Source organism: Macrotis lagotis, chromosome 2 (genome assembly GCF_037893015.1).
Source record: "Macrotis lagotis isolate mMagLag1 chromosome 2, bilby.v1.9.chrom.fasta, whole genome shotgun sequence".
Lineage (NCBI taxonomy): Eukaryota > Metazoa > Chordata > Mammalia > Peramelemorphia > Peramelidae > Macrotis > Macrotis lagotis.
The window spans coordinates 23,870,798-23,929,622 of NC_133659.1; the positions used below are offsets into that span (position 1 = coordinate 23,870,798).

General features: G+C 40.7%; 1 protein-coding gene and 1 non-coding gene across 4 annotated transcripts; one reads left to right on the top strand and one right to left on the bottom strand.

Annotated features, from left to right (window-relative positions):
- Positions 1-1,925: 1,925 nt before the first annotated feature.
- Positions 1,926-48,455, bottom strand: CIMAP2 (ciliary microtubule associated protein 2). Of its 3 annotated transcripts, none has more exons than XM_074220318.1 (10): positions 48,323-48,455; positions 42,207-42,297; positions 40,787-40,951; positions 29,494-29,616; positions 23,123-23,260; positions 21,302-21,445; positions 11,157-11,318; positions 6,636-6,764; positions 5,462-5,595; positions 1,926-2,561 (listed from the first exon to the last, which is right to left on the bottom strand). In XM_074220318.1, exons 1-10 carry the CDS (start codon positions 48,373-48,375, stop codon positions 2,324-2,326), a joined length of 1,377 nt encoding a protein of 458 aa, XP_074076419.1. In that variant the 5' UTR covers positions 48,376-48,455; the 3' UTR covers positions 1,926-2,323. The 3 variants fall into 3 exon arrangements, with proteins under 3 accessions (XP_074076419.1, XP_074076418.1, XP_074076421.1); XM_074220317.1 differs by having other exon boundaries at positions 1,927-2,561; positions 29,494-29,619; XM_074220320.1 differs by lacking the exons at positions 42,207-42,297; positions 48,323-48,455 and adding an exon at positions 41,731-42,058 and having other exon boundaries at positions 1,929-2,561; positions 29,494-29,619.
- On the top strand, positions 3,486-3,592 carry LOC141515648 (U6 spliceosomal RNA). The gene has a single exon (XR_012476410.1). It is a non-coding gene; the product is annotated as a U6 spliceosomal RNA (small nuclear RNA).
- Positions 48,456-58,825: the final 10,370 nt, after the last annotated feature.

Here is a 58,825-nt window from a genome sequence, read left to right on the forward strand (position 1 = left end):
TGCCTGTGGATGGGAAGCCTAGTAGCTCAAGTCTCCCTCCTTGCAATACTATCTGTATTGGGTTGGCACAGAAAATATCAGAGACTTACAATGTGTCTCATAGTCCCATTCTTTAGAAATCCTAGTCAAGACTCAGCCCCTGCTCCAACCCAGTGACAGGTTCAACTCCAGTGATGCTCCAGGAACAATCACTGGAGCCATGGTGTAAAGGTCCCTTTGAGGTTCTGCTCATCATTCCCATCGCTGCTAATCTTTGGTGGAGTGGAGTTCTGGACCCCATTGTCACACCTTAAAATGGCAGTACCACCCATTTGGATTGTGGAGCCCACAGGTCACCTGACCTTGAAAATCAAATGGGTCCAAAGCAGCCAACATCTTGAGGTGGACTGCTGTTCCCAAGACCCCCAGTCGGGGAAGCAGCTGACTTCTGATGTAGACCATGGACCCAAGAAACCAGACATGGGCTAAAGTTTATAAGTTACATCATCTGTGACCTAAGACTTTTCTTTCTCCTTGATAGTGTACACCTAGTTGGGGTTTTTGGGGTTTTTTGGATTTTTGCTAGGCAATGGGGTTAAGTGACTAGCCCAAGGTCACACATCTAGGTAATTATTAAGTGTCTGTGACAGAATCTGAACTCAGGTCCTCCTGACTCCAGGGCCGCTGCTCTATGCACTGCACCACCTAAGTGCCCCTGTACATCTAGTTTTACTGAGTCATAGACATAGCAGTTTTTCTAAATATATACTCAAACTTTAAGTAGTAGTTAAGTTTCTATGACTAATTTGTTTTGTGTTTTGATTCCTGGGATGGTTGTCTGAGAGAATGTCATCTCTAGCAGTCTGAGAACTGCTAAGGTGACTGTCTGGAAAACTGTTCCACAGCTTAGGTGGGATTCTCTTGACTCTAGTTCCCTGTTATGATGGAAAAGGGAAATTGCCCACCTGGTGAAACTTGAGCCTTCTCTTTAACACCCTGTGACAATATAATTGGCTGTCAGATAAGACTCATCAGGCCTGGAATCAAACAGAGCTAAGGGAGTTTTCCCCTTGTCTTTTGCCTTGTCATCTGATAACCATGCCCCCCCCCCCCCCCCCCAGCAGATTTCTCTAATTAAAAGTTCTGTAAATCTGTATCAGATTTATTAGGTAATCGACAAATCATTATCAAAATTGAAAATCTTGGTTGGGCTCTGCTCTTATTGGCCAAAAGGAAGAAATGTCAAAAGTTATGATTTTATATCGATTAATATGATATGTATAATGAATATACTAATAATTTGAATTTTTTTTTTAGAGCTCCCTTTTCACAGGCAGGTCCTGGACCTGGGAAAGCAGTGGAAACAAAATTATGACAGACCCCCTGTGAATTATGCTTGCCATGTTAAGTGAAGGTATAAATCTTGTCCTAATCTGCATTGTCCCCCGCAAATTATACAATTAAGCCAGCTGTTCCCACAGGAATGCTACTTGGATGGTCACAAGTGATGTCATTGTTGTATTGTCCTTCATGGTGGATTTGGCCTGGGAAGACGACTCAAGCTTGAAATTTGATTGTTCCATGATCCACCTGCCCACTTAGGGGCAGGTATAAAATATCGGGCTCCATCACAACAAGGCGGAGCTCCAAGAAATGGAGGAATTCCATGGTTTGCAAACCAGTTCCTTAAAAGGAAAGTAATTAATAAACTTCTATCTGATTTACTGCCACTTTGTCTCTGGTCTGTTTGGTCATGACCAGGTTAGAAACTGCTCAGTAAAAACTTGGTCAACAGTCCACAGTCATGGAGTTAGGACTCAAACCCAGGACTCTGACTCCAAATTTGACCCAACTTGCCTCCTGACCTGTGATACTCCCTACCTCCTGGTCCCACCCCCATCTTCCTTCTTCCTTCCTCCCCCATACCCTGAGACCCACTTTGGTCACAGCACTCTAGTTAGAGTGGAGCATCTCAGATTGAAAGCATCTCCAGTCTACACTCATGACTCATGAACATGGGAGGTACACACACACACACACACACACACACACACACACACACACACACACAGCTTGACCCAATAGCTCTGCTCATTTCCTGATGCATCTGACAGCCTCAACTCAGTGTACTCCCCTCAATCTCTACTTTAATGCATCAAACCCCAGAAAATCTATTTTGAAAAAGGATGGCTCAGAGGCTTCTTCCCAAGTGTCTCCTGCGGTTTGCTCGGGTTGGTTGACCTTCTTGCCAAGTTAAGCCAAGAGTTCTCTGTGGCTTCTCAAACTGGCTGATCCCCTGAAGCAAAGGTGTATCCCAAGCATCAGTTTGGTTCTGGGCCCAGCATCAGGCTGATGGGTTGAGCTGAAATCCTAGCTTGGCAGTATCTTCTTTCTCTCCCAAATTTCCCCTCCCTGTGTCCCCCATGTCTCTTTCTCCACATTTTGAATTGCTTGGCTTCTTGGGAGAGCATAGATCATACCGTGGTGTCCAACACTTTTGTGAGGAGCTTGAAGGAGGGGGGTCAGAACTGTGATCAAAAGGCTGATAATCCTTCCCTTTGTTAAATGGGATGAGCCTTTGCCTGAAAGAACCAAAAACAAAATAAAGGGAAAGGAGGAAAAAAAACATCAGCAATGAAAACGACTGGTTGGTCATTATATCAATTGGGTCATAGTTTTAGAGCTGGGGACAGGATCTTAGAAAAATCCCTTTTGCACAGATGTTGAAACTGAGGCCCAAGAGAGATTAGCAATGATTCCAAAGTCAAACCCAGCAGTAAGAGACTGAGTAAGGATTTGAATTCAGGACTCTGATGCTTGGACTTAGTCTACCATACCATTCATAGAGCTTCAGAGAAGAATACCAGGGATAATTCTCTTCTTTGGACAGAGGAGGAAATAGGCAAAGAAATCTGTATAGAACACTGGACTCAAAAGGGATTATAAGACTGGTTTCGAGTCTTGACTTCAATGCTATTCCTTCTCGGAACCTATTTCTTCCTATCAAATTTGACAAGTGTCCACCAAGAGTGGCACAGTGAATAAGGCCTGGAGCCAGGAAGACTCCTTCCTTAGTTCAAATCTGGTCTCATACACTTATTAGTTGCGTGACCCTGGGCACCCTGCTTGCCTCAGTTTCTTCATCTGTAAAGTGAGCTGAAGAAGGAAATGGCAATCCACTTTGGTATCTTTGTCAAATGAGTTTACAAAGAGTTGTACACAACTGAAAAGTGACTTGCTGACAATAACAACAAATAAGAGATAGGCACGAAGGAGATCCCCATTTTTTTTTATTTTTTTGGAGATCCCCATTTTGAATCAGAACATCTATGATTGAAGGACCTCATAGTCCACGATCTATTCCAGTGATCCCTAACTGACTTAGTCAGACAATCAATCAGTAAGAACCTACTTTGTGCTACAAATTGTGCTACATACTGGCTACAAAGACAAAAATGAAATAGTTCCTGTCCTCAAGGAGCTTTCATTCCATTCTATTAACTTAGGTGCTCGCTTCAGCAGCACATACACTAAAATTGGAACGATACGGAGAAGATTAGCATGGCCCCTGCGCAAGGATGACATGCAAATTCGTGAAGCGTTCTATTAACTTAGACAAACTGTTCCCAGAAGCATATGCAAATTAAATAAATAAAAGATAATCAGGGGAGGGGAAAATTAACTCCACTATAGGAGGTGGCAGTTGGGCTGATCTTTGAATGAAACTGGTGTTGTAAAGAATTAGGGGGAGGAGATATGGGTCACAGCCTGGGCAGATACACCATCATGGGAGATGGAATGCTGTATCTGAACCAGAATGCTTCTGTTTATCAGGTCCTCCTGATTCCAGGGCTGGTACTCTGTCCACTGCATCACTTAGTTGCCCTGCTTCTGTTTCTCTAGGCTATATTTGAAGCATCCCAAGGGTGTAGATGTCAAACTCAAATAGAAGCTGGGACCACTAATCCATACATAAGGATCCTTGTACGATGAGTTGACTTAATTTTTAATATGAAATGTTATCTCTATTATATCGGTTTTTTCTAAATTTATTTTGAGGATGGAGCAGACACTTAGACCCTGGGTAAGTCATTTAACTCTGTCTGCCTAATTCCTCCTCTGTAAAATGGGAACACACTAGAGAAGGAAATGGCAAACCACTCCACAATCTTTGCCAAGAATGCCCCCGGCCAAAGTCCATGGGGTCTCATAGAGTCAGACGTGACTGAACAACGACAATTACATTTTAATTTGATTCCACTGAATGATGGCAGCAGCTGCCAGTTATTCTAATGAGGGCAGCACTGCCTCCCTCCTACTCTCTGGTTTCTTGTAGGCAGTTAAATAAAAGGCGAATTCCTGCCTTAGGGCTGGTGTTCTTTGACTAGAGAAGGTTGCTTGGGTCGCCAAAGGAGAAAGTAAGAGAGCAAGAAGAAACTCCTTGTTGGCTGAGCCATGAAGCTCTGGGCAGTCTGCTTGATCTGTAGCCTTCTGTCTAAATCAGTGTCTCAGATCCTCTGCTCTGTGTGTGTTCCTGGGGAAGCCTTTTGAATGAAACTGGGCTAGAATCTGACCACATCTTTTGAGCCCTTCCTCACTCTCCCCCTTGTCGCATCCTTTGTAGTCAGAGGTCAAAGGACTCTGACATTGTGAGTCCTATACATCCTCACCTTCAAAACCAAAAACAATTTGGGGGGGAAAATTCAAAGGAAAGTAAAACTAAAGTGAGAAAAAGGAAAAAAAAAGGCACCTAAGCTACCCATTTAGATTTCACAAAACTCAGGTACTTTACAAAACTTGTTTGATAGTCTCACAGACTTTCATTTGGACCTATTGACTTTTACTTTATATACCATTTTAACAAACTGTTTTCCCAGTCTTTTTTTTTTAGATTTTTTTTTTTGCAAGGCAATGGGGTTAAGTGACTTTCCCAAGACCACACAGGTAATTATCAAGTGTCTGAGGCTGGATTTGAACTCAGGTCCTCCTGACTCCAGGGCTGGTGCTCTATCCACTGCACCACCTAGTCGCCCCTGTTTTCCCAGTCTTGTAGAGAAAAGAATTGAGACCCTTTCCAAGGCAAACAAAATTATCCAGAATTCACAACGATGTTTGTACCCACCCAGAAGTGAGCCTTAATGGACAGAGCATTGGCCTTGGAACAATGATGACTCGAGTCCTTGTCTCAGCTGTGCTAGTGACTTGCTGAATCACTTTGATTAAATTGTTCAACATCTCTGGGCCTTGGAATCTCAGATTAAAAAATAAGGTTAGACAGGATGACTTTTGACTACTACTCTTTGCAAGGCAATGGGGTTTAGTGATTTGCCCAAGGTCACACGCTAGGTAATTATTCAGTGTCTGAGGCCGGATATGAACGGTCGATGTTCTTGCTAGTCTAATATTCAGGAACCTAGAACTCCCACTCCACCCATCCATCCTCAGTATGCCCTACTTCCCAGAGGCTCTGGGCTTCACTTACTGTAGGACTGTTTCCTTCAAGAGGTTGTCACATGGATAACGGTCAGGTTTGGACAGGTAGAGCCACCGGTACCGTTGCTGTCTATCCTTTGCCTCATGTTTTATGTGGTTGTAGCGCCCAACACCCACAGGGTTCTGAGGGGAGCAAGACAAAAAGAGGCATCTGCCAAGTTGGATGTCTAGACTTGCCAGAGGAGACCTCCCTAGAACCACAGCTTCTGAGATCTGGAAAGAACTAAAGAGGTCAGAATATTTCTTCAGGCCACTGTTCGACCCCAGAGGATAGAACTGGGAGTAATAGGAGATGGAAATGCCCAGAGGCAAGTGTGTGGATGGACATCCATCAGTCCTTTTGGAGCATATTTCATTTGGGGGCAGCCCAAGTTTTTCCCCTACCTCAAGATTACTCTTTACAGGAAACCTTCCCAACAACTCTTAATTCTAGGACCTTCTCTCTGTTCCTGATTTCTTACTTGTCCTGCCATAACCTAACCTGTCTATATTTGTTTATGTATTGTCTCCCCCGTTAGATTATAAATTCCTGGAGAGGAGAGCCTACCCTTGGCAACTTAGGTACTTAATGTTTATTAACAGACACTCTCTGCCTTGTTTACACATTCCTTCTAATGCTGCCCTCCAAGCATGCCAAGGCTAATAAACCCTCTTCTTTATAACAGGCAAACAGTCTATCAACTATTTAGTGGACCATAACCCTAACTCAACAACCATTCCATTTCTTTATTTTCCAAGGGACCATTATGCCAACCACCCCACATCCTTTTTCTCTGAGCATTGGGAAATCTGTGAATTGCAGGGCCCCTTGGCAAAGGTTTCAGAAAGACTTCCCTACTCGGTTACTTTTCTCTCCGTTAGTAACATAAGAAGATGAGGGTCGGTGCTTGTTTGACTTCTTTCATATTAAAAAGGGAATGTTGTTTGGTCTCCCTTGTAAAAATAAGAGAGTGGGATGGCTAGTTTATATTTTTTTAAATTCTCCTTAAAAGGGTACGAGATGTGTTCACCACAAGTCCAGATTTAAGAGAGTGAGATATGTTCATATGTTACTGGGAAGAAGTAGAATAGCATCTGCTGCCTCATCCTTCCTTACTTTGAATATTGGTTATAGTGGCTTTCTTCTTATCCATCTCACCCTCCCCAAAGTTGTCCCCACTCACCATGTTTCCTATAAAAGTCTGATAGGCTTTCAGGTTCACCCTCTTAGAAGAAGATCCAAATGGATGCAGGTTGCTTAGCTCATACCCTTGAATAGGTTTAGGATCATAGGAGCCTGGGCCCAGGTTGCACTAGGAAGGAGAAATAATTAGGGAAGCCAGCTAGAAGGTACCAGAAGGACTCTTCCCCTCCCTCCTCCCTCCTCCCTCCTCCCTCTTCCCTCCCTCCTCCCTCCAATGGGAGGGACCTGGGGAGGGGGAGAGAAGATAAAGTACTAGCTAAACATACATGCGGTAACCTGGTGATGGGGAGAACAACAATTCCTGCTTATGGGCCATTCTATAGAGAAGTTTACTCATAATACCTCTGTCAGATGGACAGTACAGGTATAATGGATGACCATTTTTATGGATCAAGAAACTGAGGCTCAAAGACGATTATCTCTGTTTTATAGATGAGAAACTGAGGCCTATGATCCAGTGTGACATGGGTCTACCTTCAGATGTCCTCTAAGCTCTTTCTTGTGGTACTTTCTTTCCAATGAAAAGGTTCACAAAGATTCAGAATTATGAAAATTGGGTAATTGTGAAGACTTGGCCATCAGAGCCAAGAAAATGCCTGTCTCTCTCACAGAGAACTTGAGGACTCAGAATACACAAATATAGTGGATCTCAAAGGACACTGGCACAAGAACTGGGCTTGTGATTTCCCTGATAATAAATGATGCCCAATTTAGGAACTCCCTGTGCTAATGTGGGTTGGCACATTCTCTGTAACATGTCCTCTCAGACCTGGAACATTGGGACATACAGTGACTTTCAGAGTCACAACCAGAATATGGCTGAAACCCCAGTCTTTCTGTCTCCAAAGATAGCTTTCAATCTATGACACCCCATCATGGGACCCAAGGAGAGCCAGAACCTGACTAAAACATATTTGGAATATATTTAACAAAATAGATAAAAATATGGCAAAACACCCCCAAAATTACATTGAAAACTAAGTTGGGGGCAACTAGGTGGTACAGTGGATAGGGCACCAGTCCTAGAGTCTGGAGAGTTCAAATCCAGCCTCATACACTTGATAATTACTTAGTTGTGTAACCTGGGCTAGTCACTTAACCCCATTGCCTTGCCCCCCAAACCCTAAGACATGATCATAATGACCCGCAGAATATTTATCTAAAAAAAGTTGTGAGTAGCAATAATTCTTATAGATTCACCCCCCCCACAAAACTGCTGTGAGATCAAATGAATTTCACTAGAAATGATTGACCCCCATTTTAATTTGGATTAGACACCACTGCACTAACTGAGATTATAGATTTAAAGTTGGAAATGACCCAAGAGAATATCTATTGCAGCCTCCTTGGTTTATACAGGAGGAAAATGAAGCAATACTTAATTCTTTCCTCCCACGGTCCAACCACAATTCCTTTACGGGGGTGTCCTAACCATCATTTAAAACAGAATCAGCTCCAAGGAGTTCTTCTAGCTAATTGGTCCTCCTACCTTACCTCCCTCTCTCCAGTCTACTAATTCCTGGAAAATTGTTCTAACCTCAGTTACAAATCCCCCCCAGACTAGCTATGGTACTGCCAGGCCAGCTATGAATATGGTTATCAGATCCGATGGGCTCTTATGTGTTGGGGAGCCAGAGGAAAGAGAGATTAGAGCTGGGAACAGCTTCATGGACAAAATGAGACTCTAAGGAAAAAGGAGCTTGACCCTCTAAGGAAGAAGTAAATCTCCTGTGTTTCATAGAATTAAGGGGTTGATCATGAATCAACCAACAGCTTTAAGTAAACAACTGTGTGTTATTTAAAAATAGCAAGAACAAACATTTATTTAGCCTTAACGTGTTATTTCTTTGGGGGTTTTTTTTTCAAGGCAACGGGGTTAAGTGACTTTCCCAAGGCAGGAAATTATCAGGCTAGGTAATTATTAAGTGTCTAAGGTAGGATTCGAATTCATTTCCTCCTGACCTCAGGACCAGTGCTCTATCACTATGCCACCTTGCTGCCCCGGTTGGTATTTGGATATAGCAAGGGTTAGGCTAAGGAGCAACACACAGCAGCAGTTGGTGATTCCCTGCTGAGGGGTTGAGATGATAAAACTGTAGAGAGTTCTGCCATTTGGGGTCTAATCCAGGAGGTGATGGAAAGCCACCCAAGCAGGATTGGCTACTACATTTCTGATAGGATTTACCTGGGCACAAATGAGACTGTCAGAGAAGAAGACTGAATAGCATTCAAAAGGGGAGGGATAGAAGGGGAAGTTCAGGTGATGCAAAACCAATGAGATTGTTCGTCCTTTGTTTTCGAAGAAGACCATGATATCAGGGAGACGATGCCATGATGTGCAAGTGAACTGGATCTGAATGGGAGGGGGGAAGCTGTGCTGTCACCATCTCATTTTCTTCTCTGGAGCTATCTGGATCCAGTGGCCAGATATGAAATGGGAGGACTGGAGATGGCCCAGGATGTGAGGCAATCAAGGTGAAGTGACTTGCTCAAAGTCACACAGCTAATATGTGTTAAGTTTCCTAAACCAGATTTGAACTCAAGTTCTCCTGACTTTAGGGCTGGTCTTCTACCCACTGCATTGTCTAGCTATTCCTTATGAAAACAAATGTTGTCAATAAAAATCTATTTTTCTAAGTAAAGAAATTATCAAAAAAATTATTTCCAGGAAGGAGAAAAAGGCTTTGATTTGGAGTTTGGTCTTGAGATTTTTTGTTTGTTTTTGGTTTCATCTTTTCAGAGCTGCTGGGTCCTGCAAAGAATGACCTGGAACAGTCTAAGAAAATCAGAAGTTATGCCACAGTGTGGTGTAGTAGAGAGAGAGCGAGAGAGAGAGCTGGATTCGCATTCAAAACAATCTGGTTTCAAATCCTACTTCTCCTTTTTCTAGCCATGATCATAAGCTAGAAACTTAACTTTTCTGACTCAGAATATTTATCTAAAAAAGTTGAGTAGCAATAATTCTTATAGATTCACCCCCCCCAAAGCTGCTGTGAGTTTCAAATGAGAGAATAATGTATGTAAAGCACTTTGCAAATCTTTTCAGTGATCACACACACACACACACACACTCAGAGAGAGAGACAGAGAGAGACAGAGAGAGACAGAGAGAGACAGAGAGAGAGAGAGAGAGAGACAGAGAGATGCCCAGAGATAGAGAAGTGATGACATTTATATGAGGGTGAAGTTCATGGAAATTAGATTTATGAATCAAAGTTAATTAGGTAAAACCAGACACTGTCAGATGGTAGAGTGAGGCAAACACCTTTGCTAAAAACTGCCATATCCCCTCCCTCCTTTCCTCCTACTTCACTGCTCATCCTCTCAGGGTAAGGCTCTCCCTGTCTTCTCAATGAACTTGAGCCTTTCTACTAATAGGAAATGATCATAGAGGCTCCTCGGGGCAAACAACAATAATTCTTTGGCTGATGTGTCTAATGGGGGTGGAGGAAGGTGTCGAAAGGGGAGGGCTAGAGGTGTAGGTCTCTCATTTCATCAGCACACCTTGTATGGAAAATAGTTCCAGGAATGAAGAGTAGCAGCTTCTCTACAATTTGCAATCTTAGTGAGCAGCTGGGGACACTGGGAAAATTAAAGGACTTGCTCACAGTCATGTGTATCAGAGGCTGGTCTTGAATCCAGGTCTGCCTGAGTCCAAAGTCAGCCTTCCATCCATTAAGTCCTGCTGGAGTATATAGTTACTTGTATTTAAAGTAAAGAATACAAATGCCAACATAGATGAGATTGCTAAGCAGCTAAGTGGCACAGTAAGGAAAACCTGAATTCAAATCTAGCCTCAGACTAGCTGTGTGACCCTGGTCAAGGCATTTAAGCGCTATCTGCCTCAGTTTCCTCAATTATAAAATGAACATGATAGAAAGTCCCTTCTCAAGGTGGTCATGAGGATTAAATGAGATAATTGTAAAGTGCTTATCATAGTGCCCAAGAGGAAGTTAGTTTTATTATTATTTTTGCTTTCAAATCTTTTGAAACAATTGAAACCAATAAGAATATATTATGTATATGGCTCTTCAAAAAGTCATGGTGGACAAGCATTTCAGAAAATGGATCTTAGTATCAAAACATTAGAAAATTGAGACTCCAAAAACATTTTACAGGCCAAATTCAATTTCCAAACGAGCACCCTTAAAAGTCAGCTGACTTGACCAGGGCCCCAAGACAGTGAAGTAGCAGAGACAGGATCTGCACCCAGAACCTTTGACTGTGAATGCAGGGTTTTTCTATCACACTGCACTGCCTCCCTTGAAAAGCTGTTGCCCTCTGATGAAGTTCAATCCCTTCTTTTCAGAGGGAAAAACCTGAAAGTCAGAGATGGGGAGCTTTGTTCTAGGTCAGCAAGCAAGCTTGTGAGAGATGTGGGACTAAAGTTCATATTTGTGAGTTCTCACTATCTCTCCTAAGTCTCTGAAGCATGAACTTAAGTGATGAGGGAGGGTATGACCACATGAGTCTGGGGAGGAAGGAAGCAGAGACCACTGACCTCTCGGATGGGCCACTGGCTGAGGGTGGAACAGTAGATCCTCTCACTGGGGACAGCTGGGCTCCGGGAGAGTTTTCCAAATTTTCCATGATTTTTCTTGCCATCTGAATTCAGCTCATCCACAAAGCTCTTGAATGAAAATAGCTCAAATGGCTTTTTTTTCTAGGATCCAAGAACAATGCCGAGAAATTGTAATAGAGAAATGAAGGAGGTGCTTTCCTAAGTGGGAATGCGAAACATGTAATTGGTACATGATGATGTTTGGGCTGCCCTGGGCTCCCTTCTCTCCTCTTTCTACATTTTTTAAAAAGTTTTTGCAAGGGGGGGGTGGCTAGGTGGCGCAGTGGATAGAGCACTGGCCTTGGAGTCAGGAATACCTGAGTTCAAATCCGACCTAGGTTCAAACCCGACCTCAGACAATAATTACAATAATTACCTAGCTGTGTGGCCTTGGGCAAGCCACTTAACCCCATTGCCTTGCAAAAACTTTTTTTTTTTTTTTTTTAGTTTTTGCAAGGCAATGGGGTTAAGTGGCTTGCCCAAGGCTACACAGCTAGGTAATTATTAAGTGTCTGAGGCCGGATTTGAACTCAGGTATTCCTGACTCCAAGGCCAGTGCTCTATCCACTGCGCCACCTAGCCATCCCTACATTTTCTTTCTTGAAGGTTGCAACAGCTTCCACAGATTCAACTATTACCTCTAGAAATAGGACCCAGACCAAAGTGTTCTTCCCTAAGTTCAAGATCTTACTGACCTGCTCAGAAGACTCCAGTGGCTCTATGTCACCTCTAAGATCAAATATAAAATTCTGGGCCCCATCCTACCTTTCCAGTCTTCTTATACTTTACATTCTCCACATAATCTGTGAGCTAGCAACATTCCTCAGACATAGGATACCTGGCATCACATTTTCTAGCACTTTCTTATTTATTTGTTTTTGTTGCATCATGAGTTCTGAGTTCTTTCCCTATCTCCCTCCCTGGCCCACATAAGAGAAGGCCAACATTTGACACAGATATATATGGGAAATCATATACTTTCCATAGATCAATTCTTTTTCTGGAGGTGGACAGCATCTTCTTTCATGGATGCCCTTTGTGGCTCATTTGAAGGCTCTTTACTCAGAATGTATCACTGTATATACACTGTTCTCTTGATTCTGCTCATTTCACTCTTGGCTATTTCATGCAAATCTTTCCATGTTTTCCTAAAATCAACCCACTCACCATCTCTTAGTTGTATTCTATCACAATCATATACCACCACTTGTTTAGCCATTCCCCAATTAATGGGCATCCCAACAATTTCCAGTTCTTTGCCATCACAAAGAGAGCTACTATAAATATGTAAAAACTTATAGTTTCTTTTCCTTTTCCCCTGATCACTTTGGATAACAGATCTAATGGTGGTATTGCTAGGTCAAAGAGCATACACGGTCTTATGACAATTTGGGCTTAATTCCAGATTGTTCTCCAAAATTGCTGAATAAGTTCAGTTTCACCAATAGGGTATTTGTGTCCCAGTTTTTCCACATCCTTTCCAACATTTGTCATTTTTTCCTTCTATCATTTTAGGCAATCTGATAGGTGTGAGGAGTCTCAGAATGTCATTTTAATTTGCATTTTTCTAATAAATAATGATTAAAGCATTTTTTCATATAACTATATAAAGTTTTGATTTTTTCTTCCAAAAATTGCCTGTTCATATTCTTTGACCATTATTACTTGGGTAATGACTCCTATTCTTATAAATTTGTTTGTTCTCTCTCTCTATTTAAGATATGAGACCCCAATTCTGCCCCCAATTTTGTGCTTTCCTTTTAATTTTGCCAATATTAGCTTTATTTGTATAAAACCTTTAAATTCAGTGTAATGAAAATAATCCATTTTACTTTCCACAATTATTCCCTCTTATTTATATTAATAAATTCTTCTCAATCTGATAGGTAAGATGTTTCCGTGTTCATCTGATTTTCTTATATATCTCTCTTTATATCTAAGTCATGTATCCATTTTGATCTTATCCTGGTAAATGATGTAAGCTTTATGTAATCTTAATTTCTGCCATTCCAGTTTTTCCAGCAATTTTTACTAAATGGTGAGCTCTTTTTCCAAAAGCTTAGATCTTTGGATTTATCAAACACAAGAATACAAAATCATTTAGTACTCTGTATTGTATATCTCCTCTATTCATTGATCCACCATTCTGTTTCTTAAGTCAGTACCAGATAGTTTTGATAATTATGGTTCTATAATAGTTTAAGATCTGGTACTGCTAGACCTTCTTCCTTCACATTTTTTATTAATTCCTTTGATATTCTTGACCAATTGAATTTTGTTATTATTTTTCCTATCTCAGTAAAAAATGATTTTTGATAGTTTAATTGGGATGACACCAAAAATAGATCAGCCTAGGGAAAATTTTTATTATTTTTTAATTTTTATATCTTTTTTTATTATATTGGCTCAGCCCACCCATGAACAACTAATATTTCTCCAATTACTTAAAATCTGACCATTTGAATAAAAAGTGTTTCAAGATTACATTCATATAATTACTGAGTTTGTCTTGGCATTTAATCCCAGGTATTTTACATTGTCTATAGCTAATTTAAATGAAATCTCTCTTACTCTTATTGATGATATATAGAAATGCTGCTATCTTAAGTGGGTTTATTTTATTTTATATCCTGTTATGTTGCTAAAATTATTGTTTCAGCTAACTCTTTAGCTGAATCTCTAAGACTTTGAAAATATGTCATCCTATTGCCTGCAAAAAAGAGTTTTATTTCGTTATTGTCTATTCTTACTCTTATTTCTTTTTCTTCTCTTATTGATATTGCTAGCATTTCAAGTGTGATATTGAATAATATTGGTGATAATGGCCTTTCTTACTTCACTGATAAGCCTGATTTTACTGGGAAGGTTTCTAGCCTTATACTCATGACAGATAATACTCACTGATGGCTTGTAGGTAGATTCCTCTTATCATTTTAAGTTGCTTATGCTTTCAATGTTTTTTAAATTAGGAATGAGATTTGTATTATGTCAACAGTTTTTTCTGCATCTATCAATATTCTCATATGATTTTGTTAATTGATATGGTCAATTATGTTAGTAATTTTTCTAATATTGAACTAACTGCATTTCTGGCATAAATTCTACCTGGTCCTAATATGTGATCTTTGTGATACATTGCTAAAATTTCCTTGTTAGTATTTATTTAAAATTTTCACATAAATATTCATTAAGAAATTTGGTGTGTAGTATTCTTTCTCTGTTTTTGCTCTTCCTGGTTTAGATATCAGCACTATATTTAAAGGAACTTGATAGGACGCCTTTTTCTATTATGCCAAATGACTTATTTACTTTTGCAATTAGTTAATCTTTGAAAGTTTGGTAGAATTTATTTGTAATCCATCCTATTGAAATGTTTATTTTTTTTAGATCATTTATGGCTTGTTCACTTTCTTTTTTCTAAAATAAGCTTATTTAGATATTTCTTCTGCTGCTCATATGGGCAGCTTGTATTTTTGTAAATATTCTTCCATTTCACTTAAATTATTAATTTTTTTGGCATATAATTGAGGGAAATAGCTCCTAAAATTACTTTAATTTCATCTTCATTCATGGTATATTCATCCTTTTCATTTTTGATACTAGAGATTATTTTATTCTCTTTTTGAGAAATATATTAACCAAGAGCTTATTTATTTTGTTTATTTTTTATAAAACCTGCTCCTAATTTTATTTTTTAATTCAGTAGTTTTTTTTAAATTGGATTTTATTAATCTTACCTTTCATTTTTAAGATTTCCAATTTGGTGTTTAACTGAGAATGCCTAATTCGTTCTTTTTCTTTTTTAAAAAATTGCATACCCAATTCATCAGTTTGTTCTTTATTTATTGATGTGAGCATTTAGAGATAGAGAAATCCTCTGATTACTGCTTTTGCTACATCCCATAAGTTTTTGCATATTGTCTTATTATTACTCTCTTTAATAAAATTATTTTTCTAATTTGTTCTTTGATCCTCTCATTCTTCAAGATTTGGTTATTTAGTTTCCAATTGATTTGTAATCTGTGTTTCTATGGTCCTTTATGAAATGAAATTTTTATTGCATTATGATCTGAAAAAGGTGTATTTAGTATTTATGCTTTTCTGCATTTGTCTATAAGGTTTTATGTCCCAACATGTGAGCAATTTTTGTAAAGGTGTTTTGTACTACTGAGAAAAAAGGCATAATCCTTTCTATTTCCATTTAGTTCTCTCCATATGTCTTATCTAGCTTATCTAAGATTCTATTCATCTCCTTGACTTCTTATTTTTTGGTTAGCTTAATCTAGTCCAGAAAGGAGATGATTAAAGTCCCTCACTACTAGAGTTTTGCTATGTATTTCCATCTGTAATTTATTTAGCTTTTCCTTTATAAATTGGATGCTTTAGCATTTTTGCATATATATTATTATTGGTAATACTTCATTATCTATGGTACATTTTTTTTTTAGGCTTTTGCAAGGCAAATGGGGTTAAGTGGCTTGCCCAAGGCCACACAGCTAGGTAATTATTGTCTGAGACCAGATTTGAACCCAGGTACTCCTGACTCCAAGGCCGGTGCTTTATCCACTATGCCACCTAGCCGCCCCTCTATGGTACATTTTTAACATAATGTAATTTCTCTGCTTATCTCTTTTAATTGAATCAATTTTATTTTTTTATTTTTATTTAGGGCAATGGGGTTAAGTGACTTGCCCAAGATCACACAGCTAGGTAATTATTAAATGTCTGAGGTCGGATTTGAACTCAGGGCTGGTGCTCTATCTACTGTACCACCTAGCTGCCCCTGATTGAATCTATTTTAGCTAAAGCAGGTTTGCTAACCCCTAGGGAAAAAAATATTCTATTCCAGCCCTTTATTTTACTCTATGTGTATCTCTCATTCGTTACATGTGTAAACAACATATTGTCAAGTTTGGGGTTTTGATCCATTCTACTATCATTTTTTTATAGGTGAGTTCATCCCATTCACATTCAAAGTTCTAATTAATAGTTGTGTACATCCCTCCACCTATTTTCCCTATTGCTTATCCTTCCTCCCCTCTCCCTTCCCCCCTTTCTCCTCCTCCTCCTCCTCCTCCTCCTCAGAAGTCTAATTTACTTCTGATCACTCTTCCCTAATCCCTTCTAAGATTTAGCCTAACCCTTTGGCTTCCTATTTCTCTGTAAAGAGACATTACTAAATGTATTATTCCCTCTTTTTTTTCAAAGTTTTTGCAAGGCACAATGGGGTTAAGTGACTTGCCCATGGCCACACAGCTGGGTAATTATTAAGTGTCTGAGGTCTGATTTGAATTCAGGTCCTCCTGATTCTAGGGCCAGTGCTCTATCCATTGCACCACCTAGCTGCCCATGTTATTCCCTCTTTAACCCAGTTCTAATGAGAATAAGATTCACCCTCCACACCATTCTCTTCCAATCTGTAAAAGTTCTTTCATTCATACCTCTTTTATATGAAATGATTTGCTCCATTTTAACTCTCCCTACCCAAATTTAGTTTTTAGGATCATCCCAGCATTATCAATTGAAACCTCAAGTCTTCCAATTATGCATTTTCTAACTATTATAAATCTGAAAAAGTAATAGCCATCAGTACCCCATTTGAGAGAATAAAATAGTTTAATTTTATTCAAACCCTTACAATTAGTCTTTCTTGTTTAACTTAAATTTCTTCTGATTCTTGTATCTGAAAGCCTGATCTTTTCCTCAAGAATATTTTAAGTTCCTTTTAATTCACTAAATATTTTTTCCTTTGCAAGATTACACTCAGCTGTACTGGATAAATTATTCTTAGTTGTAAATTTAACTCCTTTGCTCTTCAAAATATCATATCCTATGCTATTTGGTTCTTTTAAAGTAGAAGCTGTTAAATCTTATGTTATCCTGCCTGTAGCTCAACAATATTTGAACTGTTTCTTTTGAGTTGCTTATGCTAGTTTCTTCTTCTTCTTCTTCCTCTTTTTTTAGATTTTGCAAGGCAATGGGATTTGGTGGCTTGCCCAAGGCCCCACGGCTAGGTAATTATTAAGTGTCTGAGGTCGGATTTGAACTCAGGTACTCCTGACTCCAAGGCCAGTGCTCTATCCACTGTGCCACCTAGCTGCCCATGATAGTTTCTTCTTGACCAGGGAGCTCTGAAACTTAACTATAATGTTCCTGTGAGTATTCATTTTGGGATCTCTTTCAGGTAGTGATCAGTAGATTTTTGAATTTCTATTTTACCCTCTAGTTCTAAAATTCTTGAAGTGAAATAATTTCCTCAAGTCTGCTCTAGGCTTTCCTTTTGATCGTGGTTTTCAAGTTGTCCAACAATTCTCATATAATCTTTTCTCAATCTGTTTTCCAGGTCAATTGCTTTTCATGTTCTTTTCCATTCTTCCATTGATTTTTAAAAATTATTTCTTGATGTCTCATGAACATTAGCTTACTCTTATCTAATTCTAATTGTTAAGGAGTTATTTTCTTCAGGAAATTTTAAAATCTTTTTCTAATTAGTTGATTTTTTTTCATATTGTTTTTTGATTTTCTAGCATTACTCATTTCTTTTCCCAATTTTAACTCTCTCTGATTCTTTTAAAACACTTCCAAAAACAATTTTGGGGCTTGTGACCATTGTCCATTTTATTTTGAAGTTTTACAAGTAGCTCTTTTGACTTTATTGTCTTTTTCTGGGTTTCTCCATTACCAAGATAATTATATATGGTTAAGTCCTTTTTCTGTTATTTAATTTTTTTAACTGCCTATTTCTTGGCTGTAAACTTTAGAGTAGGGGTCAGATTTTGTTTCCAGAGAGTGGAAGTTAATGTCTGAAGTTTCAGGTTTTATGTGTTATTGTTTTCAGAACTCTATCTGGTTGACTTTGACATTTTGATTCTCCCAATATGCTATTATCCAAGGCCAGTTGTGGGCACTGCTCTTCTGACTCATGCCTTGCCTTATGAGTGACCTCAAGTTCCTGGAGCCACAGCCAGGTCCACTTTATTGCTGCCACCACATACGCTTTCACTTGCACCATCAGCCTTCATTCTCCTGAGGCTGCAAGCATCAGTTTGTCCCTCTGTCTGGAACCAAAATCAGGGACTCAGCCCTCAGTGACCATCATCAGCCCTCTCCATCCTGGAACCAGAAACCCTGCCCTGCTGCCATCTTTCCTGGTGTGTACTTTCTCCTCCTCATTTGTCAACAGATCTGAGTCATAAGTCGAGACCCCCTACCTGGTCTTCTCCTGAACAGCCATCTTACCGCCACCCCCAGCCATCCATAGGGTGAAAGTTCCAGAAACTGGGGCTGTCATCAACATAACCATCCCCAAGTCCTAGTGCTTGTTGGCACTTTGGTGGCTACTTACACTCTTCCAAACCACCAAACTACAGGTCGGATCTTTCTTAAGTTATCCTAAGGCTCGAGAACCGTTTTACTCAACTTTTTATTATTTCTGCTTCTCTAAAATTCAAATTCAAGGTATCTTATTTCAGAGAGGAATTTGGGAACTCAGGTCATTCCCCACTTTATTCTACCATTACCCTCCAATCCCCTTCCTCCTAGCATTTTTATTTTTATTTTTTTTTAGGTTTTTGCAAGGCAAATGGGGTTAAGTGGCTTGCCCAAGGCCACACAGCTAGGTAATTATTAAGTGTCTGAGGCCAGATTTGAACCCAGGTCCTCCTGACTCCAGGGCCGGTGCTTTATCCATTGTGCCACCTAGCAGCCCCTTCTTCCTAGCATTTCTAAAAACTGTTCTCTGCACCTGAATACTCTCCCTCCTATCTCCCCCTCCTGGCTTCCCTGGAGTATAGCAGGAAGTTTACCAGTAGGTAGGAATGAGGAGGGAGACTGTGCTTGAAGAAAAGCCAGAATTAGAGTACCGCTGTGTCTGTGGTACAGCCAAGAGGCCAGGTTCACTGGATCATCAATTATACAGAGGGGAATTAAAGTATAAGATGACTGGAAATATAGAAAGGGCTTTAAAAGCCAAACAGAGAATTTTCTATTTGATTCCAGAGGTGGTAGGAGATACTAGAGTTTACTGATTAGGGCAGTGTATTCCAGATACATAGAAACCTTTTGACAATGGACAACCATCATTTATGACCAAAGTCTTAGAAATAGAGAAGGACCTTTTTGACAAAAATATAAGTATCTCTTTAAAACTAAAAGCTGGCATTATTTATTTATAACTTGGAAATATACCATCCCAACAAAAATTAAGTTAAAGGAAGGAAGTTCTCTTTCCCCACTGCCAGTGGTCATCTATCTCAAAATGAGGAAAGAAAAAAATTAAAGCATAAAGACAGGAAAAGAAGAGATAGTTACTATCCCTAGTTGCTGATAACAAAGAGGCTTACTTAGAAGATACTAGAGAGTCAGCAAAGAAATCAATTGAAACAATTCTTTTTCTACTACAAAATCCAACAACATTTCTAAATTATAATAACAAATTTCAGGAGGGAAGAAGAAAAAGGGAAGTCTCATTCAAAATAATTACAAATTCATCAAATTTCTAGCAATCAATCTATTAAAGGAAGCTATGTGATGCTATAGTGGATGTGATAGGACTGGAGTCAGGAGGCCAGTCAAATCTAGCCTCAAACATTTACTAGCTAGATAACCCTGGGAAAGTCACTTATTTCTGTGTCCTCAGTTTCCTCATCTGTAAAATGAACTGGAGAAGGAAATATCAAACTACTCTGAATGGAGTATGAAGAGTTGGATAAGAATGATTAATGATAAGAAGTCATTCTTTCAAGATAAACCCCAGGGGCAGCTAGGTGGTGCGGTAGATAGAGCACTGACCCTGGAGTCAGGAAGTCCTGAGCTCAAATCTGACCTTAGAAACTTAATGATTGTCTATCTGTGTGACCTTGGGCAAGTCATTTAACTCCATTGCCTTAAATTAAAAAAAAAATTTTTAAAGATATACCTCAGGGGCGGCTAGGTGGCATAGGGGATAAAGCACTGGCCTTAGAGTCAGGAGTACCTGGGTTCAAATCCGGCCTCAGACACTTAATAAGTACCTAACTGTGTGGCCATGGGCAAGCCACTTAACCCCATTTGCCTTGCAAAAAAAAAAAAACAAACCTAAAAAAAAGATATACCTCAGATCTGGATAGATACAATTGATTTAAACAATCAAAGGGATATTCCATGCTCATACTTGAGCTATACCAATAAAATAAAAATGATACTGCTATCTAAATTAATTTGTACATTTAGTAGGATAGTAAACAAATTATCAAGGAGAGAAATAATCATATTCATCTGAAGAATCAAAAAATGTTGTTTCAAAGAAAACAAAGAAAAAAATATAGGAATGAAGAGGGAATGGCATTCCAGTCCCAAAGTTATCTCATCAAGCAATAATCGCCAATACTATCTATTAATGTCTAAAAATTGAAAAATAGATTAATGGAAGAAATCCTAGTCAAGCAGTAACTGAACCCCACAACTCAAGTGCAAGAAAACTAAACCAAAAATTTCTACAGAAGTACTTCTAGCTTTTAAGAATTCTTGGAAAAACTGGAAAGCATTCTGACAGAAATTATATTTAGACTACCATCTTATACCATATGTATGTAACTAGGGGGCATAATGGATGCAGTACTAGATTCAAGTATTGGATTCAAATCCTGATGACATTTTACTAGTTGTTGAGTCTGGGTAAATCATTTCACCTTTCTCAGCCTCAGTTCCATTATCTGTAAAATGATTTCACATACTTCACAGAGTCCTTGAGAGAATCCAGTGAGCTAGTTCATGTAAAGTCTTTTACAATCCTTAAACCTCTCTGAAAAGCTATCATCTGGATTTGAATCCAGACCTCTCCTTCCTCCAAGATACCACTCTAATGCTAACATTCTACACTCTGACTTTCTCATCGATTGTAGTTACCTGTTTAGGGTTCAGAACCAAGGCCTCAGGTAGGGCTAGGGGTCCCATTAATCCCTCCTGACTTCTTTCAGGACTTACCAATTTCAGGGGGAGATGCATTTTTAGCCCAACCATAATGAGTCAGTCAAGCCCTCTTCCTCTATAGTTCATGTGAATTCCCTGGAATAAGTTACCACCCCATTGAGGACCAGCATACAGACCTGGGTGGCAAAATGCCCATAGGGGATAGGCTTGGACCGGTCTCCTGAGAAAACATCATAGGGTCCACGCTTGCTGATGGTGCGGGTCAGTAATTCTTCCATTCCACTTTTGAAGGTGTAGGTATCTGGGGATAAGCCACTGCCCTGGAGCCAGGGGAAGGACCAAGAATTAGAAAATGCATCAATTTTAATGTCTTTCAACAAGCATCTCCTACAAGTAAAGCTCCATGCTCCAGAATTAGGGACAGAAAATGGAAAAATGGAATCAATTCTGGCCCTCAAGGAATTTTTGGATTAGCCAATGTTGGAATCCTTGTGAACTCATGGAGGGTGTTGGTTCCAGAGCTCTCCAGGTAAATGGGTTTGAGAAGGACCTGGACAGTGGAGTTGGGTATTAGAGGTCACATGGACTGCTGTCCCAGGAACTCATCAATCATTCAATAAACAACCACCTCTGTGGGCCAAACTCTGAAGGTACAAAACCAAAACAGACCCTGTCCTCAAGGAGCTTCCATTCTATTGGCTCAGATACCTCCCCCCACTCCATATGTATATATATATATATATATATATATATATATATATATATATATATATATACACAAATGCATTTAATCTATATAATATGTATATTTATAAATAAATGTAATATGGTAGAGAGTGGGGAAGGGGAAGCACTATTACACATACACATATATATTTTTGGCATGATGTTTTCAGCAATGGTGTTGGATATCTTCAGTGAGGACAAAAATCACATTAGTGTCAGTTACTGCATTAATTGTAAATTATTTAATGTGAAAAGGTTCCAAAGGAAAGTCTGGGATTGAAGAGAGACTGCCTACCAAACTACAGGTCTACAGAACTGCTGGGCTGACCTCATCGCTCTGTGTCTGTGAAACCTGGACAGTCTACCAACCAGGAAACTGAATTGCTTCAAAATGAGTTGCCTCAAGAAGACTGTGAAGATCACCTGGCAGGATAAGGGGTTGGACACCGAGGTCCTTTCTCGAATTAAACGACCAATCATTCAAATTCTACTAGCAGGACTGCAACTCTGGTGGGCTGGCCACCTTGTTTCAATGCCAAACATGGCCTTAGCAAAAGACTACTATGTGGAGAACTCCCACTGGGCTTGCCCTCCCTGGAGGTCAGAAGAAGTGATACAAAGACACTCTCAAGGTCTTTCTGAAGAATTTTGGAATAGACTGTGAGACACGGGAGACAGTGGTCCAGGACTACCCAGTATGACGTGCCTGCCTCAAAAGTGGCACTGAGCTCTGGAGCAAAGCAGAACTGCAGGAGCTCAAAAGAAAGGTGAGCCGGCCAAGTTTAGAAAATCCAGCTCTGGCATTCTCACAGAGCATTTGTGCCGTAAAGCCTCAGTCTGATCAGTTATACGTAGTCGGACACTTTGTACCTTGACCCCAGCATAATGATGCCAGTTTGGTCCTCTTCAAGAATGAAGGACAATCGCCAACTAAACTAAAATAAAAATCAAAGATGTGTATCTGGAGGGACCTTTGGGAATCAACTTAAGAGCATTTACTTCTACTGTCGCCCCTATCTCCCAAGCCTAGTGAGGCTATAGCTTCTTCCCTCCCACTAGAGACAACTCTTTGGAAGGAGGGGCATGTAATGCAACTTAATCGCTCCCCTCCCACTAGGGGCGACTCTTTGGGAGGGGGGGCAGGTTATACAACGTCCTTATGCTTGAGCTTTTGTCTGGCCCACTCAGAAGAGATGTTGCACAAATATCTTATGAATGAATGAATATATTCTAGAGAGAAGAAAGGTGAAACCAAAGCTCCCTGGACTTACCTCAGTAGAGACTTCAAAGGCCTTCTTCCCTTTGGTGGACATAACCCCTTTGGTGTGGGATCGCTCCCAGGCCTTCTCTTCCATCTCAGTGTAGGGGTTCCCTCCTTTCCCATAATTCCCAGGACCAGGATAATAATTCTGCCAGGTGGAAAGAACAAGGGTCATGGTATAACATTGCTGCTAACCTTTTGCTTTGACTAAATCAATCATTTCCAGGTGTCTTGCTCCACTTTGCACCAAATTAAAACAGGATAAGCAAAAGGAACTGTAACAATGGAAAGAAAATGGGTTTAAGGATCGGAGAACCTGGATTCTCCCCTCTGACTCTTAGTATCTGCATGGTCTTGGCCTAGTCATTACAATTATGTGTCTCCATGACCTCCTGTATCCAATGAGGGGGTTCGACCAAAATCTGGGTTCAGCCAACCTCAGGTACAGATACAGATTAGATGTGTTACCCTAGATCAGTCACTTCACCTCAGGGGGGATAATGGCAGCCCCAGGAGACCTCACCGGTGGAGGTGAGGATCAAAAGAGAGAACAACAGGGCAGCCCATGGCAAAGCCTCCCTGATCGCGGCTGCTACTGATTCACCTGTTTGGACTGGCATCAGCTCTATGATGTCATGGTCCTCTTCAAGAACAAAGGACAAGGGCGGCTAGGTGGCGCAGTGGATAAAGCACCGGCCTTGGAGTCAGGAGGACCTGAGTTCAAGTCTGACCTCAGACACTTCATAATGACCTAGCTGTGTGGCCTTGGGCAAGCCACTTAACCCCATTGCCTTGCAAAAGCCTAAAAAAAAAAGAACAGAGGACAAACAATAAGAGTGATTCTCACTAGGGGAATTGGTGATGAAGTGGCCACTCAGTGAGGACAAAAGCCTCATTAGGGCAGTTACTGCATTAATTGCCAATTAAATAATTTTAAATAACTTGAAAAGGTTCCAAAGGAAAGTCTGGGATAGAAGAGAGACTGCCTACCAAACCACAGGTCTACAGAACCGCTGGGTGCCAGAGCACACTTTGGACCAGCACTGGAGTCAGGAAGACTCGTGGTCCTGCGTTCAAATGCGACCTCTGACACCTGCTGTCTGTGCCTGGGCAAGTCATTTCATCCAGCTTGCCTCAGTTTTCTCATCTGTAAAATGAACTGGAGAAGGAAATGTGAACCCCTCCAGTGTCTTTGCCAAGAAAACCCCCATGGGGTCATGAAGAATTAGACATGCCTGAACAAAAAGAATCAAAAAAACACAAGCTAAGCCATTATCCTCTGAGCATCTTTGGAAATCCAGTCCTTCAGACTTCTCTCTCTACTTCAACCAGTCAAGCACCTACTAAGAGTCTACTATGTGACAGTTGTGTCAGGTAGTAGAGACAAGGGCTAATTAAGGACCTACTATGTGACAGCTGCTGCCTCAGGGAATAGAGATGAGAGCTTATTTGGGACCTACTCTGTGACAACCACTGCATCAGGCAGTAGAGATATGGATTTATTAAGCACCTACTATGTGACAGCTTCTGCATCAGGCACAAGTGTTTATTAAAGAACTACTGTGTGACAGCCACTGCATCAGGCAGTAGAGACAAGTGTTTATTAAGGACCTATTATGTGGTAGTCAATACACCAGGTTGTAGGGACAAAAATGAAGCCATCTCAGGGGAGAGACTATTGGACCACTGATTCCTCTAATTAAGCTCCTACTGTGTGTTAAGCACTGGAGATACAGAAACAAAAATGAACTTCATCACCAATTCCCCAAGAACTGGAATAAGAAACTGGCATCCAGGTGGCATCACACAAAGAGTATGGCCCACAGAATCAAGAAGACCCGAGTTCTAGTGCTGCCTCACAAATTTACCATGTGACCCTGGGCAAGTCACTTAACTTTGGTCTCTATTTCTTCCTCTGTAAAATGGACACCATCACATGTTCTCCCTTCAAGAGTTATGTCACAAGGATAAAATGACATAATATCTGTAAACCTTGCAGTGTTATAAAAATTCTACAACCAGTGGGTAGAGATCTCAAAGAGAAATTTTGCCTTGAGGCCCGGAGAGCTTCCTCCAGGGAGGGCTCTCCCACATTGGGTGGGCAAGGTTACATTCCTAAACTGAATGGCCACTCATCAAGGATTCCAGAGGGAGGCTGGGCAGGATGCTGCTGAGGCAGATGCCGGGCTTCTATGACCTGACTGCTGGTCCAGTCAGCCCACCCTCAGCATCTAGGGGTCACCTTGGGCAGAGGCCCAGGGATGGACAGCTCTTTCCCTCTGCCCCTCGCTACTTCCCAGCCACAGCCCCCTCATTCACTCCCGACCGCAGGTGCCTCTCCATCTCTCCACATCCACTTCTGCTCTCAGCACTCTGGCCAGCTCCCTCGGAGCTGACCTGAGCAGAGACCAGCAGCGGAAGGTCCGACAACTGGCCGCTCCTCTGAATCGCAGAAGCTAACTTACAACTAAGGGAGCTTTCAAGCCTCCTCATGTTGATGACAGAGCTACCGAGCCTATGCAGGCGTGACCTTGGATAAATCATTTTCTTCTTTGCACCTCTGTTTCCTGCTGTGTAAGACTGGAGTGGGTGGGAGGTGCTGGATGATTTCCAAGGCCCCTTCCATTTTGAACTGCCTTTCTAAGGCTCCTCCCATCTCTTCCATGCCCTCTTCTAAGCTCCCTTCCAGTCTGACATCCTTGGGTCTAAGGCCCCTCTCAGCTCTGACCTTCTGTGCTAAGGTCCCCTATTTCTGACATTCTCCATTCTAAGGCCCCTCCATCTCTGATGTTCTGTATTTTTAGGTCCCTTTTCTCCCCTTTTGCCTCCCCCCCTGACCCTACCACAGGGTTGCCGCTGGTCCCTCTAGATGCTTGAGAAAGAACTGATGAGGACCCCCACTTCATCTCAGGGCTAAGCTCGGGGATTCCTTTCCTTTCATTGGTCCACAAAGAAAGATGCAGCCTGGAGGAAAGGCAGAGCTGGCTTGGGTGGGGGGAGGCTCGCCCCTCCCCAGGCTTCTTGTCGGCTGTAGCCCCCTGTTGTTCCTTCCACCTCCACTGTAGGTCACTGCTGCCTCACAGAACAGAGGAAGTGGCATTGCCAGCTCCTGCCCAGGGTCTCCAGTAGGAGGAAAGGGAGCTCAGAAAAAAGGGGGAGAGTGGAGACCAGAGACAAGTGGACTTGAGGAGGGGGCAGGGGAGCCTTAGAATGTACAACACAGATTGTCGAAACAAGCAGAGCTTCAGGGGAAAGACCCCTGGGTCTAAAACCCTTCTTGTACTGTTTATGACTCTGGGGCATCTTTGGACAAGATCTTTGAGGGTCTTGGTTTCCTGACTGGGAAAATGAGAGTGTTGGCTTTTAGGGTTCCTTCCAGCTTTAGATCCCTGAAGTCAGAGCTGGGAGGGGCCTTGGAACAGGGGATGTCAGAGCTGGGAAGGAGCTTAGAAAAGGGGATGTCAGAGCTGGGAGGGAGTTTAGAACAGAGATTATCAGAGCTGGGGGCCTGAAAACAAATGCTAGAAAACAGAATACAATACATCAAAGGTGAAAAGAATACTACATGTTTGAATATGAGAGTTTGCCAGACCCTCAGAACTCCTATTCAGCAGACTTGGAAGGCATGTGCAGCACTTCTTTAGTCTGACCCTTTCATTTTATAGATGAGGAAACGGGCTGAGAGAGCTGAAGGGACTCCCTCAGGGTAACAGACTCATAGAAAAATACTCTTCCTCTTTCTTTCTTTTTTTAATTATTTTTTTTTGCGAGGCAATGGGGTTAAATGACTTGCCCAAGGTCACAAGCTAAGTAATTATTGAGTGTCTGAGGCTGGATTTGAACTAGGTCTTCCTGACTCCAGGACCAGTGCTTTATCCACTGCACCAACTAGCCGCCCCACCCCTTTCTTTCACAGATGAGAAAAACGAGTCCCAGTGAGATGATAAGACTTGGCTGAGGTCTCACTGCTAAAACTAAGGACAAGATTTGAACCCAGGCCCTGTGATACCAAAGAAGATTCCTTGTTCACAACACTGTGCTGATTCAAACATGAGTTGGGGATCATCTCTTCCTCCAAGGAGGAAGGAGCTCATTCAAGGTCAGATGAAGGTTCCCCCTCCCTCCCCCTTGGCTTCCTTGCTTCCTCAGTCATCTCTCCTCAGTGTATAGTCCCACTGGAGTTCAGGCATGAGAAGAAAGGCTGCCTTCCCCTTGCCATTCAGAGGCTTATTTAGAGTGAGCTTGGGCTGCGCCAACTTGGCTCCCATAAGGCAGGGGAGGCCGTGCCATCCATTGCCAGGCTGTTTCAGGCCCTGATGCACATGAGGCAGCTTTGTGACCCCTCTCTATCACTATCAAGGTAGCAAAGGGGAAAAACACCAACCCAACGTAAGCCAACCCAATCTTAGCATAAGGATCTACCAATCCAGATGCATCAAGCCAATATGGCCAAGCAGAAAGGGTCCTGCTGTCTTCTGCCCTGGCCAGACCACCCTCACCTAGAGTATGGGCTCTCTCTGGACCCTACAGTTCAGAAAGGATATTTAGAAGGAGGGGAGTGACAAAGAATCCCTTGGTCAATAATCATTCATTATTTCTTGTATGGGAGGGAGAGATGAAGGAACTAGGGATACTCAAACCAGAGAAGAAAAGCCTCAGGGGTGACATGATAACTCCCTTTAAAGAGTTTACTGGTTGGCCAATGGGGAAAGGGTCTGCTTGGTCCCAAAGGGCTGACCCAAGAGCATGGGGAGAAGTTGATGGGAGGCACATTTCTACTTAGCAAAAAATCTACTGCTAGTCACAGCTAACAGTTCTATTGTCCCTTGAGATTTATGAAATACTTTACAGGGAGGTAGGGCCTGCCACTATCCCCATTTAACTGAAGAGGAGACTGAAGCTGAACAGGGTCACACAGTCATTAAGTGTCTGAAGCAGATTTGAATTCGGATATAAGAAAGGATTTCCTAGCAAAGGTGCCTTTCTGAGAGAATGTGTGGACCCAGGAAGTCAATGAGTTTTCTGTCATTGAGGGTGTTTAGGCAAAGGACAGAAGGCCACAAAGGAAGTAGTAGAAAAATATTCTAATTTAGTACAAGGAATGGGGGAGCTAGGTGATTGCTGAGGTTTCTCCCAATTCTGAGATTCTGTGATTCTTACAAAAAAAGTGTCTCCTCTTGCTATAATTTTCCTCCCATATCCCTACCACCTGCAAGCCAAGTCTAAGTGGGCATCCAGCCTCTGTGGGAAGACTCCCCCATGCCTGGGAGTTCACTCCCTTACCAGGTAGCCCAGACCATTTTGTCAATACTCCAGCCTAAATTGACCTCATTGCAATTTCTATCTACCCTCAGGAGTCATCCTTCAAAAATGTAAACCAGCTCCCAATTTCCCCAGTTCTACTTTTCAGCCCACTTCAGGTGAATATTTCTAGTTTCTTCAACAGCTACCCTTCTACTGGGTTGAATGGAATCAAAGTCCTTCACCCCCTCTTCTGGACAATATCCAGCTGAGTCACAACCTTCCTAAATGAGGGTGCCCAGAATTCACTTCATTTAAATGAAGTAAAAATATTCTAGATGTGGCTATAGTGCTCTAGGAATATTATCTTCTTACTCTTGAAAGTTAATCTAAATCACATTGATGGGGGGGGTTACCCCATCTCTTTTATTGAACTTGTAGTCCACTAAGACACCAAGGTCTTTTTCAGACAAAGTGCTGCCTAGCCATATCTCCCCTGCCTTGTACTCATGGAACTGATTTTTTTAAAAATTTATATAAGGGAGACATATAAGGCTTTTACATGTCTCCTTTATTTTGTCTTATACAGTTTGGCCCACTATCTTGGGCTATTGAAATCCTTTTGGATCCCTACTCTTTCATCCAGTGGGTTAGCTACCTTCCCCAATTTTGAGTTATCTGCAAAAGTGATGAGCCGACCATAGTTTTACCCAAATCATCGATAAAATGTTCAACAGCAAAAGTAACTAGAACAGGTTACTAGAGGTGTCCTGCCAAGGAGGTCTGTGAAGGTGATCCCTTTTGTGTGGGGATTAACATGGTATTATGGAAAACCTTCTAGATGTAGAATCAGGAGACCTGGAATTGGAAACCAGTCCTGGCTTTTGTTATTGGCCAGTGAGACCCCTCCAAAGTTAGGAAACACATACTTAGGGTCACACACAGGTGCTATCTTCAAGGATAGCACCCTATCCACCATCCTGTACTGCCTGGGCTTTGGTTTCTTACTCTACAAAATGGGAGTGGACCAAGTGAACTCCAACTGGATGTCTCCTCTGCCTGGGAATAAAGGGTTGTGGCTTCTTCTACAGCATCCTTGGAGGGAGCAATTCCTGGAGAGGCAGACCTTGCCAGACTCACCCCATCTATCTTGGCGAAGCGCATTCCCCCCGAGCTGAGCATGCCAACATTGCTTCTTGGCTTTTCCTGGGCCAATTCAATGAAGTCTTTATAGTCGTAGGTTCCTGGACCAATTTTTCCTTCCTTCTTCAAGACATGAGAAAAATAATTAAGGAAAATATCAAGTTTTCTGGGGAAGCCTGGAAGCCAGGATTTTTGCTCCCTGTTCCAAAGGGAAGCCATAGTTTAGTCAAGTCCAACACAAACCCGCAACTTGGATCTCAGCTTTTCCCCACTCTTCTTTTGGTAGCAGCCAAAGTGTTGAAAGCTTGGCACCAGGACAGGATTAGGATAGGGTTAGATGGCATTCCTCAAACAGCTCACAAGTATTTCCCACTAGATATTAAGCACTGGACTAAACATTAGGAAAAGAAATGTGCAGAACAAAATAATCCCTACTTCTGTTGGGAGAGCCAAGCACATGTAAAATTATGTCCAGCATAAATATAAAATAAATAAAAACAAGTATTGTGTTAAACACTGGGGATACAAGTGTGAAGAATGAAATAATTCCTGCTGACCTTCTATTAGGAGAGACAAGTGCATGTGAAAATAGGTACAACACAAAAATAAAATAAATCTAAGATAGCTAAATATGAGGAACTTGGGGAGGGTCCAGGCAGTTGAGATTGAGAAAGACTTCTTTCAGAAGATAGTGACACTTTCTGAAGAAAAAAAAAATCAGCTATAAAAAAATACTCTGAGTAACTATCAATTAGAGAAATGCAAATTAAAACAATTCTGAGGTGCCCCCTCACACCTAATAGATTGGCTAAAATGATAATTCGTGGAGGGGATTTAGGAAAATTGGGACATTAAAACACTGTTAGTGGAGTTGTGACCTGATGCAGCCATTCTGGAGAGCAAATGGGTACTATTTGGAAAGGGCTATAAAACTATGCATATCCTTTGATCCAGCAATACCACTGCTAGGTCAAAGAGATCAAAGATCAAGAAAAAGGATCTACTTGTACTTAAATATTGATAGCAGTTCTTTTTTTTGTGGTGGCAAAGAAATGGAAATTGAGGGGATGCCAATCAATTAGGAAATGGATGAACAAGATGCTTGTGGTGGAATACTACTATGCTAGAAGAAATGATGAGGGGGTAGTTTCAGAAAAACTTGGGAAGACTTCTATGAACTGATGCAAAGTGAGACCAGGAGAACATTGTACACATTAACAGAAATGTTACACAGTGATCAACTGTGAAAGACAGCTAATCTCTTTAAGAATAATAATTCAGGACAACTCCAACGGACCCTTGATGAAAAACACACTCCACCACCATAGAGACAACTAAGGAAGTCTGAGTTCAGATTGAAGCATAATAATTTTACTTTCTTTTTCTTTCTTTTTCTTTTTGAACCAAGGCTTATATATAAACATGCTTTATATGATTTCTTGAGAATAAGTGATTTCAATATCAGTTTCTTAATCAATGGGGAAGGAATAAAGGGAAACAGAAAATCTAGAACTCAAAAAAATTGTTAATGAATATTTAAAGTAAATAATATTATACCATAAAAATATTCTTTTTAAAAAATATGGCCCAGAACCATTCTCACAGGAAGAGAGGGACCCTTTGAGATAGAAATTAAGGAGAAAATGCATTCCACTGGGAAATGGTAGGATCTCCTCTATTAAGATTAGGAAAAGGACCTGGAAAATCTACTAATAACCATGATTTTTAAAAACCTATTCTGGAACCTACTTGCTCTACTTAAAACTTATTCTTTGCTCAATCTAGGGTCTGTTCCCTCATTTGAAAAAAATTTAACCTTGAGATGTGAAGACTTAGTGAGAATCTGACTATCATACATCAAATATCTGAAGGACTATCTTGTGGAAGAATTCATTTTATTCCATTGGCCCCAGAAGACAAAGCAAGGCACAGTGCAGGAAAAGTGGATAAAGGCTGATTTCAGTTCTATAGACAGACACTCTCATCAGTGAGAGAGGGTGATTCTCAAAGAGAGGAATCTAAGGGGAAAGAAGATGGTAATGGGAAATAGTGGGTCCTGGGGGAAAAAAAACAGGCAGATGCCACAGAAGTTTCCCAAGAGGGAAGGTATATATGTGGGGGTAGAGGAATCCCTTCCTGGGATGAGAGATTCAATTAGATGTTCTTATTTTGTCTATAATTGTAATTTTTTAACTTATAGGAAACCTCAAAACCCTAATAAATTTCACTGATCCTGTCCAAGTCTCAGTTTTCCCATGTGTGAAATGGGAATAAAAATATCACAGGGGTTTTGTAGGAGCAAGTGAGATGTGTTCAATGTAGACACATCTGCTATTTACCATTATCATTCAAGATCTAACTGGAGAGCTGGTTTCAGTGCAAAATTTAAAGAAGGGCTTCAGCTCAGTCCTACCTCTGACAGTTATTAGTCCTATGACCCTGGACCAGTCACTTAACTGTCATCTGCCTCTGTTTCCTCATCTGTAAAATGAGGGATTGAACTCCATAGCCTTTAAGGTAACCTCCCAACTCTGTATCAGTGATCTGATGGCCTCCCTGATTTTCACTGTCATTAGTGTCTCCCCACCACCACCCCCATGACTGCTTTTCTATATATGTTCTATATTTGGAGTTATAATCATGTCACTCCCTTACTCTGTAAACTTCAATGACTTCTGATTGTTTCGTTGGGTAAAATGGAAATTCTTCTGTTTAACTTCTTTTTAAAAATAATTAAATATTCCAATTATATGTAAAATTAATTTTTAGCATTCATTTTTGTAAAATTTTCTTCTTCCCACCCTTCCCCCCCATCCTAGGGTAGTAAGTAATCTGATATAGGTTATATATATTTCCATATTAGTCACACTGTGAAAAAAGAATCAGAAAAGGGAAAAAACACAAGAAGAAAAAAACCCCAATAAGTTTTAAAAAGTGAAAATAGTATGCTTTGATCTGTATTCAGATCCCATAGTTTTTTCTGTGAATGTGAATGGTAATTTCCATTGCAGGTCTTTTAAAATTGTCTTTGACCACTGTTTTGCTGAAAAGAGCTAAGTCTATTATAGTTGACCGTTGCCCAGTGTACAATATTCTGCTATGGTTCTGCTCACCTAACTCAGCATCAATTATTGTATTTCCAGGTTTTTCTGAAATTTGCCCACTCATCATTTCTTTTTTTTTTTAGGTTTTTTTGCAAGGCAGATGGAGTTAAGTGGCTTGCCCAAAGCCACACAGCTAGGTAATTATTAAGTGTCTGAGACTGGATTTGAACCCAGGTACTCCTGACTCCAGGGCTGGTGCTTTATCCACTGTGCCACCTAGCTGCCCCCCATTCATCATTTCTTATAGAATAATAGTATTCCATTACAATCATATGCCACAACTTGTTCAGCCATTCCCAATTGATGAGCATCCCCTCAATTTCTAATTTGCTGCCACCACAAAAATAATTGCCATGAATATTCTTGAACATGTGGATCTTTTCCCCATTTTTAAGATTTTCTCATATTTTATTGACCTTTGAGCATAGTTCCAAATTGCTCTCCAGAATGGGTGGATCAGTTCACAACTCCACCAAAAATGCATTACTGTCTCATCCCCTCCAATATTTTTCATTTTCCTTTTATGTCATTTTAGCCAATCTGATAGGCATGAGATAATACTTCAGAGTCATTTAAATTTGCACTTTTCTTGTGGACAAAGAGCATTTTTGGGGATAGAGAAAAGTCATCTTTATTTTAATGTAATTGATTTATTTGCATTACTTTGTATTTTATAAATTTTTTAAAGATTATTTTGAAAATTGATCTATGAGTTTCACTTTTTAAAAACTTCTTCCCTGGTCATATGCAAAGACATGTTTCAACATTCATTTTTAAAACCTTGAGTTCTGAATTCTCTCCCTTCCTCGCACCCCAGTCACCTTATTGAGAAAGCAAGTTATTTGATAGAAATTAAAAATGTATAGTCATGAAAAACATTGCCATAATAGTCATGCTGTATAAGTAAACACAACTCCCTCGTCCCCAAAAGAGAAACCTCAAAAAATAAAGAAAAAAGTATCCTTTAATCTATATTCAGCCACCATCAGCTCTATGTTTGGGAAGGAAAGTATTCTTTATCAGAAGTCCTTCAGAATTCTTTGAGTATTTTCATATAATTATAGTTTTAATTTCTTCATCTGAAAACTTCCTGTTCATTTCCTTTGACCATTTAGCAATTGAGGAATGACTTGTACTCTTATAGATTTGACTCAGTTTCTCTATATAATTTAGAAATGAGGTCTTCAGGGCAGCTAGGTGGCATAGTGGATAAAGCACCGGCCTTGGAGTCAGGAGTACCTGGGTTCAAATCCGGTTTCAGACACTTAATAATTACCTAGCTGTGTGGCTTTGGGTAAGCCACTTAACCCCATTTGCCTTGCAAAAACCTAAAAAAAAATGAGGCCTTTAATCAGAAACACTAGCTGTAAAAACTATTTCCCAACTTTCTGCTTTCCTTTTAATCTTGGTGGCATTGGTTTTGTTTGTGCAAAACCTTTTTAATTGTATGTAATAAAAACTACCCATTCTACATTTCATAATGTGTTCTATCTTTTCTTTGATTGGAAATTCTTCTTCTTTCCATAGATCTGACAGGTAAATGATTCTTTGCTTTTCTAATTGACTTGAGTTTCACCCTTTATATCTAAATCAGACACCCATCTCGACCTTATCTTTGTATAGGGGGTGAAGTGTTGGTCCATGGCTAGTTTCTGCCATACTATTTTCCAGTTTTCCCAGAAGTTTTTGCAAAGAATGAGTTCTTATTCCCAAAGCTGAAATCCATATATTACTGTGTCTTGTGAACCTAACCTACTCCACGGATTCATGATTCTATTTCTTAGTCAATACCAAATAGTTTTGATGACTCCTGCTTAATAATAAAGTTTTAGATCGTGTCCAGCTAGGCCGCCTTCTTTGGCGCTTTTGGCATCTTTTGGCATTAATTCCCTTGATCTTTTGTTCTTCCAGATAAATTTTGTTATTATTTTTCTAGTTCTATAAAATAATTTTGATAATTTGTCAAACTTCTAAAGCATTTCTCTACCTGACCCCAGTCCATCTTTCCAACTTTATTATAGATTACTTTCTTCTCACAATATAGTGTAGCCAATCTGGTCTCCTTGCTGTTCCTCATATATGATGCTGCAACTCCCACCTCCATGTCTTTGCATGGGCTATTCATGGCCGAGGATGCATCCTCACCTTACCTCTGCTTCTTAGAATCTATTGTTTCTTTTAAAACTCTTATCAAATGACACCTTCCACATGAAGCCTTTTTTGACCCCCCCAACCCACCAAGTGCTCGAGCCCTCTGTCAAAAAAACAAATAAACAAACAAACCTACTTTGAATTTATTCTGAATGACTCAGTGTAGCCCTTCCTTGATAGTAGAAAAACATTTAACTTTACATCCTTTGACTAGGACCTCTGGACATCTATCTGACAAATGATGGGTGAAGGGCACCTTTGAATAGGAAACATCTGGATACAGAACAGAATGGGAGGGTCTTATGAATGAAAGAGAAGTTAAATGAGCTGTAGGAAGAAACATAGGTATGAGACAGTACTGATAGGTATGAGATAATTTACCCCTTTTAGACTTGGATAAATTCACCCAAAAATAATTAAGAAAAAAGTAAAGGACTGTAATAGAATTTTAGAAAAGTTAGATAAAGGAACTGGCATGGAGGTGGAGCCAAGATGGAAGAATAAAGAAGGGGACTCACCTGAGCTCTTCTACAGACTCCTCCAAATACTTTTAAATAATGACTTTAAACAAATTCTAGAGCAGCAGAACCCATAAAAAGGATGAAGTGAAACAATTTTCCAGACCAAGATAACTTAGACGGTTGGTAGGAAAGATCTACTGCACCATAGTGAGAAAGAAGAGCAATCCAGGGCCCCAGCAAATCGGGGTGCAAACCTCAGGGTGACTTAATCAGTGGCAGCTGTTTACAAACCTCTCAGCTCACAGATGGTAAGGGGATTGAACACTGGGTCAGAAGGAGGGGTTCCTTTGCTGGCACTAGAGGGAGGACTCTGTTACATTGCCTATACATGGATCTGGGTCACAGTCCTGGGTCTTAATCCCAGAGTGAAGAGGAGCACTAGTGCAACAGAGTTTGAGGATGCCAGGGAGCAAGGACCTTGGTCACAGTTCCAGGGTTGAAAAGAGGGCTTGTGGTTCCTTGTAAACTCATGCACAGTACAGGAGAGTAAAAATACACTTCTCCCTAGATCATACCACTTTGGAAGAGTCAAAAATGTACAGGTCCCCAGAATTACCTCTGAAAACGGCTGCACAGGAAACCTAAAGCTTGGGACAATGTCCCCCTCCACTTGGGAAGTAAGTACCACATTATCATAGAATTAAAAGTCAAGAAATAGGGTAGAAAATTAGCAAACAACAGAAAAAATTTGGACAATGAAAGTTATTTTTTTTCCTTCATTTTCGAAGAACACCATGACATCAGGGAAGTGATGTCATGACAAACATATGAATTGGATTTGAGTGAGGAGGTGCTGCATTAAGTCACCTGCCTACTTTCTCCTCCTGGGCTATGTGGGTCCAGTGGCCTGATATGAATCAGGATAACTGGTGATGGCCTTGGATGTGGGGAAATCAGGGTTAAATGACTTGGCCAAGGTCACACAATTAGTAAGTGGCAAGTGTCTGAGACCGGATTTGAACTTCCTCCTGAATCCAAAGTCAGTGCTCTATCCACTGTACTATCTATAGAAAGTTATTGCGTGACAAAGACAAAAAAAAACTCAGAAGAAGATAACAAAGCCAAACTTCCTGCATCCAAAGCCTCAAAAATATGAATTGATCTCAGGCTATAGAAGAGATCAGAAAGGATTTTAAAAATCAAATAAGAGAGGTAGAGAAAAACTTGGAAGAGAAATGAGAATAAAGAAAAAATAAAAAATGTTTGGTAAAAGATAAATAAACAACAAAAAGAACTGAAGAAAATAATGCCTTAAAAAGAGAAGTAGGTCAAATGATAAAAAGAGGCACAAAAATCCAGTGAAGAGAAAAGTGCATTGAAAAGTAAAATTGGCCAAATGGAAAAAAGATATACAATAATTCACTGAAGAGAAAAACTTTTTTAAAAAGTAGAATTGGCTAAACAGAAAAGGAGGTACAAAAGTTCACTAAGAAAATAATTCCTTAAAAGAATTGGATAAATGGAAGCTAATGACTCTAGGGGGCATTAAGAAACAATAAAAAACAAAGAGAATGAAAAAATAGAAGAAAATATGAAATATCTCATTGGAATTTTGACCTGGAAAATATTTCTGAGAGATATTTGAAGTATTATTGGACTCCCTGAAAGTCATAATAAAAAAAAAAGAGCCTAGATATCATCCTTCAAGAAATTATCAAGGAAAACTGTCTTAATATTTCAGAACCAGAGAATAAAATAGAATTTGAAACAATCCACTGATCACCACCTGAAAAAGATTCCAAAATGAAAATTCCCAGGAATAGCCAAAATTCAGACCTCTCAGATCAAGGAGAAAAGACTTCAAGCAGTCAAAAAGAAACTATTTAAATATGGGGAGCCACCATCGCGATAACACAAGATTTAGCACCTTTTGCATTAAAGTATTGAAGGGCTTGGAATGATACTCCAGAGGGCAAAGAAACTAGGATAACAACCAAGAATCACCTAACCAGCAAGGCTGATGAAATAGATTTTCAAGTATTTCAAGTATGGAAAGATCAGAACTGAATAGAAAATTTGGCTTTCTAACATGAGATACAAAAGAAGCATAAAAAGGAAAACAGGAAAGAGACATTATTAGGGATTTGATAAGATTAAACTTTATATTCTCATTTCCAAATGGTAAAATGATATCTTTAGCTCCTAAAATCTTCCTCATTATTAGGGCAGTTAGAAAAATTATACATAGACAATAAACAGAAGTGTAAGATGAATGTGATAGTATGATTATCTAAAATAATTAAGGAAAGAGTGGGAGAAGTGAAAAGGAAAAAGTAGAATGGGATAAATTATTTGACATAAAAGAGGCCTGAAAGATATTTAATTACAGCATTACAGATTCCCCTCCAAGTGTGGAGGAAAGCACATGAACTTTACTCTCATCGGAAATGGCTCAAAGAAGGAGTAATATACACTCAGTTGGAGATAGAAATCTACCTTACCATAAGGGAAAGAAAGAAGGGAGAAGAGAGCTGGTAGAAAGGAGGCCAGTTTAGGGAGGTACAAGTCAAAAGAAAAACACTTTTGAGAATGGAGAGAGAGAGAGAGAGAGAGAGAGAGAGAGAGAGAGAGAGAGAGAGAGAGAGAGAGAGAGAGAGAGATAAATGGGGGGGAAATAGAATGGAGGGTAATTTATAGTTGATAATGATTACTGTGAAAAAAATTTACAGTGAATTTCTCTGATAAAAGACTTCATTTCTCACACACTGAAAACTGAGTCAAATTTAGGGAAATAAAAGCCATTCCTCAAGTATTAAATGGTCAAAGCATAGGAACAGGAAGTTTTCAGATAAAGTAATCAAAACTATCCATAGTCATATGAAAAAAATACTCTAACACCCTATTGATGAGAGAAAAACAAATTAAAACAATCCTGAACTACCATCTCACATCTGTTAGACTGACTAATATTTCCAAAAGGGAAATGACAAATGTAGGAGGAGATGCAGAAAAATCAAAATACTACTGAAATTTGGGGAGCTGTAAACTAATCCAACCCTTCTGGAGAATAATTTTGAACTATGCCCAAAGGGCTATAAAACCATGCATATCTTTTTTTTATATACTTTTTCTTGATATAGTCAATTATGCCAATAGTTTACCTAATATTGGAACAGTCCTACATTTTTGGCATAAATCTCATCTAGTCATGATCTGTGATCCTTGTGACTTATTGCTGTATTCTCAGGGCTAGTATTTTATTTAAAATTTTTGTATCAATATTCATTAGCAAAATTGGTCTACAGTTTTTTATCTCTCTCTTTTTTTACTCTTCCTGGTTTAGGGATCAACAAAATATTTGTGTCATAAAAGGAATTTGATAAGATTCTTTCTTCACCTATTTTCCCCTAATAGTTTATATAGTATTGGGATTAATTGTCCTTTACATGTTTGGCAGGGGTGGTTAGGTGGCACAGTAGATAGAGCAGTGGCCCTGGAGTCAGGAGTACCTGAGTTCAAATCCAGCCTCAGACATTTAATAATTACCTAGCTGTGTGGCCTTGGGCAAGCCACTTAACCCCAATGCCTTGCAAAACCCTAAAAAAAAAAAATATTTGGCAGAATTCACTTGTGAATCACTTATGGCTCTGGGGATTTTTTCTTAAGGAGTTCATTGATAACTTATTCAATTTCTTAATAATTACCTAGCTGTGTGGCCTTAGGCAAGCCACTTAACCCCATTTGCCTTGCAAAAAAAAATAAAAAAGAAATGATGAGCAGGTTGCTCTCAGAAAAACATGAAGAGACTTACATGAAATGATGTAAAGTGAAATGAGTAGAAGGAGAATACTGCACACAGTAACATAGATATTGTATGATGGTCTACTATGAATAACTTAGCTATTCTCAACATACAATGATTCAAGACAATTCTATAGGACTCATGATAAGGGCTATCCATCACCAGAGAAAGAAATGGTAGAGCCTAAATGGAGATCAAACATACTTTTTCTTTACTTTCTTTTCTTTTCTTGTGTTTTTTTGTCTGTTTTTTTTTCACAGTATAGTTTTCATAGAAATGTGTTTTTCATGACTACACATGTATAACCTGTGTCATATTGCTTGCTGTCTTAATGGGGGGAGAGGAGAGAAGGAGGGAGAAAATTTGAACTCATAATTTGAAAGAAAAAAGGTGTTAAATTGTTTTTACATGTCATAGGGGAAAATAAAGTAATAAATAAAAAAATAAATTAAGTGGCAGGCCTGTAGAAAAACAGGCACATGTCCATGCACTGTGGGTGGAGCTGTGAATCAGTCCAATTATTCTGGAGGGCAATTGGAAGCTGCCAAAAAAATCATTAACTTGTGCATACCTTTTGACTCAGCAAAGTGATTACTAAGGTATATATATATATATATATATATATATATATATATATATATCAAAGAGCTCAAAAAAAGAACATATGTATGAAAAATATTTCTAATAGGTTTGGGTTTTTTGGTTTCCAGCAGCAAGAAAATTTAGAAAGTGAAAAAGTATCCATCAATTTTTGTTCTTCAGACACGTCTGACTCCTTATGACCCCATTTGGGTTAGCTTGGCAAAAATACTGGAGTGGTTTGCCATTTCCTTCTCCAGCTCATTACAGATGAGGAAATTAAGGCAAAGAGGGTGAAGTGTCTTGCCCAGACTCACACAGTAAGGTCAGGGGTTGGATTTGAACTCAGTTGTTCCTAACTCCAGGCCAGGTGCTCTATTTACTTTACCACCTAACTGTCCATTCATTAATTAGGGAATAGATATCTATCTATAAGTTATAGTATCTGAAAGTGATAGAATACAATTGTGCTATAAGAAACGATGAAGAGATCAATTTCAGAAAAATCTAGGGAGACTTGTATGAACTGATACAAAATGAAGTGAGTAGAACCAGGAGAACAATTTATATAATAACAACGACAAAAGAGAGACAATTTTGAAAGACTTAAGAACTCTGATTAACAAATTGACTAGATGCAATTCCATAGGACTCATAATGAGACATGCTACTCCCATCTCCTGAGAGATGATGGATTCAGGCATATTTGGGGGGACATGGTTAAGGGGGGGAAATGTTTTGCATAACTACACATGTGGGTAAAAGGGGGTTCCATTTTTCTTTTTTTTTTCCACAAGGGAGAAAGGGAGGGGAGAGGGTAAACAAGCAGATTTTTCAATGACTGAGAAAAATTAAAAATAAAATTTCACTTTAAAATTAAAAATGAAAGGGAAAATTCTAAGAGAATTGGCAGAATCACAGAACTGCAAAATTCAAAGAATTCTTCTCACAACCAACTAGTCTAATCCAAATGTGAACAAAAATCTCCTGTCACAATGTCCCTGAGAAATGGCTTCAGTGACCAAACGAATCACTCATTTCACTTTTGGTCAATTTTCAGGAAATTTTCCCAACATTACGTGGGATTAAATGCACATCCCTGCCATAAATATTTGATGATCAAGGAATAATTAATCTAAGAGCATGGATGAAGAGGAGAATACTTATGGAGAAGGGGAAAACAAGGATCTTACAATTAATTTCTTTTCTTTGATGGCAGCCTTATACTGGAAGTGAGGTAAATGGGTCAACCTGGTAGCCTCCTCAGCCTTGGCCCAGCCAGTTCCAATGATTTTCTTCAGCTTCTCCTCATCGAAGCATCCACCATTGAAGTGGTACATGCCAGGTCCCAAATGGGCCTAAAAGTCAGAACAGGGTTATAATTGGTTCTCCAGGGTCCTGCTCTACTTTTCTTGAAAAAGGCAGAATTATAAACACATAGAGAGTCAGAACTGGAGAGGTCTTAGGAGAGAGAAGATCAGAACTGAAAGGAATTTGAGAATGGGGAATTATCAGGGTTGGGGGGGGTCTGAGAATTGAGAGGACCCCAGAAGTTGGAATGTTTATATTTGAAGGAGTCTTGGTGACCCTTTAGCTGAACACCCCAATTTTTAGGTGAGGGGCAAGCCCAAAGTCAGAGATCAGAAGGCTCTGACAAGGCTGGGATTGCTTCTCGGATGTGTCCTCTTTCCACTCCAAAGAGTCTTCTCTTCTCCCTTTCCCCCCACCCCTAAAACTTTCTTATTCAATTCTCCGATGGGACTTCAATTTATGGCTTTTAGGCTTAAAATTCTAAGACCTCTCCAGCTCTGACACTCCCTATTCTAAGGCCCCTCCCATCTTTGACACTCCCTATTCTAAGACCCCTCCCAGTTCTGACACTATTCCAAGGCCTTTCCCGGCTTCCTGTTCTAAGGGACTTAACACCTCAAGCCTGGACTTCACTAGATCTTCCCCACCCCAATCCATCCTCTTCTCACCTGTCAAAGGGATCTTCCTAAAGGGCAAGTCCCTTCCCTCCTCTATAAGCTCCCGTGGCTCCCTATCCCCTCCACCATCACACAGAGGAGATGGAGAGTCCTCTGGTTGCCTTCCCGCCCTTCCAGTCTTCTTGCACCCGATTCTCCCCTCCACTTACTTGTGTCTTGCAGAGCCTGGCTCCCCTGGCTCTTCCTCGATTGGACAATTACTTGTCCCTGTGAACATCCATCCCCCCAACACCATCTCCCGGCCTCCCTGGCTTCCTTGGGAGTCCCGGGCAAAGAACCATAGCTTGATGACTACTTTCACTCGTCCTGTCTGTCTTGTTTGTCCAGAGCTATTTCCTCCTTTTCCAGAGAGTCTTCTCACTTCTCCTGGAAGCTCCTTGAGGGCAGGGACAGCCTTGTCTCTCTTTGTATCCCCAGTGCTTGTCACAATGCCTAGTCACAAGTCATTTGACTTGATTGGAGCTTTTCAGGAAAATTTGTAGTCAGGTAATAAAACAGGATTTTGATCTGGGGAAGTGTCCAAAGTTCCTTTGAATTTTGGCTGTGCCCTCCCTTCCTCCTTGCCAAATTCCCTTGCCCCACTATCCCTTCCTTCAGGCCTTTACCCTGAGATGACACCACTCACCCTACTTGGCAGATAATGCTTTGAGTACAACACATGAGGGAAGCTGGGGGTTTCCGTCTTTCGAGGCACCACCAGGGAGGACACATCAAACCTAGCCCAGAAGAAGAAACAAAATCTCCAGGTGAAATATTCCTGCCTACTCTGATTCACTGTGTGACACTGAGCAAGTCCTTTGCCCTTGTCTGGGTCTCTGGGAAATGAATAGGGACTTTCAGGTATTTTGATGTCAGGACCTTTTGATACTCTTAAAAATTGTTAAAAGTTCCCACCAGCCCCCAAAGAGCTTCTCTTTACATTGGGTTACAGCAATTGAAAGCTAGAAGAGAAATTAAGATGTAGGATTAAAATGAAAATGATTTTGACTCACAGACCCCCGAAATAGTCCTGGGGGACCTGAGAATCCTCTGAGGACCATGGAAGGAAAGGATCTCTTAAGTTCCTCATCCAGCACAAATACACTGTGCCTGTTAAGGAAGGGGAAAGAGGACACTAAAAATAAAGTGAAATTATAGAGTATTTGCATGAGAAAAGACCCCAAAGGACCCACATAAAGCCTTGAAAATCTCTATTGCAATAGCACAGAGATGAGCACCCAACCTCTTCTTGAATATCTCTAATGACAGGGAACTCATCACTTTGCCTCACTACTCTTATCTTTGGATTGCTTTCTTATCTTGAACCTGTATCTGCCTCCCTGTAATGTCTTCTCCCAGGTTAAAGTTGAGATTTCCAGGGTCAAGCTGCCGTTCTCTGCCACCATACCAGTCTTTCAGAGAGGTCTGGCATAAGAAGCATAGTGGCACAAGTTCTCAGTAATCTCCAGGAGACAATTACAGGACAAAGATGATATCTCCATTAGATCCATTTCTGGAATATAGTTAATGAAATGGGTTTCAATTCAAATCAACTCTTCAGCACCCACTAAGACCTACGATGTTCAAGGCATTGTATTAGATACAAAGATAAAAACCAATCTTCGCCTTGAGGGCCACTTTACATCCTAGTGAGAAAAACAACATTAAAAATAATGCAGCCAATCAATAGAGATAAGAAGGGAATCATCCCTAAAAACAAGGGGATCAGAAAATACTTCCACTAAGAAGTAGTGCCTGAATTCTTCCTTGATAGAAGCCGTTAACCAAGTTTTTCCTGAGTGTGACAGCACAGGCCAAAGATGAGAGTGCCAGAAATCAGGCAGCAGATTATGAATGACTTTCTTGGCAAGGAACTGATTTGAAAATCATGGGATTGCTTCTTCCTGGGAGTTCTGCCTTGCTATAGTTCAGACAGAAATTATAGTCATGATCATAAATGGGAAGGTGGATCAGAAAGCAATCATTTTGGGGGCTTGAGTGATCTTCCCAGGACAATTCAACAATCACATTACTTGTGACCTTCCACACAAGGTGTCCTTGGGTCTTGTGGGAATGGCTAAATTGATTGTATAATTTTGAATCTACACCATTCTTGGGTACAGTACAAGATATACTGATACACTTTAACACAGGCAAAAGAATGCAGGATTTGTCAGGATTAAAACAAATTACTCAGGGCAGCTAGGTGGTATAGTGGATAGAGCAATGACCCTAAAGTCAGAAGTTCCTGAGTTCAAATCTGACCTCAGACACTTAATAATTGCCCAGCTGTGTGACCTTGGGCAAGTCATTTAACCCCATTGCCTTAAAATGAAAAAAAATTAAAAAAGCAAAAAAACCCCAAATTTGTTTTCACTGTTTCCCCAGACCCAGAGCCTGCCTGTGAGAAGGCTCTCTAGAAACTAAATGAGTAATATTAAATTCATTATACATATATTAATCAGTATGAAGACCATAATGTTTGACAAAGCTAAGTAGTCTACAAAGGTGGAGATGAGGAGGGAGTGCTTTCCAGGCATAACCTTTGCAAAAGTATTGAAGTGAAAGAATTCCAAGGCCAGAGAGAACAACAAATTGTTTAGTGAGGATGAAATGTAGATTAAAAAGAATTATGACAAATGCTCCTGGAAAGATAGAATGGGGCCAGATGGGTAAAGGGCTTCAAATGTCCAGCTGAGGAGGAGCTTTTATCTAATCTCTGAGACCAAAGAGAGACAGTAAAGATTTAGGGCCAAGAAAATGAGTTGGCATGTTCATTTTGTAGAGGCAAGTGGATTGGAAAAGGGAGAGACCAGCAGTTGGGAGATGTTGCAAAAAAAAAAGAAATTCTTATAAGAAGGTAAATATGAACTTATTTTTCTCTACTGTCTAAACCAGGTAGGTGGTCTAGTGGGTAAAGACCATAGGCTGGAGTCAGGAAAATCTTGAATTCAAATTCAGCCTCCAACATTTACTAATCACCTAACTTCTGTCTGCCTCAGTTTCTTCACCTGTAACATAGGGAAAATGGGCATCTACTCTCAGGGATATTGTGAGAATCAAATAAGATAATATTTGTAAAATGCACAATTCTTAGCATATAGTAGGTACTATATATAAATGATAGCTATTATTTTTATTAAAGTCATTGCAATAGGGGCCTCAGATACTTAATAATGACCTAGCCGTGTAGCCTTGGGCAAGCCACTTAGCCCCATTGCCTTGAAAAATATAAAAAAATTAAAAAATTAAAAAAAATAAAGTCATTGCAATCTGGCTTCTGGCCCTAAGTGAAATTGCTCTCTCCCAGGCCATCCCACATCACTAACTTTCAGATCTGATGATCTTTTTTTCTTCTTAAGTTATTTTATTTTTTTAAAATTATGTATTTATTTTCTTACTCTCCTACATCATCTTTCCCCAAAACCCAAATCTCTTTATAATTAATATACATAATCATCCACAAACTTGGGGTATCTCCCCAAACCTCTGTTCAGAGTCCTTGATCTCACATCTCCAACTGGATACCTTATAGACGTTATAAGTTCAATCCAAAAGGAAATTCATTATCTTTCCCGTATAACTCTTTTCCCTTCCAAACTATCCTATAAGAGGGTAATGCCCATCCTCCAGTTGTGGGGCTCCTAATCCAGACATCAGCCTGAACTTTTCACTATCTTTCAGCCCCCATACCCAAGTTGTTGCCAAGGCCTCTCACCAATTTCACCTGTGCAATATCTCTTGCATCTGCCCCCTTCTTTCCTCTCTGACACCGTCAATACCCTGATCCAGGTTCTCATGACTTCAGGTCTAGCCTTTTGGTTAATATCTCTACCTGAAGTCTCTCCCATCTTCGATTCTTCATCCACCCAGCTGTCAAACTGATTTTCCTTGGATGTAAGTTGACCGTGTCACTCACTTCCCTATTCAGAAAACCCTATTGGCTCCCTATCACTTCTAGGATCAATTATAAAATCTGCTTTTCATTCAAGACTCTCCATAATCTATTTTCTGCTACCTTTCTATTCTTCTTACACCTTATTCCCCCATATCCACCTCCAAACTCTGTTCCTCCCATTTATGTTCTCTTGGCAGAAAGTGGTTTGCCATTTCCTTCTCCAGCTAATTTTACAGATAAGGAAACTGAGGCCAACAGAATTAAGTGACTTGTCCAGGGTCACATAGCTACTATGTGTCTGAGGTCAGATTTGAACTCAGGAAAATGATTCTTCCAAACTCTATCCACTAGCTAGAGTTTCCACTTGGCCACCCCTAGCACATAGTGGACATTTAATAAATGCTTCCTGACCAGCTAATCAAACCAAATAAATTCACAGCATTTGGCATTGTAGATAACTTTTTTTCTGAATTAAAAAAGTATTTTTTTCACAAACATTTACTGTCCCTTTTATTTTCCTCAGGCCACCTTGGAATAAGTTTTGAAGTGAAAAATAAACGTAACAAATGTGCATAATGCATAGAAAGACATTTTTCATATTATCCATGTCCAAAATCTGCCTTTTAAACCTCTCTAAAAGGAGGTGGATATTGTCTTTCCTCTTCAATCCTCTGAACTTGTAAATGATATTTTCTTCTCTCATTCTCTCTGTCTTTGTCTGTCTCTCTGTCTGTGTCTGTCTGTCTCTCTGTCTCTTTCTCTCTGTTTCTGTCTCTAGTCTATTTCTAGCTTTCTGTGACACTGCTTTCTCTTGATTCTCTTCCTCCCTCTCTAACTGCCAATCTTTCTGGGTCTTTTCTTGATGAATCTTCCTCCATGCAAAGTCTCTATCCCTAGTCCTCTCCCCTTCATCTCTATATTCTTTTGACAATCTCATCCTTTCCCATGGATTAAATTCTCACTTCCAGATAAGAGTAGAATTAGACCAGAATTAGAAGGACCCACATTAAAACCATGCCTCCCGCTAGCTATGACCCTGGACAAGTCACTTAATCTTTTAGCCTCAGTACTTTCTTTTATAAAACAATGTAAATGGACTGAGTAGCCTCTTGGGTCCTTTCAGCTCTAAATCTGTGATTCTAAAAATACAGTCCAGGTCGGCTAAGTGGTGTAGTGGATAAAGTACCGGCCTTGGAGTCAGGAGTACCTGGGTTCAAATCTAGTCTCAGACACTTAATAATTACCTAGCTGTGTGGCCTTGGGCAAGCCACTTAACCCCGTTTGCCTTGCAAAAACCTAAAAAAAAAAATACAGTCTTGATCTCTTCTTGAGTTCTAGTCCCAAATCATCAGTTGCTCACTGGATGTTTCTATATGGATGACCCAGAAGCATTGCAAACTCAACATGTCCAAAAGGGACCTCAAGAACCTGCCCTCTGTGGCCCTCCCACTGATGTGGAGAACACTAGCATCCTTCCAGTTTGATAGCCTCGATTTCTCCCTCTGCCACATCCATCACATCCATCACAACCCATTCTGGTTGATTTTACTTTCTCAACATCTCATCTTCCCATTCGCTTCTCTCTACTTATGTGGCCACCAACAAAGTAATTTCCCTTTTCCTTTTTAAAGGTCACTTCCCCCCTCAACGATCTCAGGTAGTTTCTTACTAGCTCTTGGAGCAAATGCAAACACACACCTCTGTGTTCCATTGAAGCCCATCCCAAGCTGGATCCGCCTTTATTAAAGATCATTCCTCTATAAAAGTTCTGTAGTTCAACAAATTAGCCTCCTTGTCATTCTCACCCTTTTCATTCCATTTCCCATCTGCAGGATTTTTCACAAGCTTCCCCCCCCCCCCCATCCTAGACTGCACTCTCTATCTCAAATTAGAATTACTGAATCATTAAAAAAAATCCTCTGCTCAAACATCGCCTTAAATCTACCGGAGGGATTCTTAACCTGGGGGCCGGGAATTTTTTCTTAGAACAAACAAAAATTTTGATAAATGTATGTTAATATAATTGGTTTCCTTTGTAATGCTGTATGTTTTATTTGATGCATTTAAAAAGTCTGAAGGGATTTGTAGGCTTCGGCAGACTCTCAGAGCAGCCAGCACACAGCATAGGCTAAGAACCTCAGAAGTGGCCCTGCCCCTCACATACTCCTTTGGATTTGTACGTAGTTGAGAAGTCCTCTTAGGCTCACATGTCTGTGTGGCCCCCAGCCCCTGCTCCTGGAGACATTCATTGTATCTTTGGCTCTCTTGGCTCATAGACGGCATTCCATTAATACTGCTTAGATGAATGAAGAGGGTAAAGCAGGGCTGAGGAGGGGGAGAAGGTGAAAGGCAAATCCCACCGTTCGGGGCTCCCTGGCTCAGAGGTGGGGGTCTGACATCCGGGAGCCCCCCGGCCTAAGGGAATGGAGATGGGGGAGGCGGGCATGAGGGGCTCTAGAGAGGGCGGGGAGGAGAGGCCAAAGAGTCCAGTCTGATCTGGGAAGGGTCATCCCTTGGGATTCCTTTCTCGGCTTCTCCGGGGCTGCAAACTGAGGCCAGTCCGGGCTCCAGGTCACTAAGCCCAAACCCCAAACCAGCCCCTCTTATTCCAAATCCGGCATTTCCCAAGATGCTGTCACGGCTTGAGCCCAGATCTTAGGAAGGGACATTTAAAAAATCACAGAAGCTCCATGTTATAATGAAGGAAACGGGGGCCAAGAAGGAGAAAAGACTAGCCCAAGGTAACACAAGTCAGTGGTGCTGGGTGGATTTGAACACAGGGCTGAGGGGGGCTGGGGGGGCGGAATAAGGGATCGGGAAGAGGACCTCCCGCCCCCCGGGTCCCCTGGACTTCCCCGCCCCACCTTGAGGACTGCATCCCGAAGGGCGCTCCGGTGAAAAGCTTGGTTGTAGCCATGGCTAAGGTCCGGAGAGACGTTTCCAGACTCAGCCGGAGCTTCCTTGGCTCCACAGCCCAAGCTTGCCCAGCGCTTCGGAGTTCAGAGGCCCAGAGTGGGTGCCCTCGCGCCCCGCTGCCAGGCAACGCCCTCTAGATTCTTGGGACCGGGGTGGGCAGGCGGGGCGCCAGGAGCAGGGAAGGGGGGGAGAGAAGAAAGGAAATGGAGAAAGAGAAGGAAAGAGGTGGTGTGGAAGTATGGGCAAGAGGAGGGAAGGAACGAGGGAGAAGGGGAAAGAGGGCAGAGGGAAGGAACGAGGAAGAGAAAGGAGGACGGGAATGAGGGGAAAACCGAAAGGACAGGGAGGAGGGAGGGGCAGGTCAGGAAAGAGGTGGGATGGAGAAAGAAAAGAGGAGACAAGCGAGGAGGAGAGCCTCGTCGAGGAGAGGAAAGTGAAGAAGGAAGGGGGGAAGTAGAGGAAATATGGGTGAGGGGCAAAGAAGGTAAAAGGAATGAAAGAGGAGAGTGGGAGAAAGGACGAGGGAAAGAGTCAGGAGAGAGAGAGAGAGAGAGAGAGGGAGGAGGAGGAGGAGGAGGAGGAAACTGGAGGAAGAGTCTCCATACAGAGTCTTACTCCCAGAGTCTGTGCTGTCTCTCCTCCACAATTCCCTATCCGTCTCTATCCATGTCCAGTCTCAGCTAAATACTGCCAGGGCACTGGTACAGATCAATTGTCTCTTCTCCACTGCCCACCCTCTTCAGCGTCTCTTCCAAGCCTGATGCTTCTAGCTTCTATTCCCCACGGCTGTGCTTCATTTTCTGAGGTCATCAGATAGCATCTCTAGCCCACCTCCGATTCAAATCGCAGCATCTTTGGTTTCTACTTTTCCTTCCAGAGGAAAACACATCCTTACTTCTCACTAGCACCAATCCCTCTCTGCGCTCTTTGTTCTGTTCCCTATATTCTCCTGCCCAGGGCAGCTAGGGGTCAAAGTGGTCTTCAAAAGTGAAGGACAATACATCATGATCTCCTGCCCAGCCTTCTTGTAGATATCCTTCATTGTTCATTCTCCACTCTCTTCCTATCAAACATACTCAAGTATTCACAATCCTGAAAGAACTTTCTCTGCACTCTCATTTTTGAGAGGGAGGAACCAGATGTGTGATTTCATCACATTTAAGGAAGTTGCTTTAATCAGCAAGGTGGCACAGTGGCTAGTCCTGGGGTTTAGAGGTCAAGGGCAGCCTCAGATGCTTAGTAGTTATCTGTCTGGGCAAGTCATTCAACTCCAATGACCTCCTTTCCAAGAAAAAGAAAGTCTCTACTTTCTTAGCATCTACTGTTGGACTTCTTGCTAGCTACTTCTGAGCCCTATCAGTCCTACAGAAACCTTCAGGAAGATCACCAGTGTCATTTTAATCGGCAGATCTACTGGTCTTATCTTAGATCTTTTATCCTCTGTTCAGGTTTTGATACTTGGTCATCCCCTTCTGGATACTTTTTTCTCCCTTGGGCTTTGGGGTGGGGTGGGGGAGAAGACTTACTGTTGGCTTTCCTCTTTCCTTTATATGGCTTTGTTCTCATAGCCCTTGATGATGTGTTAAAAGGAAACTTCTTTATTTGGGTTTTCGCCCTGATGGGTGAGGCAGAATTCAGGGAAAAAATGAACTAAAAAGGAGTTTATTTTTAAAAAACCACATCAAGGTGGTTGTTTGTCCTTCATTCTCGAAGACAACCATGATATTGGGGGGGGTGATGCCATGACAAGCATGTGAATTTAATTTGAGTGAGGGGGGTGCTATGCCAAGTCACCAACCTCACTTTCTCCCTCAGAGCCATCTGGGTCCAGTGGCCAGATATGAATAAAGACAATTGCAGATGGCCTTGGATGTGAGGCAATCAGGGTGAATGACTTGCTCAAGGTCACACAGCTAGTAAGTGGCAAGTGTCTGAGGCTGGATTCTAACTTCCACTCTCCTGACTCCAAGGCCAGTGACCTGTCCGCTGCACCACCTAGCAACATGTTGATGAGTGACGAGTGGATCACTAGAGATCAACAAAGGATTCTAGTGGAATCAGTTTTTATTGATAACTTTCTCATGAGATAAAGAAAATCTGGATAGGTCCACAACAGCAGAAAGGGAATGGAGCATTGTGTCTCAGTTCCTCCCCAGTTGCTGGCAAGTGCTGGCTGACAGGTAGAGATGACCTGTGATGTCCTTTGGCAGGTAATACAAAGGCTGCAGACTGAGCAACTTTTCCTTCACTCTCATTGACCAGCAAAACGGAAAATGATGCAGCCACTGAGTCAGCAAAGTTTCAATACTTGGTCCTCTCTTCTCTATATACTCTCGCCCCTTGACTTCTCATTCATCCCAATGACATTGATTTATCACCCCAAGGCAGGTAGCGCCAGTGCCGACCTCCCTCCTTCACTCTGGACTTGTGTCTCCAGCAGCATATAGTTCAACCTGGATGTCCTAAAAGCTCTGAACTCAACAGGTCCTAAATGGAATGTCCTCCCCTCAGCAAGATTATAGTACATCAGAATGAATGGAATGGAGGGAAAGAAGAAACAGGAAAGTGGAGAAGGAAGAAAGGAAGGGCGCAGAGGGATAAAAGGAAGAGAAGATGGGGAGAGGAGGTGGGCTAGAATGACAGCTTCATCTTGGAGAAATAGAGGCAATTGTGGGGATGATCTCCATGTTTAAGTAGTTCGATGCTTCCTCTTGGCCAGTTAAAATTGTCTCCCATTGCCCAGTTCTTGTCATCCCCCATCTGCAGTTCCACTTTCCCACACAACGCCCCCACCCCAGTCTAGAAAGTGGGAAGAGATGGAAAAAACATAGTTCTGGGAGTCAAGAGACCAGGGTTCTAGACTCAGCTCTGCTTCTAACTCAGCAGTATGACCTCATGGGAACCATTTTGCCCAACTGTCCCATAATTTTCTGTGGCCTTGGAGAACACTCAGGAAAGATTTTTGCCTCATGAAATGTTAGAGCTAGTGGGAATTGAACATAAAGTCTTTCCCTCTGTTGCTCCCCTTCCATATCCCTTTACCATGACTGCCAGATCTCCATGACAGGCTGCACTGCCTCCTCAAAGGCTCATTGTTCAAGTGAGAAGAATAATATTTGCACTACCCATCTTACCCAGGGTGGTTGTCCCAGAGACAAGCCTTTGTAAACCATGGGACTCTAGAGAAAGAGAAATTACTGGGCAACAAGGTGTTGTAATAGATAGTGTTCTAAGAATGGAGCCAGAAAGATCTGAAATTAAATCCAGCCTCAGATACTTATGTAATCCTAAGGAAGTTACTTCACCCCTGTTTGCCTCAGTTTCATCATCTGCAAAATGGGGATAATAAAAACACCTATCTCCTAGGGTTGTTGTGAGAACCAGATAAGATAATAATGAAAAAGTCCTTAGTCCAGGGCTTTTATTTATTTAAGAATGGGTTTGGAGGGAGGGTAGGATTTGCTGAACTCAATTTCTATTTTATAGATTAAGAAGGCAAAAAAATATCTTCCAGTACCTAATTTCCATGAATACTAATATATTTTGAGGGGTTGGGAAAGAAGGGAGTATTGTGTTAGAAATCAATTAATCAACTAGCATTTATTTATAAAATGAGAGAGTTGGACTCAGTGGCTCCAAAGTTAAGGTCGCTTCAGACCTTCAATCTGGAGCCTGTTGCTAGGCAGCATCTGTAGTTTTATCCTTCTTTGGAAGACAAGCCAAATACCCCCTCACCTCCACAACCCCGTAGAGGTCTTCAAGCCGGGTAGGGGCTGGATGCCCACTTGTTGGGGACAGCCATTTGTGTCCCAATCAATTCTAAATTCTGGGATTCCTCCTCAGGAATCCTCTCCTCTCCAGAAAGAGGTTCCAACCTGACTTTTCACTCTCAGAGGCAGAGGCAAGATGGTACAATAAAGACTGGGACTCTTGGCTTCCCCTGTGCCCGAGAACACTCCCCCTTCAGAACCATTGTTGGAGATACAGAGCAACACCTGTATAAAAATCTCAACTCAACAAGGCAGCCAGGTGGTCCTGCAGCTGTCATCTGCCTCTTTGGAGCATTCTCTTTTTCTTTTCACACCAGGAACCTTCTAATATTTTCAAGAACAATTCATTAATTATTTTACTGTGATTATTCTCTGTTCTTATCACCTTTATGTCCACCAGGTGGTGCCAGAATTCATAAAATACCAGGTCTTAAGTCAGGAAGATTCATTTTCTAGCTATGTGACCCTGGGCAAGTCACTTCACACTCTTTGCCTCAGTTTCCTCATCTGTACAATGAACTGGAGAAGGAAATGGCAAACTATTCCATTATCTCTGCCAAAAAAAAACCCCAAATGGGATCATGAAGAGTTGGTCATAACAAAAATGAACAACAAAATCCCCTTATATTCAGTGGAGTTCAACTAGTCAAACCAACAATAGTACCTACTATGTGCCAGCCCTGGATTATACTGGATTCAAATCCCAGCTCTTCCGTTTGCTCCCTGACTCAGGGCAATCACATCTCTGACCCTTGAAAACTGTGAGATCATGGGCAAGTGCTATCTTCCCTGGGTCTCAATTTCCTTATCTGTAAAAAAGAAAAGGGTTGGATGTTGGCTTCTGAGATCTCTTCCAACTTTAGATTTGTGATCTTCTGCCTATGACCCTAACAGGTCATCATGATAAGCATATGAAAATGGATAAGCCAACTACCTTGATTTTTTTGAGCCCCCCCCCCCCCAATTATCCAGGTAAAGGAGAAGAGCTGTATGAGGACTTTCTGCAATAGCTAAGATACAGAGTGACTTGACGTACCAACAATCCTTTGCGGTGACTGACAGTAATAAAAAATTAGAAACTCTGAAGCCAAGCTCATGCCATTTTTGAGGCAGATCTGACCCATTTGGTGGTTTAAGGACCTTCAAGAGACTATTTTTAGAGACTCCCCTGTTTATTATGAGGCTCTTGGACACATATTGTTTTATGGCTTTTGAAGACATCCTCTTTGTGTTCAAGCCTTGAACTCCCAGACCTGCTTAACACCAAGCATGCCTTCTGATTTGTATTTCAAAGAACCACAGCTCTGACCCCTGAAATTCCTCACTTCCCCTACTTTCCTAGGAAATGGGGCTCCCTGCCTCATTCCCTCCTAGGATTCACCTTATCCCCTGCCTTTCTTTGTTTAAAAAGTATAAAAAGTTCACTCCTTCCAATTGGACTTTGATCAGATGTAAATCCTACTTCACTGGTCCAGCTTACAAGCTCCATCTCAGGAAATAGATGCATTTATAATCTGTGTAAACTGTGATCAAACTCATTCCAGGCCCCATTCTTGGACCTTAATTCCTTCTATTTTAACAGTTCACAAGAGTTTAATTTAACAAGAAATACAGAGTCAAAAATGAATCAGTTCTTACATAAAGTCTTTTTTTTTTTAGGTTTTTGCAAGGCAAATGGGGTTAAGTGGCTTGCCCAAGGCTACACAGCTAGGTAACTATTAAGTGTCTGAGGCTGGATTTGAACTCAGGTCCTCCTGACTCCAGGGTCGCTGCTCTATCCACTGCACCACCTAGCCACCCCTAAAGTCTTATGTCTTAATGCAGTTTTAGTTTATTAAAGCATACAGTTAATACTATGAAACAAGGTAATTGAAATAGGCATGGCTCAGGAGGTGGTCTTTGAAGGAAGGGAAGGATTCCGGTAGGTGGAGGTAAGAAAGTATCATCATACCTGTGAAGAGGAATGATGATAAGAGATGAAGCATTAGGGATGAAGGCCAGAAAAGAAGCCAGTTTGTGAAAGAAAATAAGGTGTAGTAAATCTGGAAGGTCAGGTTGGGGACAGATTATGAAGGGTATTCAAGGTCCAATTTGGTCCTTGAGACCATAGGAAGCCTTTGCAGTTTCTTGAATGGAGGAGGAAGGATGGTGCATTCAGAACTGTGCTTAGGGATATAGTTAGTGGTTCCTGTAAGGATATGCGTTAGCCTCCTAGCACTTTTGGAAAGTAACCCAGAGATCAGTCCATGCTTCTTTGATTCCAATAGATTAAGGTATAAAATTGGGGCCATATGAGAAGAGCAACCATATCAGATTAAGATGTCCTTGGGAAAATGTTAAAAAAAACAGACAAGTTTTCAAAGTCAAAATTTCCATGGCAGGAGCCCATGTCCATATGAGTTTGACACCACTATGATTCTAGGGCTCTTACATTTTAAGTAGTTCTGGGATTCTGACATTCTGGGAAAGATTCTGAGTTTCTATGAGATCAAATACTTATTTCCTCCTCTTGACTTGTATTTGGAGATGGAGGGGATGGATTATCACCTCCTCTTGGCTGCTGATGCTGGATGGCAACACTCTTTTTAAAAAAATTTTAGGGGCAGCTAGGTGGTGCAGTGGACAGAACATTGGCCATGGAGTCAGGAGGACCTGAGTTCAAATCTGACCTCAGAAACTTAATAATTACCTAGCTGTGTGGCCTTGGGCAAACCATTTAACCCCATTGCCTTACAAAAATCAAAAAAATTTTAAATTATTAAGTGTCTTAAGCAGGATTTGAAGTCAGGTCCTCCTTATTCAAGGGCTGGTGCTTTATCCATTGCACCACCTAGCTGCCCCAGTGAGAACACTCTTCTCCAACAATATAACCAAGGAGTCTCTCTTTGTGACCCTCCATGGGGCAAATGGACCTAATTTCCACTTTCATTTCATCTTCTACCCTTTTCTATTTCTCTGTCTCTAAAGTGCCCATTCTGTGTGTGTGCCAGTTGAAACATTCCTTTCTCCTTCATAGAGTCATTTCTGTCTCACGATGGGTTTTACACCCTCCCAACTGTCTTCCTTTTGGATTATTTATTAAGGATGCCTTCTCTCCCCTACCCAAATCCCTTGCACAGATCCCACAGGTATCTAAATCTGAGTGGCCTCCAGCTCTCAGTGGGGCAAGAAGTGCAGGACTGGAGATACAAGGGGCTCCGGGGGAAGAGAGATCAGACAACAATTACCATCAGAATTGATGTTCATGGAATGAATTATATGAACTGATGCTGAGCAAAGGGAGCAGAACCAAGAAAACTTCGTACACATTAGCAAAACCATTGTGGTTCATCAACTATGATGGATGCAGTTCCTCTCAGCAGTTCAGAGAGCCAGGACAACCCTGGGAGACCTGTTATGGACAATGCCATCCACATCCAGAGGGAAAAAAAACAAAGCACAAAATATATTTTCCCTTCCTATCTCATGGTTTTCTTTCTGTTCTCTTAGTCCTAATTCCTCTTATACAAAATGACTAAGATGTAAATATTAGGCACAAATGTATATGTACAACATTTACCAGACTGTTTGCCACCAAAGGGAGGGAGACAGAAGGGAGAGTGGTTGAAAAATGTGTGATTCATGAATGTGCAAATGGAAGGATGTTGAAAAACTACCATAAAATATAATTGGAAAAGTAAAATGAAATATCAATAAAAAGAAAGTGATGGGAAAAAATGTTAATAACGAAGCTTAAACTTAAGAGAGTTTTTTAAGAATGATTTTATTTATTTTGAGTTTTATGATTTTCCCCCAATCTTTCTTCCCTCCCCCCCACTCCCCACAGAAAGCATTTGGTTAGTCTTTACATTGTTTCCATGGTATACATTGATCTCAGTTGAATGCGGTGACAGAGAATTCATATCCTTAAGGAAGAAAAATAAAGTATAAGAGATAGCAAAATTACATAAGATAACAGGTTTTACTTTAATAAGATAATGGTTTTTGAGAGTTTTTTACTATTAAAAAAAAGATGTGATGTTTAGAGAGTCTGTAAGGGTCATAAAACACTCTACATCCCACCTTCTTCTGGAAATTTTTCTCACCCCCGCCTTTAATGCTGATTCTTTTCTTCAGAGATTCTCCAATTGATCCTTCTTTATTTTCTCATCCTCTCATCTTATGAGTACTCAACGCATTTTGCATATCATCTTCCCAGTTCAACTGGAAGCTCCTTGAGGGCAGGGGCTATTTCTGTCTTCCTTTTTATCACCATCACTTAGTACCGAACCTCTTCTATGGTAAACAATACATGCTTGTTGATTTTATTTAATTCTATTATCTCTTTAAAGCACCTTAGAGAGACCATCTAGTTTAACTCCCTCATTTTACAGAGGAGGAAGTGAAGGCAAATAGGGTTAAGTGACTTATCCGGGGTCAGACAGCCAGAAATTGGTTGAAACTGGATTTGAAGCCAAGATGAGTCTTCCTGACTCCAGTCCCAGAGCTCTAGCTGCTAGCTAGGATTTCATAGCTATTTGTGTCTGAGGCAGGATTTGAACTCAGATCTTCCTGATTCCAAGTCAAGGAACTCACCAAATCTTTTATATATGTATATATATATATATTTATACATATAAATATTTTGTTTTCCAATTATATACAATAGTAGTTTCTACCTATCATTTTTGTTAAAGTTTTGAATTTTACAATTTCCCCCCACCCCCTTCCTTCCCCCTCCCCCACAAGGCAATCTGATGATAATCTTTACATTTTTTCCATGTTATTCATTGATCAAAATTGAATGTGTTGAGAGACAAAACATATTCTTGAGAAAGAAATAAAATATTAGAGATAGCAAAATTATATAGTACATAAGACAACTTTTAAAAAATTGAAGATGATAATCTTTGGTCTTTGTTTACACTCCACAGTTCCTTCCCTGGATATGGATGGTGTTCTCCATAACAGAGCCCCTAAAATCGTTCCTGATTATTGCATTGAGGGAATGAGCAGGTTCATTAAGGTTGATCATCACCCCCATGTTGCTGTTAGGGTGTACAATGTTCTTCTGGTTCTGCTCATCTCACTCAGCATCAGTTCATGCAAATCCCTCCAGGCTTCCCTGAATTCCCATCCCTTCTGGTTTTGAACAGAACAATAGTGTTCCATCACATACATAGACCACAGTTTGTTCAGCCATTCCCCAACTGATGGACATCCCCTCAATTTCCCATTCTTTGCCACCACAAACAGAGCTGCTACAAATATTTCTGTACAAGTGATGTTTTTACTCTTTTTCATAATCTCTTCAGGGTATAGACCCAGTAGTGGTATTGCTGGATCAAAGGGTATGCACATTTTGGTTGCCCTTTGGGCATAATTCCAAATTGCTCTCCAGAAAGGTTGGATCAATTCACAACTCCACCAACAATATATTAGTGTCCCAGATTTCCCACATCCCTTCCAACAGTGATCATTGTCCTTTCTGGTCATATTGACCAATCTGAGAGGTGTGAGGTGGTACTTCAAAGATGCTTCGATTTGCATTAACATGTTAATGTTACTGATTTAGAGCAATTTTTCATATGACTATAGAGAGCTTTGATTTTCTCATCTGAAAATTGCCTTTGAATATCCTTTGACTATTTGTCAATTGGGGAATGGCTTGTTTTTATGAATTTTTTATATGTTTTAGAAACGAGTCCTTTGTCAGAAACACTAGTTGTAAAAATTGTTTCCAATTTACTAAATTTCTTTTGATCTTGTGGGATTTTTTGTGCAAAACCTTTTTTAATTTAATGTAATCAAAATTTTCCTGTTTGTTTTTTATGATGTTCTCTATCTGATCATAATTCACTAAATCTTAAATCAACTTGGTCCATGTTGGGAAAGCTCTAATTTTTAGTGAGTTAGGGCTATACTATCATCTGCAGGGTCAAATATAAAATCCTCTATTTGACATTCAATGCTTTTCATAAACTGGCCTCTTTTGACCTTTCCAGTCTTTTTACTTTTTATTCTCTTCTAAATACTTTACAACCTTGCACTGGCTTCTAGGTGTAGTAACACCAACTCCAACATTCATCTCCCATCTCCATGAGTTTGCATTCATCACCTTTCCCCATGCCTTGTCCTCACTTCCACATCAAGACTCAGATCCAAACCACCTTCTCAAAGAAACTTTTTCTCATGGGATTTCCCAGGCTGCTAACATTCTCCATGAGCTCCATTTACACTGGGCAGCTCTTCTCCATTAGAGTGTGAGCAACTTGAGGGCAAGGTTCATTTCTTTGCTTTTCTTTGCAGCTTCAGAGGTAAGCTGACACTTGGTCCTTCCTGGTCCCCTGGGAAGTGTTTTTTAAATAGCTTTTGATTGCGGGTGGGAAAGGTAGCAATGACTTTCCCTGCATTAGTCGAGTGAAGGAAGGCTGTAGGAGTTGGTGCTTGGTGGAGGGAGAGGGAGATGAATGTGTATCCCCAGGTCACATGTTAGGAGCACCATAGAAGGAAAACTGGGTCTAGACCAGAGATGCCAACAACCCAAGGGCATCATCTGGTCCTGAGTATAGCTAGCACCAGATTGAAATGTAAATTAGAAATATTTTTAAACAAATAAAAATACAATAAACCATAGATAACATTAAAGTAAGCCAAAGGTGCAGCTTGGTGGTACAGTGGATAGAGCACCGGCCTTGCAAA

What these genes read in the sequence shown, in the direction of transcription:
- CIMAP2 (XM_074220317.1), bottom strand. Translation starts at nt 48,375, where the DNA reads ATGGCTACAACCAAGCTTTTCACCGGAGCGCCCTTCGGGATGCAGTCC. An exon ending in TCAAAGAAAAGAAATTAATT is followed by an intron (nt 29,620 to 40,786) that starts GTAAGATCCTTG and finishes CATGTCTTGAAG; the next exon opens with AAGGAAGGAAAAATTGGTCC. An exon ending in CCTTTGAAGTCTCTACTGAG is followed by an intron (nt 21,446 to 23,122) that starts GTAAGTCCAGGG and finishes CCCTGGCTCCAG; the next exon opens with GGCAGTGGCTTATCCCCAGA.